General features: G+C 39.6%; 1 protein-coding gene across 3 annotated transcripts; it reads left to right on the top strand.

Moving 5' to 3' along the window:
* Positions 1-8516: 8516 nt before the first annotated feature.
* LOC136676277 (coronin-2B) lies at positions 8517-58064 on the top strand. Of its 3 annotated transcripts, XM_066653146.1 has the most exons (13): positions 8560-8656; positions 33962-34043; positions 36141-36341; positions 48105-48221; positions 49396-49545; positions 49821-49985; positions 51631-51747; positions 52214-52318; positions 52872-52968; positions 53164-53276; positions 54744-54834; positions 55727-55866; positions 56218-58064. In XM_066653146.1, the coding sequence occupies exons 3-13, from the start codon at positions 36141-36143 to the stop codon at positions 56377-56379; spliced, it is 1458 nt and encodes a 485-aa protein (XP_066509243.1). In that variant the 5' UTR covers positions 8560-8656; positions 33962-34043; the 3' UTR covers positions 56380-58064. The 3 variants fall into 3 exon arrangements, with proteins under 3 accessions (XP_066509241.1, XP_066509243.1, XP_066509240.1); XM_066653144.1 differs by lacking the exon at positions 33962-34043 and having other exon boundaries at positions 8517-8656; XM_066653143.1 differs by lacking the exons at positions 8560-8656; positions 33962-34043 and adding an exon at positions 27545-27619.
* Positions 58065-59244: the final 1180 nt, after the last annotated feature.

Raw genomic sequence — 59244 nt, forward strand, 5'->3', positions numbered from 1 at the left:
GGTGCTCCAGTTTCCTCCCAGAGTCCAAAAACACACGTTGGTAGGTGGATTGGCGATGCAAAAGTGTGTGTGTGTGTGTGAATATGTGAGTGTGTGTGTTGCCCTGTGAAGGACTGGCGCCCCCTCCAGGGTGTATTCCCGCCTTGCGCCCAATGATAATGGATGGATGGATCTTTTTGCAATTCAGTCCTGCCCATCCTTAGGGGGCTACAGTTAAAAGCAGATTTTTGGACTGGACTGCTTATTGACTGAGGCTTATTTCATGACATCCAAATAATCTTAAAGACATAGTCTTAACAACATATTTATAAATTTCCTTCAAAGAGATAAAGAGTGAAGGAAAAGTAAATTATATTATAAGCAGATTTTGGGAGGACAATACAAGAAACTGTAATATACTGGCTCAACAGGTACTGTAATTCTGGTCTGATTTTGCTAGAGCCCAAAAAAATAACAGTCATCTAAATTGCAGAAATTAACAGAAAGACCTTGCGAGTCCATGCTGGGGTTAAAAGGTCAGTTCTTTTCTGAGGGAAAAATAAGAAAGAGAGAGAGAGCTCTCAGACTAGTATAAATCAGATGTCTATGAGTAGCAGGTGAAATAATAAAACCAGTAAAGGGAGAGTTTCCAAACAGAGGAGAAGTGGGAAAACTGCAATCAATGGAAAATCACTTTCAATGAAAGGGGAAAGTGGAATAGTGCATGCATATGGGTAGAGATGGAGCGATGATGGGAATCATGATTACTGCTCATTAATAGAGCATTACTGGAACAGAACAATGCTCCTTACCCTAAATTCTCTCTGTGCTTTTCTATTGAGATTAGGGGATTACACAAGCAATGCACACAACTAAAAATCTGGCAGTAATGGGTTGCCCATCAAACATCTAAATTTGAGAGAAAAGGGGGGGGGGTCTCTACAATATTCATTTATTCATTCATTCATTATCTGTAAGCGTTTATCCAGTTCAGGGTTGCGGTGGGTCCAGAGCCTACCTGGAATCATTGGGCGCAAGGTGGGAATACACCCTGGAGGGGGCGCCAGTCCTTCACAGGGCAACACAGACACACACATTCACTCACACACTCACACCTACGGACACTTTTGAGTCACCAATCCACCTACCAACGTGTGTTTTTGGACTGTGGGAGGAAACCAAAGCACCTGGAGTAAACCCACACGGACATGGGGAAAACACACCAACTCCCCTACAATATTTTAGATATTAAATTTATGATATATAGTATCCCCACCCCCCACTCCTCTCGCTCACTCTCCATTTCATTACATTATGATTAATTCTTATATGGTAGCTGTTTCAAGCCATATCTGCTGAAAAAAAAAACCTTTCTCTCCCATCTCTCTCTCTGTATGTGTGTGTGTGTGTGTGTGTCTCTTTTCATCACTCCCTCCATCCCTCCATTCCCTCTCATGGGCCCAAACCCCTGATCTCTCCCCTTCCCCCTCAACTGCTGAAGGAAGCAGTTTGTGTTTGGCTGGGAAAATGAGTGTTGCATGAAATCTGAGAGCAGAGCGTTTAAAAGTTCCACCAGGGCAACACTTCTCATGAGGGGGGGATTAGTGGTGTGAGAAATTGGGGGTCTGCAGTGGGCAACAATGCTTACGAAGAAATATAGTGTAATGTTTCAAAACACAGACAGGATGACACTGACCCCTACTGGTCAACAACTGTCATTTAAAAAAGGTTGTATTTATTTAAGTTCAAGGACCTGAATGCACAAATCATTGGCGTAGGCAGAAATTGGCATTTAGGTGGGCACTTGGGCAAAAGTTGTTGAGCACAATAACAATAATAAAAAAAAGATAATGCAAACTTTTTGGGGTGTGGGGAATGATTTTTGCTTGGTTTCGGATTTGGTTTTGGCAAAGCCAGGGCACCATTGTTGTTGACTGGGGTACCTCATGCTTTTATACTTTGCGTTCCCATCGTGTCCCTCACGCTCCAGCTCTGAATTCGACTTGCAGGATTGTGCATTTATGTGGAACAGTCAGTAAAATAAGAGTGCATGCACATGTGAACTCATATGTGGGGAATAAGCTCTGGCTGACTGGGTGGGCCTTGCTCCAATCCAGGGCCCACCTGTGGTTATGTGGAGTCATGGAGGTTTAGAGTAATTGTACCAAACATACACAGGAATAGACAATAATGTTTGTATCCCATTAGTGAGTGTCCCACAGGCCAAACATCAAACATTCAGTGTGCTCAAGCATAAAACAAAATTGGAAAAGATCAATAACAGGTGGAAAATGAAAACGGGTGGAAAATGAAAATGGGTATGAAATACTATAATTTATAAACACACGTGGATCAAGAATGGCTTTTTGCTGCTTTGATTGGTATTAGTGTGAAAATAGATCTTACCCAGAAAACAAAATAACTTTGGCCCAGCTCTGGGCCACATCCCTGATTTTCCTTGTTCCACTTGGGCAACTTTGGACTTACATCCAGTTCTATACTGGCATCACAACCATGTGTGGCAGAAGTGCACCAGATCTGCTTTTTAAATACATGGGCAAATTTCTTCGCAAGCGATTTGCCAAACCATCAACAACCTGACTGTACCACGTCTTTGAAAGACGTAGGACACAGACTCTTCACCTGTCCCAGTTCTAACCATAACACTAGAAAGGAAGAGAGTCATTCTGACCTTTTGATATTTTGAGATATAATAACTTTCACATAATAAAACCCCATGGTCCAAAGAACTGTGACTTTAATTATACTGGAGCATATTTTAGTTTAACATTGTTTTGAAATTAATATTACAAATCACAAAAGTGTTCTGAGCTGGAAAGACCAGGTCATTTTGACCGTTTACATTATGAACAATCTCTCGTCTCCCCAAGTCAGCTGTTTTTATTGCTCTTCCAGCGTGTCAGTGGTTACCTTAACAACATGACTACAGTTCACCTCAGAAAGAAAGCATCCTGGAAAAACCTTTTTTTTTAATTAGCTATGAGAGAGCTGTAAACCATATTTAAATGTTATTGTTCTTTACAGCTGTAGGTTTTTAATAATTTTTATTGTTATATATATATGTTTTATTGTTATATATATATGTTTATATTTCATAGTAAACCTATATATGATGTTAGACATCCTCATTCATTCTTTATGTGTAACCCTTATCCAGTTCAGGGTCAATGTGGGTCCAAAGCCTACCCGGAATCATTGGGTGCAAGGCGGGAATACACCCTGGAGGGGGCGCCAGTCCTTCACAGGGCAACACACACTCACACGGAGTGTGATTTTGAGTCACCAATCCACCTACTAAACATGTTTTTATTTGGACTGTGGGAAGAAACCGGAGCACCCGGAGAAAACCCACGTGGACATGGGGAGAACACACCAAACTCCTCACAGAGAGTCACCCGGAGCGGGACTCGAACCCACAACCTCCAGGTCCCTGGAGCTGTGTGACTGCGACACTACCTGCTGTGTCGCCTATGTTAGAAATCAACTGCTAGCATAGGTTGGTCATATTGATGTTTTTCATTTTAGGTTATTTAGGTAGGAACTCGCTCTAAAGGAGTCTATTGGACTGGAGGAGAAAAAATCCCTAAATCAGAAGACTGAATGGTCTACCAAGTCTACCTCATCTCAAGACCTGCCTGAATGTGCTGCATGTGTACTCATTTACACAAGTGAACGCTACATAAGAAAGTCAGAGCACATTCTATCAATGCCTGCAAAAGGCCACACTGATCTTACTGTGTATACATGTTTTACCTGGTCTATGCCATTCATTTTGTTTTTTTTGTGAGGTTATAGGAAAATTCTGCAGTACATGGTTTGTACAAGTGGTGTCTGTGGTGATGAAGATCCTGAACCTGAGCTGACAGCTGAACGGTTTATCAGAACGGTTAGTTTGGAATAGTGTTCAATCCTGTATATTAAGCCCTATTCGGACGGGATTAGTTTTACTTGTAGACGTGGGGGTAAAGTAATTATCATCTGATTATCTCAGTAGTAATCTTTCCGTTTCAGGAAAGATTCCTGAGCCTTTTTCCTACAGCTTTCTCGAGAACGGAGGAGCTGAAGGAGGTGTTTAGTGCTTAAATATAAGGTTTAAGTAAAAGCTAAGCGGTTGAACTACGCACCACGTGCAAATTCACAAAACGACTTGTAGGTATGTTTTGTCCACACTAGTAGCCTCCATACGTGTTATGAACGTGTGTCATTACCATTAAACGGTTTATAATATCGGTTATAACTGTGTGAAGTATTAGTAAAGTTTTGTGTCACCTTCATTATCTCTAACCGCTTATCCAGTTCAGGGGCGCCGTGCGTCCAGAGCCTACTTGGAATCATTGGGCGCAAGGCGGGAATACACCCTGGAGGGGGCGCCAGTCCTTCACAAGGCAACACAGACCAAGTATGTCGCTGCAGCCTGTAGGAAGGCGGAGTTGGACATCCAACTCCGCCCACACTGACATGTGCCCTTATAAATTCAAATAAACCATCATACCTTAAAAGCTCCTCAGTCTTTCCCTTCTTGTGTTTACTGGCCTTCCCTTGTACATTAGAACTCACCATTCTAAAATACAGTTGGAATTTAAATGATGTAAGACAATTGAAAATTAGGTTTATCAGCTACATTTACAAACATTACGTTATTTGCAACATACCAATCAAACAAAAACAATTTAAATAACTCAATAAAACGACTTTAACAAGTGGTCTCTCCAAAACGCAAAGCATCACAGTACAATGTACAATGTGTCTGAAGAGAAAGCTGCATGTGTGTGTAAATACTTTTGTTTGAGTAACAGGTGTATATACCTTGCAGGTGACATGCTCCCTAAAAGACACCGGCACCACCACCTACGGAGCTGTGGGATGTCACTCTAACACACAAATGACAAAGTTTAGAATGCCATTTAAAGCCTTACTGGAAAAGTATCCTCAAAAAAGTCATAATTTGAAGTAATCACCTGACTGAAGTCAAAAGGCCAACCAAGGGCCATGTAGAGTGCATACTGAAACATCCCATAGATACAGCTGAGAACATTGAACACTGAAGGGTCAAAAGTGGCCTGAACATGGGCTGGATGCTGAAAAAAATTAAAACAATAAAACATAAAAGGAGATTACAGTTTATCTGTGATATGAATGTTCATTGTAACTACATTTGTAAGCTTTTCTTTAAGTCAAAATTCTTGTTACTTACACGGAGGCAGTATTATAAGGAAGTTTTTTCTGTGTGTAATTAAGTAACTCTGTTACATATTTGGCTAAATCAACCACATACAACACGCATGCCGCAGTTGAATATTCGTGTATTTATCTACGACCCTACTAACGTATTTATAACGTGTTCGTGTATCTAGCAAAACACCGACAACAACGAGCTTTGTAATTATACTTACAAAGTAAATGTTTTTTACTCACCGACATAACGTGCGCTGTTACTTTGTCCGTTAAAAATTTCTGTTTGAGAGTTGTTTCGGCGTGAGCGTGAGCTGTGTTTCGAATTCACGAGGGTAGGGAACGATTTCGGACACTACCTTAAAATAGTGTTTTATATAGTGACTAGAGCACCATTTGGGACACATAAACTCGATAAAGTCGATGAAGGCTGTATGTTTTGGTGGGAGGGCTGATCTCAGAACAGTTGTGACAGTCCAAAAACTCCAGTAGCTCTGCTGTGTCTGACCCACATTGTTTAACGGCAGTGCGTGAATCGAGTAGCCCCTCCCATCGCTGTTATTTTCAAGATGTTTTAACCAGTGCGAATCCACCATAAACATTACTGACGTCTTGGGGGATAAATTAGCTACATTACAGTTCCCCATGTAAAACTAATCCCGTACGAATAGGTCTTTAGAGACTATTTCTATAGGGTGACCAGACGTCCTCTTTCACCCGGACATGTCCTCTTTTTTAGACTTAAAAAATGTCCGGGCGGAATTTCACAAACGTCCGGGATTTTGTTTTTCTAGAGCTTACATAGAACTTCGAGAAGCGTTTCGTTCACAAACTAGTCCCGCCCTCCCCTACTCCGTTTGGTTCGCTTGAGTGAGAAGGGGGCGTGGTGAAGTAGCCTAAAATCTTCTGATTGGACGGTCTGACTGTAGAGCTACCGTTATTGGTCGATAACCTTCTCTGTAAACATTTAATTGGTCAGTCTGCACGTCAGTAGTCCTTGTTTACGTCAGGCAAAGCTCATGTACCCACCCTCATCTCGAGCAGCTATCCCGAAACGTAAATGTAAGTTTTCGGATGAATTAAAAAAGAAATTCCCATGTTTTGTGTAGCAAATAAAGGTGTAAAGGACCTAAGGTCATAGGTTCAGCTAAGCATACAACGGCTGCGAGGAGCGAGACCTGTAGTAAATTCGTCATGAGGTTCCATGATTTGTTCACACATTGTATTTGAATATCTAAACTTAGTGCACACACAAACACACATCTTATGCCCCTTATTTGGCTTCCATGGCAACCACCACGGGAACCAGTTGGCAATATAGATTTTAAAACAGACGGTATGAGCTCAGGACATTAACAGCAAATACAAGTTCAAAACTTACAGTGTTCACAACGGCAGAATTCGATAAAAGACCAATAAACAAACACAACATTAGGTGATAATGAGGTGTTATTGTTTGTTTAAAATATAATAAAAAATATCCCAGTAAAAAGTGACACTGAATGTTAGCCGAAACGAACATAACAGGAGGGTTAAGTTGCAAAATGATAAATCATCTGTAATTCCACAAGAGTCCACTAGAGGGGAGTGTATATTAACAGATCTCTCTCTCACTCTCTCCAGGAGAAAACTCATCTGCCGCATCATGCGCAATGGTAAGCCTGTCTGTATCTTCTGATTTAAAAACATATTTACAGCAATTAAACCATTTCTAGTGCTTATAGTCACAGTCGAAAGCTCCAGGAAATGTACTATTTCCATACAAAAGTGATTTAGTGAAGGCGTTTGAGAAAGCAAACACAGAATGTCGCTTAGAGGCCGAATGTAACGAACAGGCAGTTTATAGCTTATATAAAGGCTTAGGAATTTTGCATGGCCCCACCCCTTAACATCCCGGGGACGGTGGCAGGAACCAGAGTGCCTGAGTAAAATAAAATAAAATAAAATAAGTTAAATAAATATTAAATATAAATTAAACAAGTCCACTTTCATGTTTTCTTCTACGCGTCAGTGTTGTTTGTTTACTGATTTGGGATCTGAGACCTCTCTGTAAAAAGACACCTCCTTTCGGCCAAGGTTAAAGTCATCATTGTTTTATTTCCAAATCATATAGTTACAGGTCTACTTTGTAAGATAAAAAATAAAAAACAAAACCATTTTTCCCTGCACATAGATGTTTATTTTGCACTTTCATGAGTCGTTTGGGTCTGGTGCTTTTCCGTGTTTGATGTAGTTTTCAGGTGAAGGTCACACACATGTAGTACCCTAAAGCAAGAAGACAATACATTATGCATATAACAGTCATTTGTCTTGCAAATGTTAAATGGAATAATAATATCCTGAGAGAGAGAGAGAGAGAGAGAGAGAGATACAGAGAGAGAGAGAGAGAGAGAGAGAGAGAGATGGTGACTCTGGATTAATCTCTCAGCTACAGCTGTGACTCTTCTCTCCTCCACAACCAACACATCAATAACCTTCAACAGAGTGCACACTAATCAGATTGGCAGTACAGTGAGAGAGAGAGAGAGAGAGAGAGATTTCCTCCTGAAATGTTCAAAATATGTAAGAAATAAAAATTTTAATCAGTTTGAGAAACACATTGAGAATTTCAGATCGCTCAGAGAGAGTGTTAAACTGGCCGTGGTGCTGGGAGAGGGTCAGTCAGTGTCCACTGCACACACATACATGCAAGAGTGTGGTAAACTCTGCATTGGACGGTGAGTGAACACACACACACACACACACACACAGATCATTCCTTACTGTTATGTTTGTAAACATATTAAATAGATATTTTTATCACAGAGATTAAAACATCAAATTTATTTTTTTTACTTTTGTACTTACTTTTTTCTTCAGCTTCTAACAGCTTCTTGTGATGTTAAATGCTTAGACAAATCATAATTCTGTCATGCCAATAAAGCAAATCTTGAAATTGAACTCGAGAGAAAGAGTGAGTGTGAGAGAGAGACAGGGAGAGAGACAGGAGGCTGATTAACATTGTGAGGGAGTTAGAACATAGAAAGTGATTGAAAAAGAATAGTGAGGAAGGGAGAGAAAAGTAGGAAAAGAGACAGACTGTGAGAGGAGTAGTTGTGAGAAAAGGGGAGAGAGAAGGCGGTGAGCGATAGAGAGAGCAGGAGGAGGAGTGTAGGGTGTGTTTTTCCTGCATTCAGTAGTAGATAGATCCTCTGCAGGCTGAGGGCTGGGTGTATTAGACTGCATTGCCGTAGTGAGGCAGGGCTGCTGATAGGCTCTTTCTCTTTCTTTCAGCCAGACAGCAGGCAGAGCCCTCCCTCCCTCCCTCCCTCTCTCTCTCTGCATCTACTGCTCACTCTGCTGCTGAAGAGACTGAAGAGCACACACTCACACCCACACACACGCACTGTTACACACACATACACTCCACACGCACACTCTCTCTCTGCATTTCAGGGACAGAAGCTGGTTACTCTTGCCTTCTCTCTGCATGACTGTCACAAAGGTAAGTGTGCTGCAGATGGGTGGGGAGGAGTGTGGGCTCCACTGCAGTAGAGTTATGCTGCTGGGTCTGCTGTTGCATAGATCTGTGTGTGTGTGTGTGTGTGTGAAAGAGAGAGAGAGAGAGTGTTTTGGTGCAGCACTTGAGTTAGCACAGGTGGAGCTGCAGATGCAGTGATGCTAACTCAAGTGTTTCTACAGAATCAACTGTACCCCTGTATGGCGTTAACCATGCTGATTTAACAACTTTGTGTGTGTGTGTGTGTATTTGTGTGTGTACATGTGTGTGCATGTAAAAAAGTTTTCAGCAGCTGAGAAATCATTAAAGCGTTTTTCACTGCAATAAACGCCAATGTTGCTATAAATACAAATAGCAATCATACAGAAACACTGAGTGTATATACAAACCTCTCCATGAGAAAGCCTTGAGTCATTCAGATCATATTTTGGCTAACGAGTCCTTCATTAAAAAATGTGGAATGCTGCTGACAGAGTAAAATCCAGGCAGTGACTGAGGCCATGGAAGAGAAACTGGAACTAAACATCTGTCCCTCTTAGTTCGATTATTTACATTTATTCCAGTGTTACTTGCAATTTCTACAGGCTAATGTAGACTGGGTCAACGCTTCACATGTGAGTGTGCAGTGGGATTGTGTCTCTGTGGCTTTAACACACTGATTACGGCACAAGCTCTTAATCCGCTACTGTCCTGCATACAGTCAGAGCTGTGGGTTTTGGTTTTACTGATAGAACTCTGAGTGACTTTACACGTGTGTGTATACACAGTGTCGCTGTCCAAGTAAAAATATGTATCTCCCAAAAAAAGCCACTTTAGAGGAGAAGGGAAAAACCTTCTTAAGTTTCAATGGAAGTCAATGTAAAAATATTTTATTCCAAGTCATTTTGGAACATTTCTATAGGTGTGGTCATGAAACAGTTTTATCACAGTGTGATGGACAGCTGCTGGGTTCAAATGATGTAGTAAACTAAAAATCCCCCAAAAATGGAGATATATGTTTTACTTTGGACAGCAGGGTTATGTCAAGTTCTCAAGTAGCAGGATGCTCCAGTTTGTGTTTGTGCACTTGTGTGTTTCTGCCATAGCCTGAGCACATATGAAACTGGTTTCATCATCAGAGTATGCGTATGTGTGTGTGTATGTATTTTACCTGTGTGATAAAGCTGAAATGCTGACATAAGCCTCAGCATATATTTCATTAAAGTATCTGAAGGTTGACCTGGTTGACCTCGCCAATATCACTTTTATTATTAACCACATACACTGGTGCAGCAGGTAGTGTCACAGTCATAACGCTCCAGGGACCTGGAAGTTGTGGGTTCAAGTCCCACTCTATGGGGCTGTCTATGAGGAGTTTGGTGTGTTCTCCCTGTGTCTGCGCAGGTTTCCTCCCACAGTCCAAAAATACACGTTGGTAGGTGAATCAGCGACTCAAAAGTGTCCATAGTTATGTGTGTGTGTGTGTGTGTTGGATAAACTGGATAAATACTATGGACATTACTATGGAACTATATATTAAGTGTAATGTGGGTACGGAACCCCCTCGCCCCCCCACCCTCATCATGTGTAGCCCAAGGAGACTCCCCTTTATGTGATGTGGTAAATATAGGCAGCAGCTGGAAATGGCTATGACTAATTAGCATGAACATAGTTTAGATATTTACTAATGATTTAGGTGTGTGAGTGTGTGTCACCCCTCCAAGGTGTGTTCCCGCCTTACGCCCAGTGATTCCGGGTAGGCTCCGGACACACCGCAACCCTGAATTGGACAAGCGCTTACAGACAATGAATGAATAATGATTAAGGTGATTATTACTGAGTTGAACATTGTCTGTGAATGGTTTCTCAATGATAATGCCTGGGATTGGATCAGTGGCTTGTGTAGTAGGTGTTTGTATTTGTGTCATCACATGTTTGCAAGTTATGCACTCATATTCCTGCTGGATATTAATCACAGTGTACATAACTTGGAGCACTGCAGTGGAGTTTGTGTGTGTGCATGCATGTGTGCTGCTCTGCAGTGGATGATGAGAGTAAGGGTGGTGGAGCTAAATGATTGGGCCACTAGAGATCACTATGACCTTGAATTGTGTGTGTGTGTGTGTGTGTGTGCTGACAAGGCTAAAACAGCAGTCAGCACATGCACACAGTGGGAGTCTGTGATTTCATAGTGATGCCTAAATGCTGTCTTAGTGTACATTTGCAGTCAAACACACACACACACACACACACACACACACACACACACACACACACTCCCTACACCTGACTTCACCTGGTTCTCATTAAATTCTTGCTATAAAACAGGATCAGTTCTTTCTTTGTTCAAATAACTGAGCATGAATAGTGATTTTTTTGCCCTTTTGGCCTGATGCCGTGTTACACATTTATAGTTATAGCCTCTCTCTCTCTCTCTCTCTCTCTCTCTCTCTCTCTCTGTGTGTGTGTGTGTGTGTGTGTGTGTGTGTGTGAAAGAGAAGGGGTGACAGGATATCCACTTTGGCTGCAAGGACAGAAATGGTCAGAACCCCAGACAGTTGTCTGTAGAACAGGATGCATCTCTCAGCCTCTCTCAGAACACATTATCACCACTACTCTCAGCTTTCCGTAACAAACAGCAGGCCTTGAGGATCCTCTCTGTTTCTTTACCTCTGGACAAACTGTTGACACAATTATTACATAACAATATTCATAAAGGCAGAGAGAGAGAGAGAGAGAGCACAGTAAGAGAAAGATAGTTAGTGTTTGGAGGACCACAAAAGGCAGATAGGCATTTTTAAAGGGCATTTAAACACTAGTGGCACAAGGTCAGCTTTTCCAGACTTAAGCGTGTACTGACAGCATGAGAAAGCGTCAAAAATATTGACAACCATGCCCAATAAATGCAGTGGTCAGCAGTATACTCTAATAACATGTGTAACACATATGAATTTAAACACAGAATGTCAGCTCTGTTTGTATGTGTGAGGGATGCACAACAATAAGGCTGATATAAATAACATGTCATTAACAGTTACTAGAAATGACCAACAGTTAAAACTGGATTATGTTTTAAAAGTATTTCATACTATAATCGAGGGCAGATTAAAACTCTAAAAATGGGGTCATTTTCACAGTTAATATAAAAGGCTATTCTTTATATAATCTGGTGCATTGAGAGCACATTAGGGATCTTGCCCAAGGACCATCATAGCAGTGGTGTTCCTGCCTCTTCATGAAATGAGGTGGTAGTTAAACCCTGTGCCTTGCCTTTGGCTGAGTTTCACAGAAATGCTCACCAATGTCTGTGTGAAAATAGGGTTAGAATAAGAATACAAATCTTTTCCAAGTTGATTGGCTCTCTGTCATCATTCAGATCAATCTGAGGTGTTGAGTGAAGATTCTGAAGATGATAAGTATCTACTGTGTTTAGCTCTGCCAGAATAATAAGGTACAGTATGAGACAGAGTATATCTGAACTAGTTGGCTGTCAGTGGTGTCTGTGTGTGTGGGAGGGTATGAGTAAATTAATGGAATGTACATAATATCATTAAGATGGAAATAAAATAACAACAGTAAAGGAGACTTAAAGTGTATTTGCTTGTAATCTATACATTTTATAACACTGTATTAATAAATGAACACATAGAAACGGTCAAAAATTAAACTAATTCAGAGTTGCAAGTGTTTTGTTAAGACAGTGAATATCTGTATCCACGGTGTGTGTATGTGATGACCTGTGGTGCACTGACCCCTTGCATTGCCTCCAGCTTTCAGCTGCGCCCCTTCTGATCACTTAATGTGAAATAGGGAGAAAGTTCCAGGATAAAAATATTTTCTCACCAGCTGCACAGAAACATCAGCATTGTTTAACAGTGCCTGGGGCTCAATACAACTGTATAGTCAGTACAACACAAACACAGAGAGAGAGAGAGAGAGAGAGAAAGAGAGAGAGAGGGGAGAGAGAGAGAGTGAGCAAGAGAGAGAGAGAGAGAGACAAAAAGCCATTGACAATACACAGAAATAATATAATCCTACTAACTATGCGCACACAGTGTCTGCAGAAGATGAGCTCAGTCATACCCACTGCTGCCCTGTCGACTGTCGCCTACGGTTACCTTCACTGATCCTCACTTGGCTCGGTGTGTGTGTGTGTGTGCTTGTTTGCATGTGTGGCTCTAGGGACTGACATAATGGGCTACACAACACACACACACACACACACACTACACCTAGAGCTCTTCAGACAGTTAAACTGGTTTATACATAACAGAATTACTATAAGCAGAACAATCTGAATATGTGTTTCAGAAGTATTGATGATAACTCAGTTTCTCAAATTACAGAAAAATAGAAAACAGGACACATGGCACTTTAGCCTCAAATGGATTAACAACATTAGGGGAGAAATCATGTTAATTATCCAATCTATGAATATTATAACATACAATCTAAATATTACATTATTAGATATGTGTTATACACTGTAAAAGTATTTGGACACACTGTAAGCCTTCCCTGCAGTGAGTTTATCAACAGAACACACTGTTCACCACTGATCTCTGGAATCATTACTGGAATGAGAGTGAATGCTCCTTCTCTTTCCTGCTTCCTGCATTCACCAGACAGAGCAAGACAGAATAAAAGACAGTGGTGTGGAGGCTGAAGAATTACATTCATATTAAAAAACATTCATATTCAGTGAGATCACAGAAGACCAGTTAAGTGTGTGTTTGTGTGTTAAAGAGGGAGAGAGAGAGAGAGAGAGAGAACAGTTCCAGAGGGACTGATGGAACAAAAAAGAAAGAAGACCATGTCATTTATTAATATCCTCCTCAGGTTAGTGTGAGACATTGGAAATGAGAAATGCTGACTACTTCCCGTCCAGCAGAGGAGCTATATCCACACAAGCAGCACCTCTTAAAAAGGGTTATGCTGAGTTTCTTGAGGGAAGTGTTTGTAAGTATAAGGTTTTGACTGTGAAATCAAATGTATTCATGTGAATATTATTTAGGTTGGAGATAGAGATAGAAAACCTGAGAGAGAGAGAGAGAGAGGGAGAGGGTTGGGGGATAGTAAAGTGAAGTAAGAGAAGAGGGGATGTGTTTCCTGTTTGTTTCCTGCAGCTGTGCTGCATTGTGTGTGTTGTGTTTTTCTTATCTATCTCTGTCTCTCTCTCTCTCTCTCTCTCACTCTCTCTCTCTCTCTCTCTCTCTTTCTCTCTCTCTCTCTCTTCTCTTTCTTATTCTCTTATTCTTTACAATCAGGAAACTGATTGTAAAAAGTCATATTGTGCTCCTTTTCAGTGATGGATTAAACCCAGTTAGGAATTGGTCATTTCTGCAAAGACTCACAGCTTCAGTTAAATCTTCTCTTGAGCTAGAGTACAGTTATGAATGAGACTCTCTCCTGGAGAAATTGTCAGTTCTTTAACTGTGCTCTGTGGAGATGATCTGCTTCCATAAGGCCACACTGAGCTTTACTTTTTTTCCTCTGTGCGGATTTTAAAGTGAGGGGAGTGCTAGGATCATGATGTATTTCACTCACCGTACACACACAGTGTTTGATGTGCTTCAGTGGAAAGTTACAGCCATCATATAGTGAATACGGAAAATCCTCCCAGCACAAGGACAGGATCATACAAACACACTGGAAATAAAAAAAAAAAAAAAAATATATATATATATATATATATATATATGAGAGAGAGAGAGAGAGAAGCTTCCTTGAATTGAAATGAAATGAGAACTTATTAACAAGCTGCTAGTGTTCTCACAACAATGGGCTGTTATCATTTACCATGTTTATAACGTCAAAATGTCTAGGATTTCTTGAATTAAGAGAATCTGATAATTCAGCAAACATCTAAGGCTGAATTTTGGAGGTGTGGTGAATTATTCCTGCAGATTTCTACGATAAACTGAAAAGCTAGTCTCCTGAAAAGAATAGAATGGTAAAAGAGACAGGTGGCCACATTAACTGCAAAAAATTTATAGAGTGTGTTCTTCTGTAAAATATGCATTTCATGCTGTTTTACAGACAAAAATTAATAAACTGTACTTAGTGGCCAGTAAGGTTGGTCTCTGACTTTTGATAATTGAATCAGTGTGAATCATAAGAATCATAAGAAATGGGTTTCAAACATCTGCTTGGCCTGGTAAAGTCCTTAGAGTCTACATTTACAGTTAATAATGGTTCCATTAGGCTTTACACTGGACTCTATTATTATAACAGGGCAGTAGGAAAACACACATTTGGAGTATTTGGACTGAAACTATGGCATTGGCTCTAAATTAGAATGGCTAGTGTGTGTGTGTGTGTGTGTATGTGTGTGCGTGCACGCACTTGGAGGCTGAGTGGGAGACATCACATGCCAAGTTGAGAGCTCATTTCAGCAGAGTAGAAATTAAACTATTTGTAAAGGTTTAGACCTGTAGTGTGTGTGTGTGCATATACAATTTATGGACAAAAGTGTTGGGACACACCTCCTGATAACTGAATTCAGGTGTTTCATTCCTATTGCTACAGGTGTATATAGTAAAGCACCTAGTCATGCAGTCTGCCCTTCATATGTGAAAGAATGAGTTCTCACTGAGAACTCACTGAGTTTGAGTGTGGTACTGTAATAGGATGCCACCACTGCATCAAGTCATTTTGTGAATTTTCTCTCCTAAATATTCAGCTACCAATTTTGAGTAGCATTACTGAAATGGAATATGTTTTGGAACCACAGCAACTCAGCCACAAAGTGCCAGACCATGAAATGTAATGAGTGGGATCGCAGAGTGCAGAGACACCACGCGTAACACAGTAACACTCTGCTGAATAAACAAATGTAGAGTTCAATAACAACACACAAACTGCACCAGGAGCTTTATGGCATTTATTTCCAAGGCAGAGCAGCTGCATGCAAACATTATACTACCAAGCACAATGCCAAGTGTCGCATAGAGTGGTGTAAAGCCTGCAACCTGGTGCAGCGAAACATGTTCTGTGGAGTGAAAAACCAAGCTTCTCTGTCTGGTATTCAGAAAATGCCAAAAGAATGTAAGCTGCCTTGGTGGAGGGATAATTCTGTGTGGTTGTTTTTAAGGCATTGGTCTATGCCTCTTAGTTCCAGTGAAGGAAAATCTAAATGCTTTAGCACACCAAATTTGTGGGAACAATTTGGGGAAGACCCTTTTCTGTTTCAGTTGGACTGTGCCCCAGTGCATAAAGCAAAGTGCACAAAGATATGGTAGTGAGAGTTTGGTGTTTTAGAACGTGACTGGCCTGATTTCAACCCTATTTAATGTCTTTGGGATGAACATGTCCGGCGATTGCGAGTCATCCAAAATCAGTGTCTGACCTCACAAATAGTTTTTTGGAAAAATTGGCCAAAATTCCCACAGACACAAAGAAAATTGGAAGCTGTTATAGCTGCAAAGAAGAGACCAACTCCATTTTAATACCTATATGGATTTAGAATGGGATGTAATTAAAAACGCCTGTACCTGTAATGCGTTGTCCAAAGACTAGTGTGTTTCTGGATGTATATTTGGAAGTGTGTATATGTATATGTCAGGGGTCAGTAATCAAATGGGTCATCACAAAAGGAAGCATTTCCACCTCCACAGCACAGTCGATGTGTGTGTGAGAGAGAGAGAGAGTGAAAGAGATAGAAAGAGACTGAATGAGTGGGAGAGAGTGATAATCGGGTCAGTCATTAAACTTCTCTCGTTATTGCCACATTAACATACACTATACTGTAGGTTATTATTCATTAGAGTACATGGCACTGACATAGGCCTCTCATGACAAGTGACACAAGCCTTCACACATCCATAAATCTTTCTTCCATCGGCAGTTTCTGGGGAGAAATAGATTTAAGCAGGTTTTAGAAGAACTGGTCCTTTTTGGAATATGCCGTTATATATGATAATGAAGGATCTGACTTTTAAGGTTCTCTGTCAACTCTCTGTCAACTTATGTGTAGACCCTCTGTGGCTAAGACTAGGCATAAACTATGTAAAAAAAAAACCATGCCAAAACAGTTTTTGGAACAATGTCTCTTCTTTAGGAAGCCAGGGAATTTTTGCTTGGAGCCATGTCATGCTTTTAACGAGCCATTTATAGTTAAGTTTTATTGGAAGTGTTATCACTGTAGTTTAAGTTTATCCTTTGATGACCGTAGTGATGATGTCAGGTTTTGTTTTAAATTTAGGTAATGTACAGAGTGTTGTCTTGTATGAAAATACTGAAATGGTCATCTGAATTCCCCTCATTCCCCATGGAAACCCAGCTGGGATTTTTTTGGATTCAAATCCACAAAGCCACAAAGAGCTCTGTATTTCACAAAAGATCTCTCCAAATCAAAGTTCATTAAAATGCGCTGCACTGATGGCTACATAAACGCAGATAGAAAGACTGTCTTTATTCACACATGGGGAGTATTGTGTCGTATGCATTTGTAAAAACCATTAATGCCAGACGACTATGGGTTCAAATCACAGGCTATAAATAAAGGTATGAATATATATATATACCAGTTCTCAGCTCCAGAGTCATTTTCATCCAATTCTCATAACGTTATGTTAAATAATAAATGAATCTGGAGAATAGGAGCACATAGCTTTTGTCTACCTCTCAGGAAGAATGTCTTTTCTCTCTCCCAGCTCTTGGAATTCTAAACACATTTATCTATTGCAGATGGGTTCTGAAATCTTAAGAAAGAGGGAAAGCAAAACTTGCCAAAATGTATTCACTGTTTAATACAAAATCGGTGTTCGTATGTAGATTTTTTAGAGATATTAGGGCTGTGAAGGAAGTTAGAATCTGACAGCTTCTCTGTGTAGATTTGTAATGAATCTGGGTGGTATTCCAATATTTCTAGGGAAGATAGGGTCTGTGATATTTGTGTGTGTGTGTGTGTGTGTGTGTGTGTGTGTGAGAGAGAGAGAGAGAGAGAGAGAGAGAGAGACAGAGAGTGAGAGTGTAAGAGAGAGCAGTGAGGGTTCACATTCCTCCTCAGCATTCTCTGGCTCTTGGCGCTGTTTTTGAAGCATTCTGCACCTAGTCTCAGCGCCAAGCCATTTATTTTCTCAGAGAATGTATTGGTGAGAAAGAGGAAAAAGAGAAAGAAGAATGTGCGTGTCTGTGGTGGGGGCTTAAGTGTTTGTGAGAGAGTTTAAGTGAGAGAGACAGCAAAAGCAATTGCATTCTCTGGTATTTGTAAACCTGGGAACGCCTACTATTTTAGGGTAAATATCAGCTTTGATCTTTTACTACTTTTTACTCTTTGTTATAGATGGGTATTCTATTTGCTCAGTGCCCAGCAGTGAGTTGCCCTGTGTTACACTAGCTGCAGAGGTTAATTTCATAAGAAAAATGTTACTTATTCTTATTTACAGTTTAGTAATCATGAGGTCTCAGGTCCAGTTTTACAGATAAAGAATATATTATAGAGGAAATTTGTCAATGTGTTTGATGCATTTTTTTTTTATTAAACAGCAGGAGGAAAGTTGAATCATTTAGAATCACATCGATACTGAATACATTTACATTTAAGGCATTTAGCTGATGCTCTTTTCTAGAGAGAAATACTATTCTAATCATGTTACAAAGGTGGGAAACTTTTGGTTAGGAAGTTGTAGTACTAGTAGCCTACTTATTATTTGCTGTGCTTACACAGGGAATTGAATCCTGATCTACTTTGGTTTGTAAGAAAAAATATAACATTTTATCAATAATTTTGTCCTGATTTGTAAACAGGTAATTTTCTATTGTTGATAATTCATTCATTCATTATCTGTAACCCTTATCCAATTCAGGGTCGCGGTGGGTCCAGAGCCTACATGGAATCTTTGGGCGCAAGGCGGGAATACACCCTGGAGGGGGCGCCAGTCCTTCACAGGGCGACACAGACACACACACACATACTCACACCTACGGACACTTTTGAGTCACCAATCCACCTACCAATGTGTGTTTTTGGACTGTGGGAGGAAACCGGAGCACCCAGAGGAAACCCACGCAGACATGGGGAGAACACACCACACTCCTCACAGACAGTCACCCGGAGCGGGAATCGAACCCACAACCTCCAGTGACTGCGACACTACCTGCTGCACTTCTGTTTGCTAGTTAACAGAAAAATGTCTGCTTATGAATATATAGTATTATTGTTGTTATTATTGTGTACCTTATTGCTGATAATTCTTATGTATTTAGAGAACTATCTTTAATGAACAAAAGCTTTATCTTCAAATGAAATATGGACAAAATACTACCTCTAATATTATAGTTACAGTAAGTGGACGATCAGTACATCACAATAATCTCTCTCCTAGCATGTTTTGTTTTGTATTATAAGTTTTGAACACTATCAGAGAGACGGCATGCCCAAATAATGAACCCAATATAGAAGAGAAGTGGAATGACCATTTTTAACAATGATATCTGATTTCAAAGAGTCTTTGCATTGCCACATGTATCACAATAATGATGAACAAACCATAGTGTACAGTACTGATAGAAAAATGGTGTAGTGTTTGGCTGACTACAGAAATTGCTGCAGCAAAGGCCAGGGTTTGTTTTCAAACCCCACAGGGTTTTCCCCTGAGAACAGAACAGGCCATCATAAGGTCTAAAGATGAGCACTGAAAGAGTGAGTGAGCGAGAGTGAGAAAGACAGCGTGAGAGAGAAAGAAAGAGAGAGAGGAAGAGAGAGAGAGAGAGAGAGAGATGTTATGAGAGAGTATGTTAAAAAAGAGGAGAGACAAAGTAAAAGGCAATGAGGCAAGGAAAAAGAAACAGAAATGGGGAAAAAAAACAAATAGAGAGGAGGGTATTTAAATAGGCAGACAAAGAGGAGGCAGAAAGAATAAAAGTGAGGCAGAGAAAACTGCCATTGGGAAAGTGATTTAAAGAAAACCATCCTCCTTTTTCCATAGAACAAGGAAACAATCCATTTTTATTTTTGCATCTTAAATCCCTGAGAATCTCTCTCGCTCACTCTCTCTCTCTCTTTCTCGCTCTCTCTTGCTTTCTCTCTCGCTCTCTCTCTCTCTCTTTCTCTCTCTCTCTCTCACTCTTTCTCTCGCTCACGCTCTCTTGCTTTCTCTCTCTCGCTCTCTCTCTCTCTCGCTCTCTCTCGCTCTCTTTCTCTCTCTCTCTCTCTGGCGCAGTACAGGTAACAGTAATCCATCTGACAGCAGTCTGGGGCTGCAGCTGGAGAAGGTGCTGAATGGTCAGTGTGAAGTGAAAGAGAGGAAGTGTGAGATAGGAGGAGAAAGGGAGGAGGGTTTAAACGGGAGAGAGAGCAACAGAAAGAGTGGGGGTGTTTTGATGGCTTAAGCAAGTGCTGTCGCTCACAAAACTCACTCCATCATTCAGACATGGAATCTGCGACCTCAGTGAGAAAAACAATCTGTCAACTTAAAGCAGTTGTTCCCAGGAAAAAATCTAAATGATGTATAAACTACAGTACAGAGAACCATGTAATCCCCTCAAACTTAACGTGCCAGATGTGAATATCCATCCCTGGTGCACAGTTACTGACCTTTATATACTCTGCCCACACATACTGCTATTTCATAAGTGTTTACTTTGTTTAGTGTTTACATAAATTGCAAACTGCTAACTGTGATAGTGAACTGTACTTTGTCCTTGAAGCTAATCCAAATTGATGTAGCTAAGCTTGAATGTCAGTATTACTATTAGAGCTTTGAGATTGGAGTTTGAATTTGATCATCCATTGCATGGCAAGGACATTGTGGCTGAGAGACATGTTTGCTATTATTCTGCAAGTGGTCAGTTGCTGCAGGGCACAGATTAATGCATCATTAAAACTAACCAGACAGGCAGAGGCAACGGCTGTCTCCTGACAATGGATGTTTGGAAGACAAAATCTGAGATGTGGTCATATGATGAAATCGCTTTTGCAGCAGGGAACAGCTCAATTAAAAATTCGTCACCCCAGAGACTGAAGCAAAAGAGGGTTAGGTCACATGGAAGCTAATGAAAGTAGGACACATAGAAGACCACACCCCAAAGCTGCTTGGGGGTTCGAAAGATGTTTTGCGAGATGATTTACATATAAACGACAGTAAATTATGTAGTATATAAATATAGAGTACAGAGTAGGCTGCTGGATATAATGTACAACATGATGCAGTGTATAATTTGTAAAGTATACACTACAGTATGCTGCAGTATCTAATAGTATCAGTATAATGCAGTTTCTTCTATGTTATACCATATATTTTTGGAACAATATATACTGCAAAAATTATACAACATGATGCAGAGTATATGTTTAGTATTCATTAGTATGCAATAGTATGCTGTAGTATAGGATACATAAATTATATAGTATATAATGTGCTGCAAGGGCGGCACGGTGGTGCAGCAGGGGCCTGGAGGTTGTGGGTTCGATTCCTGCTCCGGGTGACTGTCTGTGTGTTCTCCCTGTGTCTGTGTGGGTTTCCTCTGGGTGCTCCAGTTTCCTCCCACAGTCCAAAAACACACATTGGTAGGTGGATTGGTGACTTAAAAGTGTCCGTAGGTGTGAGTGTGTGAGTGAATGTGTGACTGTGTGTGTTGCCCTGTGAAGGACTGGCGCCCCCTCCAGGGTGTATTCCCGCCTTGCACCCAATGATTCCAGGTAGGTTCTGGATAAGCGCTTACAGATAATGAATGAATGAATGTCCTGCAAAATATTGTATAAATACAAAAAGTATGCACAATATGCTGAGCTATATAATATAACATATGGTACAATATAGTGTTAACCTACTGCAGTATAGTGTAATAATAATACAGTATATATAACATATTGAATTATATAGTATATAAATGCTACAAAAAATTCCTACTTTAAACGGCATGATGAACACTTTGACAAAATCAAAACATTAAAGTTATAATTTAAAAAATTATTTTTTTTTTGTAATTTCCCTGGGGCATCAAGCTAAATTCATAAGGGGTTTGTTAAAATAGATCAGACTAAGAATATGCTAACCTTTGAGCTTTTACCTTTACCCTTGGGGAAAAGCTGGGATTAAAATAAGCGGCAGTGGTCACATATGGTGGCGAACACATCTGTGTCCTTGGCTGAGGCAGTAAAACTCTTCGTCTAAGTTGATAACACACAGATAGCTGCAGTGCTGCACTACAGCAATGCTGAGTAAAGTGGGCATTCAGCAAACTCCTCTCAGTTGTGTAGACCCTGTGGTTTCGAAGCTACAGCAATGTCAGCGAATACACGACACGACTCTCCAGCTCGAGGAAAATCAATTAACTCCTCTCCCCTTCTTCCACCACCAAGTAAACACAACCATATGGAGCTTGAAGCCTCTGTATACCAATAAAACAAAGTGTCTCAGTCTAGGAGCTGTAGGTGTCGGCTGTTTAAAGGCCATGTGTGACCCACCCTACATTTAACTTGACGTTTATTAGACTTTTTGGGCTGTGCGCTCATACAGGCGTGTGCACTTTAAAATGCTGGCTGTCAGCTAATGCCTGCTACTGAAATGCTTAAAAGAGAATTCCACTGATTTTCAAAGTTTCTGCATAATTCAGGAGAATGGTGTGGAATTGTACATAATGAAACTAGCCAGATTTCTTTAGAATGTTGGTGAGAGGAGCCAGTAGACCTGTCTGTAGCTTACAACAGAACCATTTTGACTTATCTTCAACTTATCTTGAATTAAACAGGCTATTTTGTCTCTGTGCCTTAAAGACTAATATATTTAAATTAGCTCTGTTGTTATTGGCTCTGTTGTGCCTCGATCAAATTTCCCAGCTGCAATGGATTTTTAATCACAATAGATTGGGGTACAGACTACTACTCCCAATTCCCTGCTTCCATATCCCAACAGTCTAATCATTATGCCTTGTCCCATAACATCTGACCCGGATGTGGTACTGCCTGACACTAACCTGAGCCAGGTTGTAAGTGCACCTAGCTGAAGCTATTCTAAGCAGTAAGTGCTGTGCTGGCAGTAATGCTGAAATAGAACACTGCTAGCACTGGGAAAAAGAGCAGATTAACTGAGCAGGGAGACAGGCTAATATGACATTGAAGGAAGTTCTGTCACTGTGAAAAGGCATGGCGCTCATGTGCAATTATTATGGGATTCCATAACTGTCTCCTCTGCAATGTATTCAGAGATCACACCACAGTACTTATGTACAGGGTGGGCCATTTATATGGATACACCTTAATAAAATGGGAATGGTTGGTGATATTAAATTCCTGTTTGTGGCATATTAGTATATGGGAGGGAGGAAACTTTTAAAGATAGGTGGTGACCATGGTAGCCATTTTGAAGTCAGCCATTTTGGATCCAACTTTTGTTTTTTCAATGGGAAGAGGGTCATGTGACACATCAAACCTCTTGGGAATTTCACAAGAAAAACAATGATGTTGGTTTTAACGTAAGTTTATTCTTTCATGACTCATTTACAAGTTTCTGACCACTTATAAAATGTGTTCAAAGTGCTGTCCATTGTGTTGGATTGTCAATGCAACCCTCTTCTCCCACTCTTCACACACTGACAGCAACACCGCTGGAGAAATGCTAGCACAGGCTTCCAGTATCCGTAGTTTCAGGTGCTGCACATCTTGATGGTATGGTGTGGTATATGGGGTACAAAGATAGTGGGGCCATTCTTCACCAATGGAAACCTCAAGGCCACTGGATATGCGAAATTGCTACATGATGATGTGTTTTCCTCTTTATGCACTGAAGCTGGCACATTCCCTGAGTTTTTTCTGCAAGAAGGTGCACCACCACATCATGGGTGTCAGGTCCAAGCATTCCTAGATGAAGTTTCCTGGAAAGTGGATTGGTCGTCATAGGCCAGTTGAATGGCCCCCAAGGTCTCCCGATCTGACCCCCTTAGACTTTTATCTTTGGGGTCATCTGAAGGCAATTGTCTATGCTGTGAAGATACGAGATGTGCAGCACCTGAAACTACAGATACTGGAAGCCTGTGCTAGCATTTCTCCAGCGGTGTTGCTGTCAGTGTATGAAGAGTGGGAGAAGAGGGTTGCATTGACAATCCAACACAATGGACAGCACTTTGAACACATTTTATAAGTGGTCAGAAAGAGTCATGAAAGAATAAAGTCACGTTAAAACCAAGCACACCATTGTTTTTTCTTGTGAAATTCCCAAAAAGTTTGATGTGCCACATAACCCTCTTTCCATTGAAAAAAATGGAAATGTTGGATCCAAAATGTCTTCAAAATGGCCGCCATGGTCACCACCCATTTTGAAAATTTTCCCACCTCCCATATACTAATGTGCCACAAACAGGAAGTTAATATCACCAACCATTCCCATTTTATTAAAGTGTATCCATATAAATGGCCCACCCTGTATATCTATTTATGTGTTTGGTTTGTGTGTGTGTGTGTATGTTCCTATTCATAAAATTGATTTGAGAATCCAAAAAAGGGTATTTTTGGCTTGGGTTAGAAATCTTGTCTTTGGATCCTGGGCAGACGAACTATGATGAGTTTATGTGCATCCTGAGGAAATGAGAGTATGTTTTTTTGTAAAAATCTAACTACTGACCATTTCAAGATGCTAACTAACGTTGACTCCTCTTTGTTGGTGTAATTGTTAGATTACAGGTAAGGTATGTGTAAACAAATCATTTAAACCACATTGACCTTGCATGATAGAGAAAGTTGTGTTTTGAAGAACAGATGTGGTCTCTGTGTTGACGGCCCAGGGCAGATGGTGTGTATTTGGGCTAGCAGAAGCCCTGAAGCCCCGCTGAATCTCTCCTGTATGAAGAACCAGCATGTTCACCGGACTGAGAGCCAAAAATGGCAGGCACAGATCTGTCCTGTCTGCACAGCACACGCAAAAGCTGGGCTTTAATCCAGGTTGGAAGGACGTTATTGTAGAATTATGAGTTATAGTCGCATAAGAGTGAAAATGCTATAACAAAAATGGATAGTTGTGAGATGGTGCTCATCTTATTATAATAATCACTAGATTCTGCCAGAGATATTGCTAGGTTTTTACTGTGATATTCCAGTTGGCTGCTAGGACACTGCTAGGGGTTTGTTATGGCATCTCCAGTAGTTGCTAGATTGTTGCTAGTCTATGCCCTTTTCTTGAGTCTGAGGTGTAGAGCGTCTAAAAGGCACCACAGCACAAATTGAGTATCCTGACATCCTAGAGCTGCTGGTTTACAGTACTTTGCTTTAGCAAACCCACATTCATAAATTTATATTCCTTCCTTAACAGCTTAACTATTACATAAATTAGCAAACTTTCATAAGTCACTTCATACAGAGAATTACAGCGGTCAGTGGAAAGTTCTTCAGTGAATAAGAAATGACAGGTTGTTAGTCTTCATGAAGCTTTATGCAGTTAAGTTTTTCAGCTTGGTATGGAAGTAATTCAGTAAAGTGCATCGGCAGATGTTGTGGAGCTCTTGCTCTAATGAAGAAAATACAAAGAGCCCTGGCAGGACACTGGGAGTCTTTTCTTATTAAACACAAAGAAATATACTTAACCTTAACATGTTCAGAAAGACACAGTAAGAGATGGTGCATCTAAGATAAAATGTTTTCCTGTAACAGCCCCTTCTGAAAATGCACTCTGAGTGTGTGTATGTGTGCATGTGTGTGTGTTCAGGCACTGAGCCACCACTGACTTTCCTCTTGAGCTGTTGCCCAGATGGCACTTATTCCTATTGGAACATGTCTTTTTTGTTGTATGGGGGGCACATTTGGCACTGGGTCATCTCTTACCGCGTTAAGCTGTCAGGATTACTATAACTAATATAAAAAACATCTAAAACACCTGATCACAAAAGACCTGCACACTTTTAAATAATTATGTGTCACTATGACATTGACTGTGTTTAAAAACAATTATAAGATATAAAGAAATCATAATTTACTCATGCAGAATGAACAAAATATCAGCTTATCCTGGGATGATTTAATGATCTTGCTTTTTAACAGGATATTACAAGATTAAAAAAATACATTAAATCTAATGAGCAATAGTATGACCTGCATAATGATACATTTGTTGATTCAGTTTTTCATTATGTAAACACTTCATCTTGGTCAGCATCACTGTGGGTCCAGAACTAATGGCAGAAATATGGAACATACTTAGAACAGGGTGCTAGCTCTTCACAGAGCATCGCAAACTCACTCAGCCACTCACAAATGAGGACACATTTGCAACTAACATGTTTTTGGATTATGGGAATAAACCTAATCATCCATAGGAAACACAGGTAGACATGGTGTAGACAAACTCCTAACTGTGTAATCTTGTGGGTTTGATTCCTCCTCCGGGTGACTGTCTGTGAGGAGATGGTGTGTTCTCCCTGTGTCTGTGTGGGTTTCCTCTGGGTGCTCCGCTTTCCTCCCACAGTCCAAAAACACATGTTGGTAGGTTGATTGGCGACTCAAAAAGTGACCGTAGGTGTGAATGTGTGTATGTGTTGCCCTGTGAAGGACTGGCGCCCCCTCCAGGGTGTATTCCCGCCTTGCGCCCAATGATTCCAGGTAGGCTCTGGACCCACTGTGACCCTGAATTGGATAAGGGTTACAGATAATGGATGGATGGATGTTACATGCTTGTTTTATTTACATTTGAATAAGATTTTTGCCACTATTCTGTAAAGTTCTTACAATGCACGATAGATCATTTAATATGATGAAGTGTTGAATTTGAAATGAAAAAATGTAATTTACTAAAGCTCCGTAACGATTTCTGATGTTGGCCGTGTGAGGCAGGAGCTGAGTCACAGCCTGATGGTGTCTGTCTCCATGGTGCCCGTACTTCCTGCCACTTTCTTCCTGACTCTTACTTCCACTTCGTCTCTCTGTCCTACCTCTTCATCCACTACACTTACCCTTCTCTCTCTCTCTCTCTCTCTCTCTCACACACACACACACACACACACACACACACACACATGCTATAATCCCCATTACTCCGTTACCCAGCTCATCACACAAACACACACGGATCACTAATGACTAAAGCTGGACACTCTATCAAAACAACAGGGGCACACCACACGGGCACACCAACACACACACACACACACACACATACACACAACACACACATGCTCTGTGCTCTCAGAGGTGCAGTCTCTCTCAATCAATATCATCAACATGTTGGAAGCGCTTACAAGAAGAGAGAGCAGATCACTCCAGGACAAATATAATTAACCAAAGCTCCTTCCATATGAATGTCTGTTTATCTCAGACCGTTTCTTGTTGTTTGGGGGCTAGGAAATGGGTGCAACACATATCAAAAGTGCACATATTCAGAGAAACACCTAAAATGTATTATATGTACCTCTAAGGGGTCAGGTACTCACCCTGTCAAACATTTAGTTGTAGATCTTTAGGAATCTATGGAACGAATAATGAAATTTCCACAGTTGAATTTTGTTTGGTTCAAGTAGATATCCAAAGGTGAATGTTGTTGAAATTACACTTTAAATTTGGGCTTAATACACAATTAATATGATAAAGGAGGCTATTTAACAGTACTTTGTTCTTTGGACCATTCAGAGTCCATCTCAGTTCATATTTACAAAGTGCTGTTTGACTACCAGCATATTAAAGGACATCAGTATAAAGGGAAAAATGAAAATATTTACTAGAAACATGCTGATTTGGAGGGTGTGTCTGGCTGTCAGTTATCAAAGAGAGACAGACACATGGAAGATAAAGGGTTTGTGAACAGGAGGGAGTGTTCTGTATGTCTTGATATAGAGGATCTTTTCTAGCTCACTGACTACTTTAAGGAAAAAGTTTGTCTGTTCTTGACTAGCAGAGTCCATGCTTTTCTGCCTCATTTTTGCTTCATTTCATCGTCTAAATCTTTTGATAACTCCACTGAGGACACCCCTATTCCCAATTTCAGTTTCGCTGCCAGTTTTTCATTGTCTTCTGAGATGATTGAGGGATTTGGCCGGTTTTCACATGTGAGTTGACACGTTGTTCCATTCTGAAATTTAGAACAGTGATCATGTCCTAATCTCCTTTGTCATTCAAACAGTGGTGACTTTGAATTCAAATGTGTATCAGTGAAACTTTTTGGAAATTTCTGAGAGCTCTCTTTCTGTGTCTTTTTCCTCTCTCTATGTCTTTCTCCATCACTCCACCTGTTCGTCTCTCTCGCTTTCTGTTTGTCTCTCTGTAATTGAGAGATAATTCCGTTTGCACTGATTGTTCCCTAAAAATAGATATTTCACAGATCTTATTTTGTGTTGCACTTATGAGTTCATTAGCACACAGTTTATTTGTAGTACTTGTTTATGAAGGACAGACTTATTTAACTTAAAACCATTTTCAAATCAGATTTGTTACATTTGGAGGAGGTTTAGAGGGGGATGGTAGTTTTGGTAGTTTGCTGGAAACTGATGTGTTCCATTAATATAAGGGGAGTGAAAACTATGAGAACTACAAACCTACTACCACTGCTATTGTTATTATAATAATAATTATTTATTATTGTGTGATGTAATGGATTGAAATCTAATCAAGTATTAGTTTCTGTGCAGCTGCTGTTTATAGGATCTTTAAAGTTGGTCAGAAGCTGTCCTTTTTATTACGTATATAGTTTTCACCTTACAGCGCATAAAGTTTGCAATGACATGGTGACATGATGTTTCATGACATTAATATAAACATATCCTACTTCTTCCACCCTTAGTTATCCATGTGCTGTATCCCTATCCTCCACTTCTCCAATATAGTAAAGTACATTTGTCAATTTTACAGTTGTGTGTTAAAGTCAATAAATCAATGCAAATTCTTCAGTACAGGCTACTAATCCTCGCTCTGTTTACTACTTTCTACAGTATCCAATAAACTGTGCTGCCAGCAGTGGAGAACAGTGGTCTTAGTGATAATATAATGACCTTCTTTTGGGTTTTCAGAACTACTAACACATACATGCTGTGCAAGTGATTATTCTCTCTCACATATGGAGGTACAATGTTATTGGACTAGAGTAAACGAGTGATTCAGGCAGTATGCTGTTTAATAGTGTGTCAGTGGTGATGCATTCCAGTTTGTTCTCATATCTATATGAAGTAATATAAAACAAGTGACAATGAATATAATACAAATGACACGTTCTGAAAGCAGTAAATACCAACCTCTGTCCTTAGTTTTCAAACAGCATATATATTTAACCCTGATCACACACTAAGCTCATAAACTCACAAAAACAAAAATATCCCAGTGTAATAGACTCCATTCCTGTTGTCCCTGCAGCACTTTACATCAAAACCAGAAAGCAAGGGAGGAATTTACATGGGTTTTGGTCCACTTTTTCGAAGTCATGCTAATCCAGAGTCACTCATTTGAGATTCACTAATCTGTATCATTGTGACTGTGCTCCTTAGGGGACTGTAACTACAACACAATACAGGCTCATATAAAAGAGAACTTCTTTGAAGGATCAAAAAGCAGAGTTTATTATAAGCTGAGTAAATGGCATGACATTGTTTTGGTGTTGCCTGATTCTTGGAAAAACTTGATTTTTTTCCCTTATGTTATTCTTTATTTGCCTTTTAATTTTAGTCCATTTCTATGTGTTATATGACATCCATGGAAAAGAAAACAGACAGCTTTTTGTTTTGTTTCCATATACGGATCCCATGGAATATGAAGACATTCACTTAAGAGCTGGAAAAGTTTAATGTTTTAATTCTGGGACATAAAACCACATAGACATGATAAATGGACTTAAAGTAGAAAAGAAAAAAATGCACATAAATTGTAGACACATTGCATGGGATACTTTTGTTGTGTTTTTCAGATTTCTTTGGCTAGTGAAGAAGCGTAGTTCTCTAGGTCAGTTTTGTGGTCGATGTTAGAAGGCCTGGGGCTAAGATTTAAAGATTTGCAGTATCGATGTGCTTTACAATCCCCCAAAGTCCATCGCTGTTTGCCTCCCCCAGCTTAAAGTTGGATATTTTGGCCCAGCTCTGTATGGAGGGGCTCGCTGGTGTTAGCTGGCTCTCTCCCAGCTGTATCTGAGCTTGTGAGAGTAGCTCCAGGCCACAGCTGGATCAAAAGCTGCCAAAACAGCCAGCAGGATCTCCGGTTCAATGTTAGTTATCTCCTACTGAGAGAGAATGGCACAGCCATAGCCCAGAGGAACTCAAAGGGAGAATGGCTAAGGCTCCAAAGTCCTTACAATGCCATGAACACTGGCGCTGCAAGGGGTCTGTGGGCAGAAGCACAACAGGCTAATGGCAGCCTCACATGGGCCTTTCAATCACTTTGTGTCCACCATTCTAAAAACAAATACATCTTCTTCCTCTTGTGGATGCTTCTTGAATTTGAATGCCGCTAATTAAGTGGGATTTCATTTGTAAATGCTCTGAAATGACCAGTGTTTTTTTTTTTTTTTTTTATGAATAGAATCTATGAGTGATTACAGGCATTGACAACCAGTCAGGGCATGAATAAATTAGCTTAACCTTTGGTCAATATATTAGATTGCCAACAGGAACGAAGAAGGCGTTTCAACCCTGAGTGGTAGTTGTCCTTTGCATAATGCAACAGCAATAAGCCTTTTTGTAGCTCCAAGTATAATCTGATTATTTGCTTCATTTTATATGTTCAACAGCTCAACTAGGTCCATCCTCTGGAATGTAAAATGACACCAGTTATATAAGCACTATTATATATATTTAATATACTATCATTTGAAAATTGCCTCAGTCAATCTATGATGCTAAATTGATCATCAGTTAATTGGACTTGCAGTTTTAGACTAATATTTCAGGGATAAGTTCAGACATTGTTGTTAGAGGTTTGGTTTTGGAAGCAGCTGAGTTTGTGCAAGGTGGGCTTTGCACACTCACAGAACTCGAGATAGTAAAAACACAGATGCGGACCCCCCGCTAATCTGTGAGCATTTCTTATGAAAATGAAACCAAATCTGCACCATAACACTGTCCTACTGAGAGAAAGAGAGTGGGTGAGAGAGAGATCACATCCTCAGTTTAGTATCCTAACACTGTCCTGCTGGGGGAGAGAGAGAAGGAATGAGAGAGAAAGAGATATATAGAGAGAGGATAGTGATGAGACAAGCAGTGACTGCAGGCAAGATGTGGAAAAGTCAATAAACAGAATGAACTCTCTGGTACACTCTAACCTCTAGCTAACACACACACACACACAATTTTTTCACTACTTCATATGCTTGTGCACTGTACATCTACAAACATATATAATATGATTCATGCTTACATCTGGTCAGTCATACAGTTTACACAAGGCACAATCAACTTAACCTGAGCCAATACATGCTGCATATATAAGATATTATTCACACTCTGTGTTGTGAATTCTTACAGCAAATTAAGCCCATCTCCTGATCTGCAGGGGGGGCAACTTATTGCAGAGCTGTCTGGGTGGACGCCGGAATGCTCCCTGTTGAGTGGAGGAGGCCAGTGAGTTCAGCTACAGAGAGAGAGAGAGAGAGAGAGAGAGAGAGGCGCTGGCTGGCAAGGGATGCTGGGAACATCACAGTATAAGGACACAGTAGAGAAAGCCATCCAGTTTTCACTGATTCCTAGTTAAGTGTATAGTGTTAAGTGCTAACAATTACTTTGGTGTTAGGTATGTTCATATTTCAGCTACTGAAAATATGAAATAGGTGGAAAACCCCTTGTCAAGCTTGATTTGTTGATGTTAAAATAAAATATCTACCTTCTGCTAAATTTCAGCACACAACTAAATACATCTGTTTAATGCATTTCACAGTCATTTTACATGCCAAACACAAGAGAAAAAAGAGGAGGGGGTGGGAGTGGAGGGGTTAATAACATCTTGCTGTTAATAGATCACTGCCTGAAATAATATTCAAACATTTATTTCATTTTTAAACACATCCTTAAATCATCCCTGGTGTACTTGTGGGATGAGAAATATCATATTACAGCATGAATCATGGTGTTTTATTGTGACCTCAGGGTTATGAACAAAAAGGTACAACAATTTTTGGCAGGACTTGAAGCAGTGAACTAGTATAACTAAACGAACCTGAGCTCATTTTGAATTGTGCCAAGGAATGTCATACTCTTTCATTTGTTTTGATTGTGTGCTTTGTGCTGATTGCAGAGAGAGTGACAGAAAATAGAATGAAAATAAATCATGTCACAAATTGTTGAAAGGAAATTCACCACAGCTTAGCTTAAAGAAGCAGTGGATTGTTGGATAGAGCCGTATGCAACAGGTATATTATTTATTCATTCATTCATTGTCTGAAACTGCTTATCCACTGCTTGTCCACTGCTTATCAGGGTCACGGTGGGTCCGGAGCCTGCCTAGAATCACTGGGCGCAAAGCGGGAACACACACTGGAGGGGGTACCACACGTTTGCAGGGTAACTGGTATATTAAGTAACACAAAAGACATAATTGTTGCATATTCTATGTATTAATGTTGTGCCCCAGAAACTACCAAAATAGCATAAGAGCACCTTAACAATTACAAATGTGCTAATTTGACACATTCTTTTTTCTAACCCAGCCCCTTTCCTTAACTTCTCTACCTCCTGAAAGTTTTGAATGGGGAATAAAGCTCTTTTCTGATTGAGAGTCAGGATAATTAGTAAATTATCAGTAGATATAGATTACTGATATTATTAGTAGTGATATCTTTACTTGGAAGAAGGAGCGAAAAGCAATAAATGCAATCAATCAATGGCTGAGAGAGAGAGAGAGAGAGAGAGAGAGAGAGAGAGAGAGAGAGAGAGAGAGAGAGAGAGAGAGAGAGAGAGAGAGAGATGGTGCAGTAGAACTGTCTATTCTCAGTAACAGGGAGGGAGGAAATATAGAGGAAGGGAGGGATAGAGGGAGGGAGAAGAAGGACAAGACTGAGAGGAAAGAGGAAGTGGGAAACAGACGCCAGAGAGAGGCTGTATTCCAGCTAAGTGGATGGTAACTGAAAGGCAGAGAGGATACAGGCTGATTGTAGACAGCTTTAGACGGCTGGAAGGTAAGATACTGGTGCATTGTCTTGCTTCTGGTGATGGAGAGGTTTGTTTACATTTACATTTATGGAATTTGGCAAATGCTCTTGTTCAGACCTACATATCTAATACATATCTAATATTAGGAGTCTTGCCCAAGGACTCATTTGTGCTGCTTGCCCAAGCTGGGAATAGAACCCTACCCTTTACTACCCTGCTGCCATTTACATTCCATCCAAATTTCATGGCGAAAGAACTAATAAAAATACTGCAAAATCACTTGGAGTACAATCTGGTTCTATGTATTTTCATTTGAACGGTGAGTTTATGCCTGAGAAGTGACCATTTTAGAGATATGTGATTTTGTTTGGACAGTGACAAAGGCATGATTTGTTTGGGTATCCTGTCTCTGTGTGTATGTGAGGAAGGGTCATTGTGTGTCTGTGCGTGTGATATCACATGAATGAATGTCCTAGTGAACTAAGCTCAATAGTAGTCTTCTCCACAGCACAAGGTCTCTTTTGCTGTTAAACATTCCATTAATGAACAGCCAGATATTGAGCGCTTTCTTTAGGGCAGTTCACATGGATATATATGCGTACATGTACACAGCTTAACAGAACTCCACATACCGAAGAATCAGTATGTCTTTTTTAACTCTATAGAGCTTTAATTAATTATTAATTAATCATAATTAATAACCGTAATTATCACTGTTCATGCACAACACTCAAGCACAGGTTCAGAAATGTAAATTGTTAGCAACTTCATAGGAATTAATACATTAGATAATGTACAGATAATGTAATCTATGAAGATGACCTCTGCTGTCTCCTCTAGCTGGAAAAAAATTAAGTAATTAGCTTCTTCATGGAAACTCCTAGAGTTTAAGGTGGTACACAAGATTCTTTGAGCAATGCCATATAAGAGCCACTTTTGGTTCCATAAAGAACCATGATTCTTAAAGAAATGTGTGAGTTTGAATAAACTTTTAATGGTTTAAACATGTTTACTTGATGCAAAGATTCTTTACCAGTTCTAAAGATATTAGCAAAAATGGTTCTTTACAGAACCAACAGTGTTTTTTCTATGGCATCACTCAAGAACCCTTTGTAGCACCTTTATTTTAAAAAGTGTACAATACTATTAACTCACTGCCGGATAAAAGTAGAGGACAGGCCATGCACGTGCACACACTCACAAACATACACACACACACACACACAGATTAGACAGTGGTACTAATACTGATGGAGTGTCACTGATCAGACTGTGGTGATAAATCTGTGGTTTACCACTTCCTCTCCACCCTGCCATTTATATCTTTAGTTTGGGACAGTCCTTTGTGGTTCTGGAGTGACACAGTCTTGCCCTCATTAGAGCTGGAATCCCACTTACACTTCCTCTGGGGGTGAGTAGTGGCTTTGTTGTGAGTAAGTGTTTACTAGCACACTAACTCCTTCCTGTGTGAATCTGGCCTGGAGCTCCCAGGGCTAAATAATCGTACAGAAATATTTATATATTGCCAGTATCAGTGAAGAGATTTGGGAGGATTGAAACACATTTGGTCTCAGCCAGTGTAATTATAAGATGATTTGAGATTCTTCAATATGTTTTTATTCAAAACATGTTATCTTGAGTCCATTTTAACAGTAGGGAAGGTATTATGTAATGATAACACTTATTTAAAATGCAGTTAATTAATTAACTTAATTTAACATCTCTCAAGTCAATGTTACACCATTCAAATGTTGTTACAGAGTTCCCAATAACACCATTCCAACTCCACACCAACTAATACCAAATGTATTTGATGGAGATTCATTACGCCAGAGAACACAATTCATTTCTTTGTGTATTTATACACTCATTGCAACTCTAGCTATTGGGCACAGTTTATGAAGTTGTAGACTTTACAAGCTGTGTGTAGAGTTGAATATCTGTCCAGAGTGGGTTCACAATAAAGTAGTAAAACTATCAATCCCTGAAACATTTTAGAACAAAAATAGCCCTGAATTGTATTGTAAAAAAGGTAGTAATGTAATTTCAGGTAATTGTTGTTTAAATACATTGTATTTTATTTTTTATTTTATTCAAAAAATTGTTTCACTCTTGTTTACCGTATATAAAATATTATCTTAATGTTTAGCATCAACATGCAGCTGCTGATTCTTTAATGCTGTGCATGGTGTGCTGTACCAGCCAGTTAATTTTAACATTTCAGCTAACATTTAAAATACCCTCAATCATATAAATGACCTCTGAATAAGATATAAGATATAAAAGACCCATCCAAAGTAACACCATCCGTAGATTTGGTACTTACAGTATGAGACCTTTCTGCCTCAGGACTGTTTCACACTGGGAGGATGTAATTACTGGTAATTATGAGTAATCACTGGTTAGATTTGAGGTGTGGGTTTTGTGTTTAGGCGGTTGATTGATTTGAACCTGACAGATTCCATTTTTATTGTGTCCTCAGGACAAAAGAATATGAATAGCTTCCTTTTTTATCCTATTCACATTCATAATAGATTCTGTCTGAAATCTCAGCCATGTAATTCCCTTCTAATAGTTTTTTAACATCTTTTATTGTGAAATATACGATATGACTTATAAGAATACAAAGGCACACCACGGAGAGGAAGTGTCAGACTTTTCTAAATTTAATGTGTCCACCTTTTCTTCCATTCTTTTAGACAAATTAGTTTAGTTTTTTGTTTGTTTGTTAATCTCCAAGTTTATCTCCAGTCTTAGTTAATCCAAGTAATTCAGTAATATTTAGGTTGGTCTTTGTCTTACCCTAGGCAAGATTTCCTATTTTCAGTGTCCTTTTAGGAGAGGTATATTCTAGATCAGTGTTTCCCAACCCTAGGAAGCACCATGCCTTCACATTTATGGCTTTACCTTCTTCCAACACACCTGATTCAACTAATCACTTAATTAACAAGTCCTTTCAGAGTTGCAGTAGAAGTGTTAAAGCAGGGGACCTATTAAAATGTGCAGGGCAGGGTCCAGGATTGAGAAACACTGCTCTAGATGGTGCAGAATTGATGTGAGGATTTGATTCCATTCAGCCAGGGCATTAATGAGGTCACACGTACATTGCATGATTAGCTCTTCATCTGAATCACTACTCCATCTCATCCTAGAGGTTTTGGATGGTGCGGTAAACACTGAGACATTGCTCTACAGCTCATTGCTGAGGCGATTTATACCCCTCTACCCCATGAATGACATTGGGTCTGGGGTGTTTAGGTTAATATGTGCACTCAAATGTTCCACTCTATTGGCCAATTCTTTTCTACAAAGATTGCACACACTGGTTTGAGCACTGATGTCACTAGTGGGTGCACCTTAAAGTGGAGAAACTCTATCAAAGTAGTGTCAACAAACGTTTGGTCATAACTGCATAAAATGAATAACTGAGTGTTCAGTCTTTGTGTCAATACATGTTTTTTTTTTCATTCCTCTGTCTGACATCCTCTTCCATGTCTGTGTCCTGCAGATGTCATGGCGCCCGACATACCGAAGCTCCAAGTTTCGAAACGTTTATGGCAAAGTGGCCAACCGAGAGCACTGCTTCGAAGGTATCCCCATCACAAAGAACGTCCATGACAACCACTTCTGCGCTGTCAACAGCAAGTTCCTTGCCATAGTAACAGAGAGCGCCGGAGGAGGGTCCTTTATCGTGATCCCAGTCTCTCAGGTAACCACATTGACTGCCAATACTCTGCCAGCCTTAGCAAGACCATTTGTCTTATGGCCACAGGCGAGTGAAAGAGCTGCACAATGGGGAGAATTGAATTGCAAACATAGAGCAACAGTCCGTCTTTACACACAAAGCACTACAGCATGAGAAGTTTTGTTGTTCTGTGAACATTCAATTTATTGGATGTGAAATACAATTCTCTAAGTAACAACCAAGCATTCATTGCACTGAAACAAATGGGAAAGCAGTTGCATGAGTGCTGGGTCATTTGTTCAATTGGTCAGTATTTGGAGCAAGAGTTGGACTCCTGTGTCCATGGCTGCCATGTCCCATTTTATGGCCTGTGTTTCAAAGCTAATACAAACAAACAGAATCTGTAGAGAAAGACCTTGTAGGAAAAAATGCTCAAATGTTTCACTTTGGGAACTTACACAGACATTTATTATTATTATGATTGTTTTACTGTATTTTTATGTAAATAGATACATACATAGATAGATAGCTTTAATTGACCTTAAAGGGGTAGTTCATGATTGTAGTAAAAAAACACTGCAAGCTCTCTAGTCTGTTTTCGTGCTGGAAACCAGTCTGATGTGTTTATGAAGCCCCAGTGTCTGTAAATGAATGAAAAGACAGATTGGCTCTGTCCGGTATAGGCTTTCTCTCTCTCTCTGCTTGCATCCGGAGTATTTTTAGACAACCGAGAGAACTCCAAACGTTGAAAAGCATGAACTCAAATGAGGATATTGCTCACGACTGCTCCATAGGTGTGTAATATTGACTTATGTTTGCTATTTCGGATCACGTAGGTGGAAACGTCTCCAAATTTGGGAGACGGCTAACTGCATTAACAAAAGTGTTATAAATCTAAAGAACTTCAATTTCAAATGAGTTTCTGTGGTAATTCAAACAATGAAAAATGTACTTAATTTAAATGTAATCCACATACAAAAATAGTCTTTTTTTCCCTTCAAACATGCCATTCCACCTTAAAAGACACCTAACCAACACCTAACCATTGTTGGATGTAACCAACAAGACAGCACAGCATGCACATGTTGTGTAATTCTATAGCAAGTCATGCAATTAATTTCCTTTACAGATTTGACATTTGATAGGTTTGGCTCATTTATTTTCACTTAATGTAAAAACAAAGACTTTTTAACATGAACTTTTCATTAAATTCAAATTCGTAGACATTAGCTCATCTTCCAGATAGAAATGTATTAATACGGAGAGTTCTACTCTCTTTGGAAAGGTTAAATATTGGGACATTGCTCTGAGGACTTGATTGCTTTCAGGCACAAGAGCATTAGTGATATTATTATCTACTTACAAACACAGATGTGGTATTGGTTGAACATTTAAATTATTTTGCTCAATTTAATGAGCTATAAGCAACAAATAATATATATTTATTTCATTGAGAGTTGCAATCTGGTAGTGTTTGGCCTGTTTGGTTGTACAGCTCAAGTCCACCATGGCTGCAATTGCCCTGGATCCAGGGTCAATGCCAGGGCATACTCACCAGAGAGAAAAGAAGGACATATTACAGTAATCTCTGGCTTTATGACAGAACATATTGAAGTAGTGATGAGGATGCCAAGGCTTTTTGGTCTTCTGACACTAATGGTTTTGTGAGTGAAGATGAGCATTGAAGATGGACTGCAGGAGTTTTCTTTTTCCTTCTAATTAGAGCTGAGGAAAGGCAGAGCTCCAGATGCACAACATCAGAGAGCATGGAGTCACTTTATATTGTATGGTGGCCCAGAAAGACAAAATACAACAGCAGTTGGGAAGCAAAATATAGATGAAGCCACAACAACATTAAGTCCAGAACGCAAATCTATAAAAGTGAATGCAAAAACATTTTTCATTTGATTTTGTTTTGACTGGTTGGCCATGGTACGCTGGGACTACCATAATGTAATTATAGTATAATGAACTGGACTTAAGTCAAAACTTATAAAAAGGCATGTCTCAAAGTTCCATTCCAATGTGCTCATACCGATTTGAATAGTAGCCTATAGACCATGCATATAAATCTACAGCTTTAAAAATAGACAAAGGTCATTGACAGAGATGGCTGCTGGTCATTTATAGTTGACAGCATGATGTCTATCTGCTCTCTTTTCTCCTTACCACTGAATATGGTCAAGCTAGAAGACCCCCAGTCTTCCTCTCAAGCCAGCACAGAGAAGCTATCAATGACACTTTTGTGATGAGTGCTTTGAGTTAAATAGTTGTGTGGTGCAGGCCTTTGTCCCCTCAATGAGCTCATTCTGCAGGGCATCTGTGTCCGACTCGGTTCACTGGCCTCTGGCTGGATGATGGCGTGGTCAGTGAAACACTGCCTGCAGTGCCTCTGATTTCCGCTCATGCCTTTTGCTCTCCACTTTTATCCAGCCTCGGTCTCTTCCTCTTTTTGTTTCCCTCACTCCATGTGTTTTTTTTTAGTCAGGCTTTATTGATGTCTGTATACCCCCTCTGTCTCTTTCTCTATTCCTCCTGCTCTCTCTCTCTCTCTCTCTCTCCCTCTCTCTCTCTCTCTCTCGATCTCTCTCGCTCTCTCTCTCTCTGTCTCTCTCTCTCTCTCTGTCTCTCTCTCTCTCTGTCTCTCTCTCTGTCTCTCTCTCTCTCTCTCTCTGTCTGTCTCTCTCTCTCTCTCTCTCTCTCTCTCTCTCTCTGTCTTTCAGCAGGTACTCTGCAGTCTTTACACAGCTTGAATACAGAGCAGAACCTGATTTTTTCAGGAAGTGAGTGATCTTCCAGCTCCAGAGAGGATTTATTGAACTGCAGTTTAGTGGTGACACTGTCACCAAGCTATATTAGCAATGCTCGGACATAAAAAAAACATGTATCTCAAAAATAGCAGCAATGCAAAAGAAGGACTTTCAATCATTCATTCATTTTCTGTAACCACTTATCCAGTTCAGGATCGCGCAGAGCCCAGAGCCTACCCGGAATCATGGGGTGCAAAGCAGGAACACACCCTGGAGGGGGCGCCAGTCCTTCACAGGGTGACACACCCACACATTCACTCACACCTAGAGACACTGTTTAGTCGCTTTTTTTTTGGTCAGGCCTCCATCTCACGGCTTCATTTGGTTCAAAATGCTGCTACTCGTCTTTTAACAAGAACATATTGGCTTCCCTTCATTGGCTTCCTTTTAAGACTGATTTTAAGTTCTTGCTTTTTGTATAAAAGACATTGAATGGTTTAGCTCCAGCCTATCTCTCTGAGCTATTGCAGACATATGTTCCATCAATGTCTCCTTCTTCTGGTAGTCCTTAAATCAAGAATGAGTTTCCACTACATGGTAGGCTAGCCCCTACACTGCTCCTTTTTATTCTTTGGCTTTTCATTAAATTTTCATTAGTTCAGAGTTAATGTTGTCATTTTGTATATTTTGACTATTTATTACTGGACAGCACTTTGGTCAACATTTGTTATTTTAAAAATGTGCTTTATAAAAAACAATTGTATTGAATCAGTCCACCTACCAACATGTGTTTTTGGACCATGGGAGGAAACCCACGCAGACACAGGGAGAACACACCAAACTCCTCACAGACAGTAACCCGGAGGAAACCCACGCAGACACAGGGAGAACACACCACACTCCTCACAGACAGTCACCCGGAGCGGGACTCGAACCCACAACCTCCAGGTCCCTGGAGCTGTGTGACTGCGACACTACCTGCAGCACCACTGTCAAGAAAGAGTTTATTCAAAGTAATTTTAGACCATTTCTATGTGTTTATTCATCATGAAATTTTAGCAAAATATGAAGGAGACCAGCTGTTTTCATATGATGCAGTAAACTAAAAACGGACATAAATGGAGATACATGGAGATGTTTTCCATTGTACAGCAGTGCTATGTTGTTCTTTGCAACAGTCAACACAGTGAAAAGTAGTGCATCAAAGTTCACGTTAAACTAAAGTCTATTTTCACTTGTGCCACAGACACTCAGCATTTAATGCATATATGAGCAGAGCATGAACAGGCCATTGGGTTTCATTGACCTCAGAAATTAAACAAATAGGATGGAAAAAAAAACTGCTTTTTCAGGAGGGCTAGTTTTCAGGAGTAAGCAGGTAAATTCATTTTATGCATTTTAATGCATTTTAATTTAATAAATAAGGCCAATGCCTATAAGTTTCCATAAGGATTTTCTGCAGAATCTTCTGGATTGAGTTTATTAATAACATGCCATGGAAAGTAAGGTGCCTTTTGTCGACACTCCAAAAACAAAATTGGATCCAAAGGCACCTCTCCAGGTTATGAAGAGCATGAAAAGTTTTGGCACATCTGTAAAGCTAGAGCTTATTTTCACACACTGGCTGTATATTTGAGGTTGAATAGCTGAATAGTTTCCTAGACAGTTATCAGACGGCCAACGATGCTGCAGCTGTTGAATCAGCATCTGCATGATGTCTCCCAGAGAAACAGACACATTTCGATTAACACAGCTTCTGAACTTTGGTACTGCTGAACAGCATCCCGTGTATGAGAGAGGGTCTGGGATTATGGAATGGAAACTGATATCAAGAGGCCAACATTGATGAGAGAGAAAAAATATGCCTTTAAACTGGGTGGAAGTCATGATGATATCATTAATAATTGCTTAACTCTTAGATGCTGTTTTTCTCTGAGGCATGTCAGCTTAGACACACAGATGATTGTTACTGGTCCAAAAGGAGAGCATTTATAATAGATTATAATTGGAAATTGTATAGATATCTACAACCATCATGGTTGAATAACAGCATCAGGAGTTTATGATTATTATTATTTTTATTATGCCACTTGCAGAAAATGCAACCAACTTCTAAGACTGAACTTTGAAGGTGTGGAAAAATATTCCTGGAAATTTGTTAGAAAAATGTAAAAATTTTAAATGAAACTGAAAAAAAAACAAATACTGAAAAATTAAAAGGAAGATATAATGATATAATAAAAGCTAGGGGCAGCACGGTGGTGCAGCAGGTTAGTGTCCCAGTCACACAGCTCCAGGGGCCTGCAGGTTGTGGGTTCGATTCCCGCTCCGGGTGACTGTCTGTGAGGAATGTGATGTGTTCTCCCTGTGTCTGCGTGGGTTTCCTCTGGGTGCTCTGGTTTCCTCCCACAGTCCAAAAACACATGTTGGTAGGTGGATTGGCGACTCAAAAGTGTGAGTGTGTGAGTGAATGTGTCTGTGTTGCCCTGTGAAGGACTGGCGCCCCCTCCAGGGTGTATTCCCCCCTTGCGCCCAATGATTCCAGGCTCTGGACCCACTGCGACCCTGAACTGGATAAGGGTTACAGATAATGAATGAATGAATGAACGATAAAAGCCAAGAAAGGACAAACAAAATTTTATAAACATTATCTTGTACCCCAGTTATAGGTTAACTTCAGATCCTCAGTGACAAAAATAAAGTTTGGCCAGTTTATTTAGAAAATATAAAGCCTTTTGGTAAAATATGTTGATGAACAAATATAATTGTGAAAAAACATAATTTTAGGTAAAGGAAAAATATCACTGGCACTGTTAAAATATTGTGCCCAGTATGGCTTAGCACACACACACACACACACACACACACACACACACACACACACATTTCCCCACCACACACTTACCCCTAATACCATGAAGCAGCTTAAGGAAATAGTATTGTGTTTTTATCTGTTTACCCTCTTGAATCTCTAGCAGGACTTTAAGACTCAATGATGGAATCCACCATACCATGTTAATGTGAGTCTCAGTGCCACTGCTGTGACTGGGAGGAAAGAGGCAGAGTGCTAATTAACTGAAAGTGTGACACACTGTTTCCAGCCTCCTGCTTGCATCTCGCCTGCAGCTCTTTATTCTGTTCTGAAGCTTTGTGGAGGTGTCTGTGTGTTGTCTGTCTGGCTTTCTTAGTGTTATAAGGATGTAATACCATGTATTACCAAACCAGTGTGAAAGTCATCCGCCTGTTCTGGAATATTTAATATCTTTGTTATATAACGTTTTTTCATAATTCACTCCAGTAAAATTGGGCATCTGAAGTTTGCTATTCATGCACAAGGCTATCAAACTGGGTGTGGCCAGTTTTGCTGTCTCTGACTCTGGATCACTTAGAGTTCCAACACTTAGAACATTGTACCACTTTTCAGCCACACTTTTTTTTTTTTTTGGTTTTGCCCTGCAACCAATTTACATTATGTATAGTCACACTGCGGCACGGTGGTGCAGCAGGTAGTGTCGCAGTCACACAGCTCCAGGGGCCTGGAGGTTGTGGGTTCGATTCCCGCTCCGGGTGACTGTCTGTGAGGAGTTGGTGTGTTCTCCCCGTGTCCGCGTGGGTTTCCTCCGGGTGCTCCGGTTTCCTCCCACAGTCCAAAAAACACACGTTGGTAGGTGGATTGGCGACTCAAAAGTGTCCGTAGGTGTGAATGTGTGTGTGTGTCTATGTTGCCCTGTGCGCCCCCTCCAGTGTGTATTCCCGCCTTGCGCCCAATGATTCCAGGTAGGCTCTGGACCCACCGGTTACAGATAATGAATGAATGAATGAATGCTACCCCTAAACAATAGTATAACATTAAGTATCCTGTATATGATAATAACCATAATGTATTGTACTTCAGGCCACATAATATTCCAGGGGTTCATGGCTATGTCCTCCTGAAATAAATGTGTTATATCAGTGTAGCTGGTCCCATACTGAATATTATTTATAGTATATGAGCACAATAGGAACATGAGGAGTATGTAGTGTTTTGAACAGATTTGTAGCTTTACAGAGTGGCTTCACAGTCTCGGCAGACAGTTATAAAACAGTGGACATTCACAATAAGCCCGTCAGTGTAATGAGTCAGTATAGTCTGTGGGCGTTCTGCTATTAACAGCAGTCTGGATAACTGCTAGAGTGTTATATGGATTTAGGCAATGTTTGGTCTTTGTATTTCCCACAGATGTTGTAAAAATATGTTGTAAAAAGTGTTTTGGGTGGACTCGTAAATTGCAGGTGAGCTATAAACATTTTTTCCCAAATAAAGACTTGGAAATGTTATACGTTGACCATTTATGTAGATAAACAATTACTGGGATGCAGTGGTTCTAAATAGCACTGTGTAATGCTGTGTGTGTGTGTGTGTGTGTGTGTGTGTGTGTGTGTGTGTGCTGAGCAAAGAGTATCTCTTGTATTACTTTATAAAGCACATTTCTATCTGGACTGTTGGAGAGGAAGCATGTGGCACTGATTGATGAATAACTCAGCACTGAACAGAGGACACTGCTGTTACTAAGAAACACTGTATTTCTTGCTCCAGTGTTTTATACCAATGTCTAATTCATTAGACAACAAACATCATTTGATTTGAGTCAGTATTGACCCAGCCCAATTTTGCACACAGTTTGGCATACGTCAGTTTCTCTGGGATGTGGAGGTGACTCTATTAAATTTGTGTTGTTTATCGCATGGGCTATTTAACTTAAAGTTTACATATATCTTCAATGGCTTCTCTAACGTAGGAAGGTTTACATTTTGCAGTCACAGTTCCTTAAACTGTATGATTTATTAAGTCAAAATCATTAATTAATTCATTCATTCATTATCTGTAAGCGCTTATCCAGTTCAGGGTCACAGTGGGTCCAGAGCCTACCTGGAATCATTGGGCGCAAAGTGGGAATACACCCTGGAGGGGGCGCCAGTCCTTCGCAGGGCAACACACACACACATTCACTCACACCTATGGACACTTTTGAGTCGCCAATCCACCTACCAACGTGTATTTTTGGACTGTGGGAGGAAACTGGAGCACCCGGAGGAAACCCACGCAGACACAGGGAGAACACACCAAACTCCTCACAGACAGTCACCCGGAGCGGGAATCGAACCCACAACCTCCAGGTCCCTGCAGCTGTGTGACTGCGACACCTACCTGCTGCACTTCTGTTTGCTAGTTAACAGAAATATTTCTGCTTATAAATATATAGTATTATTGTTGTTAAAATAAAACATATCTTCTCCAAGCCTGCAATTTTACAGAAAAAGGGGAGAAGGTAAATACATTTTTAAATTATTATGAGAATGTTGTAAAGCAAAGTAACACGATTAACTTCCAAGATATTTTTTTTTCCTTTTTCTATTTATTCATTCAACATTATATTTAATACAACTTTCGTCCAGATTAACAACTGTTAAAAGAATGCTCTTGTGGATGGATCATGCATAGATCTATTGTGTTGGGTCCCATTTAAGAGAAATAAGTCAAAACAACCTTCCAATATACAGTAATGAGGGAAGTCCACTCTAGCAGCAGACAGTACTTGGAACTGCCCTGCATCCAGCAGTCTAGACTCTTTCCAGTGACACTATAATTATTATAATCACCCAGACTCTCCTCATAGTCTTTTATACGACTCACAATAATGGCTGTTGACTGAATACATTAGCATCCAAATCTGTGTGTGTGTGTGTGTGTGTGTGTGTGAGAGAGAGAGAAAGAGAGAAAGAGAGAGAGAGAGAGAGAGAGAGAGAGAGAGAGAGAGAGTGAGAGAGAGAGAGAGAGAGAGAGTGTGTATGTGTGAGACGGACGGATGAAGAGTGTATCTGGTGTGTCTGCTGTTCATTGGAGTGAAGCCAATGGTGTCTGGCCAAAACATCTGTGTCACCTCTCTTTTCCCTAATCTGTCCTCTCATGCTACATTCAGAATAAAAAATGATCAAATGTAGGTAAAGATAGATGTAGCAGATTAACTTGTTAGACAGTGGATGGTTTGCAAACTCTTGTCTTAGTAGATAAAGAACGAGGCCCTTACTTAAGTCAGTATTAAAGAAATCAGCGATTGATTGTTAACCACACTTTCATGCAGTGCATTCCTGATTTGTATCTGTAACTTAATGGATCTTCAATGAGAAAGTTCAACATAAGCATTTTCTCGATCACGCCTCCAGACTGACTGTGACAGATTGAAAGCACATCGGGGATTTGAGAACAACATGAAGGAGCTAATCCCGGTTCTGTATTTTTCCAAACACTAAAGTGAATAATGAGTGGCTGCTTCCCTCCCATTTTTCCAACAGAGAAACTTTAGGAACCAACAACCCACAACAAAAGCTACTGTCAGAAATATGAGCAATGATCTAATTTAAGAATCTTAAAATAATTTGTATTGCATGAGCAGGAACAATACCTTATTCACCACATTTGAGACTCAAGATATTGTTTGGAAATCTATGTACTAATATATTAAGAATTGTGGAAAGTTTACAATGTGTATATATATATACAGGGCCAAAATATATTGCTTATGACTGTGTATGTGTATGCAAACAAGAAAGGAATAATATGAAGTATATGTAAATGGTTCTTGCAGGAATATGAGCATAAAATGGGTTAATAAAGTTGTGAGAAATAAAAGAAACATATATTCGTATTTAGAAGTGGGATGTATTTCTCTCAGGCCCTTTGTCCTTTCTCAGTGATGGGTTCTCTCAGAGGAAATCACTATGTCCCACAGTATCCTCTCAGACGGCCACATCCTGCTGGACCTCCAGTCTCCCAGCAATTCTGACCCTCTTCCTTCACTCCAGCTGTGTGTTTTCACTCTGCACTGGAGTATATAATCTCTGTATGTGGCTGTGTGGTTCAAAGTCTACTGATGCTGTATGAGCTTCACTGAACCATGTCAAATTCATTTCACATGAAGTCTGCTTAGAAGTTCGCAAGTGTGCCTTTGAATTGAAATGAAATGAAGTGCACTGAAGTAGTGAGCTCACTGGTCAGTCTCTGTACTTGTGTTTGTGTATATTTTTGTTGCATCACTGTGAATAAAATTAGTACAACCCATAATAATATGCAGAGCTGTCATACACTGATGTATAGTCTAATATGATTTCACCTAATGAGAAACCACAGCAAAAGATGGATATTCCAACAACACAATAGAAGATTCCACACAGTGATTGAAAACCCAATGAGATGTTGTTTTGTAGTGATGCAATGTTGTGAAATAAGGGGAGAATAAAAATGAAGCAGCTAATTTATTACTTTAATCATTTTAAGTGTAAGAAATTATGACGTGAAGCACCACAAGTAAATCGAGCCTGAATTCATTGTGTTGTCTTGTTGGAATATTCCTCTTTTGTTGTGGTTTCCTCTGGTTAGTAAAGACGAGAAATAATTACGAGTGTAAGCCATTTGTGCATGTGATCAGTTCCTTTCGATCCTCAGTGTATTTTTATATTTGAATATAAATTCCCTGCTGGTTAAAGCGTTAAAGGAAACTGGATCTTAAAAATACTGTATTTGGTTGTGGTTAATATGTAGTGGGTCTGTCAGGTTGCTGTGTTTTGTCTGGGTTAGACCCAGCAGGAGGGCATCCTCTCTGGAAATGTCCCTTCTGGGCGTTGTCTGGTGCTGTTGTGAGATGATGTTGTTAGTCTTGGAAAAGGATGTTTCGTCATACACTAAGGTTATGATTTGAAAATGCTTTGATTTTAGTTGGTCTAAATATATAGTGCATTAGAAACACAAATAATAGTCTATAAACAATCAACCTGCATTTAAACTGCACTGAGGATGATCTTTTTTCAAAATGTAGCAATACGTTAAAAACAAATAATGGACCGAAACAAGTAAATATATCTATAATAATGAAAGTATAGCAAGCAAATAAAATACAACCCAATTATATTATTATTATTAATATTATACACATAATTCTCATATTATAACATGCTAGTCTTTAAATCCATTGTTCGTCTTTGCCATTGTGTTGCTGTCCTGTGGGAAACGAGAAGAATTTTCAATATTAATCTGTGAAAGTCTATAAAACATGCCCTAGAGCAACATCTGTGCCAATTATATACAATCATTAAAAAAACTAATATGGTTTTCCTGACATTGTGTGACTGTTGAAGGACAGTAGCAACTGGAGACTTGCTTTAAGCTTAGTCCTGGACCACACAGCATTTTGATTTGTGATTTTCCATTGAAAGGAGGATATACTCCAAGCCTGATCCCTGTCTGGGAACCTCCCATTAAACTTTAGGCCCTGTTTCTCAGAAGCATCTTAGTATAAAAGTCATCTTAAAGAACCAAATCATTATTGATTATGGCATGCAGGTCTTTGCATATGTTATAGGCATAGGTTAATATGCATTGATATGCGTATGAATTAATTATTTTAAATTATTATATCACCTTACAACAATCCATTTTCCTCTCTATCTCTCAGCAGCAGGTCTGCGTTTTTTATGACAGAGGTTTGTGATGGAGACTCTTTAATAACAGGCTCCATCAGCACCCACTCATGCACAATGTAAACTACAAATCCCAGAGGAACACAGAAGGAGGTCAATGGACTTAAGTGACATCAAACATTCATGGCATCATGACCGACATTCTGGCATTGTAGGATATCAGGGGGTTCTGACCGCTGTGGAGGAGCGCCACTCTGTGGACATGACGGTGCATTGCAGTGAAGAAACGCCACTGTTCTTGCTTTCATTGGAGCGGATATCTCTGGGCTTGTGTAATTCTAATTTAGAGAGAGAAAATCTATCAGAATGAACTGGTTATTTAAAGCACTATTATTTCTGCAGTTTGCTTTGAATCGATAAACTGACAGATTATTATTGTGATTGTGATTATTATATATCTTATTGTGAAATAAATGTGTACATTTAAACATTTAAAGATGATAGAGATGAAAGAGAGAGAGAGAGAGATGAAAGTTCATGTTCATAGACCAAATGAAAAGTGACTTTTACTCTTACGTAGGCCGGCCGCATCGACCCACACCACCCAAAGGTCTGTGGTCACCAAGGCAACGTTCTGGACATCAAGTGGAACCCTTTCCATGAAAACATAATTGCTTCCTGTTCTGAAGACTCTTCTGTGAGTAAAATTACAGCCCTCACCATGTAGATCCATTTACTACCACCATTCACAAATATCCAGGTCACCTAGTGTGAATTTAAATGGTCATCAGTCAAAAACAATAGTATAAATAAATGGAAACATTCCTAGAGGACAGGGAAATGTATACTTTCCAGAAAATATGGAATAGTCAAAAACCGTCACATAATCTTAATCACACTGACACTGGCTTCACAATAATTCATCATCATTACAATATCAAAATTAATTTAGATATTTTGTGCCCTAAGGTCCTAAATAGAAGATTTTTTTTTAACATTCATAAATATTTATTCGTTCATTATCTGTAAACACTTAATCCAGTTCAGGGTCGCGGTGGGTCCAGAGCCTACCTGGAATCATTGGGCGCAAGGTGGGAACACACCCTGGAGGGGGCGCCAGTCCTTCACAGGGCCACACATACACATTCACTCACACCTACGGACACTTTTGAGGCACCAATCCACCTATCAACGTGTGTTTTTGGACTGTGGGAGGAAACCGGAGCACCCAGAGGAAACCCACGCAGACACAGGGAGAACACACCAAACTCCTCACAGGCAGTCACCCGGAGCAGGAATCGAACCCACAACCTCCAGGTCCCTGGAGCTGTGTGACTGCGACACTACCTGCTGCACCACTGTGCCGCCCACATTCATAAATATGAAGCTGATTAATCAATATTAAGTATGGTTTTGTATCTCCTAAAGGTTATTTTAGGACCGATTAAAAGATGAAAATAAAAACTCCAATTAAATCTTTAACACAAACTGCATGACCAAACATTATAATATGAAACCATGTCATTTACCAGCTGGCAGCATGCCATGTCCGCCGTCACAAATCCTGGGTGCATGTATTAGTGTGTCATATTTGTAATATTTGGAAAGTCGCTCTGAAAAAAAGATAAGCTCTCCATATTACCACTGTAATCCTTTAAATCCCAATGCATCAGCTGCATAGAATATTTGCTGTTTTTCTTTTGTATTCCTCTTCACTGTTGGGCTAGTGCACACAAAGCTGAGGAACTAGAATAAATTATCATTATTCTGGACTCAGGGTGGCCACAGATTCTTCCAGCATGATCTCACTGACTTACTGTGTTGAATGTGTATCTGTGTGTGTGTGTGTGTGTGGGGGCGGGGGGAGTTAGGTGCGGATATGGGAGATTCCAGACGGTGGTTTGAGGAGGAATATGACTGAAGCCATATTAGAGTTGTACGGTCACAGTAGGAGAGTGGGGCTAATAGAATGGCATCCCACCACCAGTGGTATCCTCTTTAGTGCTGGATACGACTACAAGGTAAATTACAACGTTCACTACAACAGATCATTTAGTTGTTTATTGTGCAGTGTGTCCCTTTAATTAAAAAGGGACTATCATATTTAAATGATGTCATACATGTATCTACAAATAAACATAATATTATACTATTAAAAACACTATTTCAATTGCCATTGAACAGGTGCTTAAAAAATATGATTTTTACATCAGACCACTCAAAATTAATGTATATTCATCTTAGTAAAATCATTCTATAAGTAAGCATTGATGTTAGTCTTCATTTTACAATGTAGATTTTGATATGGAACCTGGAGATTGGAGAGCCAGTGAAGATGATTGACTGCCATACAGATGTTATCCTCTGCATGTCCTTCAACACTGATGGAAGCCTGTTGGCCACCAGCTGCAAGGACAAGAAGCTGCGAGTCATTGAGCCTCGCTCTGGACAAGTGTTACAAGTAATAACCTTACTCCTTTTCGACCTTGACCGGCCATGGAGGAGTAACACCCATTCTAAAAAAAATTCTTACTTTTGCTACATTATGTCTCTGGTATCTACAGGCCTCTACAGATCTCACCCCAAGCGAGGTCATTATGGTTTACACTCCCAAAATTCTCCTGTCACACAGTACCAGCAGAGCTTTATGTATGAGGAAAGAGAAACACTAGACTAACTGTTAAATGGTCCCAAACTTGAACTATACTTTAGTCTTTTCAAACAGCTTCAAAAACCAATGACTCTGTCCTGACTTGCTTCCACATTTCACCAAAGGTCACCACAAGCTTTTAATAATTTAGTGTCCCATATAGGTCATTTCGCTACTGGAATGAATATCCATTGGACTGACTCTATACTAAGAATACTGGGCCAGAAGCACACGCTGTGGGATAACTGGTTATAGCAGGTGCTGTTAGGGGATCACATGAGATTACATTCAAAGAGGAATAATCTACTCAAACTGGAAGATGTGCAGTTTGTTAGATGGTAACATTTTCAAACTGTAGCTGAGGCATTGCAGGAAATTAATATCACAACTTGGTAAAAAAGTGACTGTATGCAGTTTGTAATAGTATGTTTGTGTTAAAGCTAATGCTTTAGCTAATGCTAACGTTTTTTGCTATTATTGAAAATACACAGATCATTCATTCATTCATTATCTGTAAGAGCTTATCCAGTTCAGGGTCGCGGTGGCTCCAGAGCCTACATGGAATCATTGGGCGCAAGGCGGGAATACACCCTAGAGGGGGCGCCAGTCCTTCACAGGGCAACACACACTCACACATTCACTCACACTTTTGAGTCGCCAACCCACCTACCAACATGTGTTTTTGGACTGTGGGAGGAAACCCACGCAGACACAGGGAATACACGGATAAAGCTTGATAGCACAAATTGACAAAGATATGCAGTGAACGATCACTAGTTTAGAAACACCTATCTTGTATCTACACTCATTGTCCATTTTACCAGCTAAACTGAACACAGGAGCACTTTTTAGTCCTACAATTACAGACTATAGTAACATGTTTTTCTGCAAACTTTCTTATCTCCATTTCACCTGCTCTTCAATGGTCAGGACCCCACAAAACGACCACAGAGAAGCTATGAATTGGGTGGGGATCATTCTCAGTGCTGCAGTGACACTGACGCGGTGGTGGTCTGTTAATGTAGGTTGCGCTGGTTCAGGTGGATCAGACACGTTGGTGCTGCTGGAATTTTTAAACACTGTGCCCACTCACTGTCCACTCTGTGAGACATTCCTACCTCATTGGTCCACCTTGTAGATGTAAAGTCAGAGACAGTAGCTTATCTATTGCTGCACAGTTTGTGTGGGCCATCCTCTAGACCTTCATCAGTGGACACAGAATGCTGCCACAAGACACTGTTGGCTGGATATTTTCAGTCCCGCGGTGACAATGAAGGTCTAGCAGCCCTGCTACCCTGCCTGTATCCCTTAATGTGTAAACGAAATATGTCGTATTAAATTGTATGCCTAAATGGTGATAAAGTATGACTAAACCAGCACTGAAAAAATATCCAGAATCTAAAGGCAGACATTTCTCAGTCCCTCCATCCTCAGATGTGTTTACTGTATTGGGCAGGAGGCAAACTGTAAGAACCATAAGGTGAACCGTGTGGTATTCCTGGGCAACATGAAGCGCCTCCTGACAACTGGAGTGTCCCGCTGGAACACAAGACAGATTGCACTGTGGGATCAGGTGAGGGACACACCCTGGCAGGCGTGTGTGTGTGTGTGTGTGTGTGTTAAATTCCCTGAACTAAGAATAAGCTGAGAGGATACACTATAAATGCATTAAGTCCTTTGTGTCAACAGTCCTCTAGTGTTTTCACACCTTTGGAAGCCTTTGTTGTTTCTAAAGGAATATTCTTCCTTAATGTAGGGTTGCCACAAATACATTTGTTTGCTTAATTATAATAGAGTAGAGAAAAAAAAATCTTGATTTTTATTCTTTAGTTTAGTCCAATTATTATTCTTTTGCCTTTTTCTAAATCTCATTAAATTACTCAAAATATAATGGTTAGGTGTCAGCTTTATCTTTTAAATTACAGGAGGTTCTAAGTTATATGCTTAATATGTTCAGTGACCATATTTTTTTATATTACAGTGCTTTTGTGGTTAATTTCTAACTAAACTCTTTATCATTAAATACCTCTGCTCCACAGGAAGATCTGTCCATGCCAATAATAGAGGAGGAGATAGATGGTCTGTCAGGACTACTGTTCCCTTTCTATGATGCAGATACACATATGCTGTACCTGGCAGGCAAGGTAAGCTGTAAACATGTAACACATTAAATTTTAGTGATTCAGATATACAGTGTGTCAGATATAGTGTTACCTTTCAGTTCATTTGCTTTGTGTTGGTGTATTATATTTATTATCTGTGGAAGTTATGAACACATTTGAATTATGTTACTTTATTTAATTCCTTTTTTCCAATGCACCACTAGCATGAGGCCTCACTAAAGTGATATTCTGATGCATTATACATGACTACAAAACACATTACTGTGCTGTGATTAAATATGGATGATTAATATAATGTGGATGTGATTGATAAAGAAGGAAAAAGTTGTTAAAATCCATTCTAATTTAAAGAACTTACATGTATTGAAACACAGCATTTCTATATTTTCATGCTGCACAATATGTGGTTATTTGGTGGATTTAAGAATGGAATATAAAGCATGTCTTGAGAAAATGTCAGGAACATTTCTCTTTTTATGTCATATACTCCCTGCACACCTAGAAAAACAACAGACATGTAATTGGTCATGAAAGGACTAAAAGTGAATACAATAACTGGTACAATTCATTTCAGGGAGATGGAAACATCCGCTACTATGAGGTCACTACAGAGAAGCCCTATCTGCAGTATCTGATGGAGTTTAGGTCTCCTGCCCCTCAGAAAGGACTTGGTAAGCTCAAATCTTTTGGTTTTTTGGATCGTCCACCAGACTCAGTGTTGGACAGTATTAGTGTGGACCAATAAGAACTTTCAATAACAAAGAGTACACAGAGTGGAATGTTTTGTGAGTGCAGAGACTGATGTCCCTGTTCTTATTTCTGTAAGGTAGCACACCTCAGTAACATTCTCTTGTTTTGTGTTTTAGGTGTCATGCCCAAACATGGGTTAGATGTTGGAACTTGTGAAGTTTTTAGGTTCTATAAGCTGGTGACACTGAAAGGACTGATAGAGCCCATCTCTATGATTGTGCCAAGGAGGGTGAGCAAATGTCAAACCACTAACTAACATTAACAATTCTTTCCACACTGTAGACAGAAATGTACTATGTATTTTAAGGTTTTGGACTTGCCAAACATTTAAATTCTCCTCACAACGTTATACATATTTATTGATGTGCTCAAATTTATATCCCACCTAGCAACAAAGTAAGAATCACTTACGTACTCGTCAGTATTAGTGTATTATTTTTTGACAATCTGAACATTTTTCATGTATGATTGGCCATGTAAAAATTAATTATACAGTGCTGGTACACAATATCTTAGAATGAAGAAGAAATGATATGAACAATTTAATAACAATAATAATATGCCTATGGTGTAAGGGGCCAAGAAACTAGCATTTGCAGCTGTGTATCTATCTGATGTACTTATCAAATAGTATTGGTTAGATCCTGAAGGACATTGGAGGACCTTTAACATGACTCTGCTACATTGCGGATGAGGTTTGGTTTGGTTTGGTACAATAATGCTATATTTATTTCCCAATAAGAATGAGTCCAACTTGGATTCATTGGCCCTAGCTACTCCCAGAAAATATACTAAATTGTAACTGTGGAGGCACTATTAAGGCTATGTTTTCAATACTGTGTCATATTGAATTGCAGTTATATTTATTAAGTTACATTGATTCCAGGCTTTTAAAAATAATTTGTTATGAAAAGGTTAAAAATAAGCCCAATATCCCATATTAAAATTTATAAAGGTACACACTTGGACACAGTTTCTACCTGAACACTAACTTTTAACTGACAGTGTACAGATCAAACATGATTAAGCTATAATTCAACTGGGACTGCTAGAAGTAATACTCATGTCAACATGGCGAATCATATATACAATTTACCTTTACATGGCCTTTCCCTTGCTATATCAGATTAAATTCTCTCTTCTATACATGTGGTTACAGCGTATTTGCCTGAGGCCTCATAGGTTCATACTGGGCTGGCATTGTGACTGCTATGCTAGGCCTGTTTGTATTAGCACAGGGAATAAACGCTAGCTATGTAATTACTCTGACTCAGAAAGCCTGTCTCAGTCTCTGATCATTACAAATGCAGAGATGCTAATGTTAGGGTAAAGCTCATTTCACACACAAACACATTCATAAGGGAGTGGTAGCCTGTCTCATCACCATAAGGGTCTAGAGGCAGATAGGAATAAATATAGCCTACCAATTGTGCTGAAATGTGTCCCCTTTAGGTCTCATCACATCCTCTGCACTAGAAGAAAAATCATAGCATTTTAGCACCTAGCTATGTGTCATTGCACCATGACCTTCCCTCTGAAAAATCAATAGATCTGAGAGAAACTGAAGCATTCCCTGAAGATGGAATTGTTTAGTGATATTAATCTATTCTCACATGCTGAGCAATTGAACTGTGCACTAAGTGAAAATTAATAAGGCATTACGGGCATGTTTTAAGCGAGTATGTTCTGTTCACAGTCTGAGACGTATCAGGAGGACATCTACCCCATGACTCCAGGAACAGAACCTGCTCTCTCTGCAGATGAGTGGCTCAGTGGCACTAATCGAGGTGAAGCTCTCTTGCTTTTACAAATATTTTCAAAGTAGCTCCCTGCATGACTTCTGTGTGGCACAGGATAACTAGAGATAACAATCCTGTGTCATCTTTCTGCTGGATGGGGAAATCACACACAGTGTCACTGTGACTTACAGACATAAGACACACAGTGTCACTGGTCAATAGTTAATGGTTTTAATATTAAATAATAGGGTTTCCTCCGGGTGCTCGGGTTTCCTCCCATAGTCCAAAAACACACGTTGGTAGGTGGATTGGCGACTCAAAAGTGACTGTAGGTGTGAGTGTGTGAATGAATGTGTGTGTTGCCCTGTGAAGGACTGGCGCCCCCTCCAGGGTGTATTCCTGCCTTGCGCCCAATGATTCCAGGTAGGCTCTGGACCCACCGCGACCCTGAATTGGATAAGCGGTTACAGATAATGGATGGATGGATTGATGCAATGATTACATTTGTGTTGTAGACATTGTGTTGTGTTGTAGATATTGCTACACCTAATTGTTATTATGATTCGTAATTTGCCCTGCAATTTAGTCCAGGACTAGTTTTAATACATGTTCAGAAGACTGACATTGTTCAGAATTGTCCAAAATTTAAAATTTATCACTCCTAATGTAATTTTGTCTGGGTATGTTTAGCCCTAACTGTTTAGCTAACAAGTACTAGAAGCTTCCGTTTATAAAACTGGAGAAAAGTAAATTCAGAGAATGTTCAAATAGCAATCCTTTATAAAGTGTCAGTGACCCAAAAAATGCAAATCTGCTTGAGATCACTTGCAGCTTAAAATGATAAAATATTACATTTAGTCATGCAGTTAGAAGAATGTCTAGAATATATATTTTTCCATTCTGTGAAATTACACATGATGATGTGGATGTCTGGCTCCAGGACCAGTACTAATGTCTTTGAAGGAGGGCTACAGTAGGCCCAGTAAGCTGGTGTTCAAGGCCCCAGTAAAGGAGAAGAAGAGTGTGGTGGTGAATGGGATTGACCTGCTGGAAAATGTGCCTCCCCGCACGGAGAATGAGGTGATACTCTCTGCTTGCATGGAATTAATAGGACTTTTTACAATCCTGTAATGAAGCGTTATGGCAGTGTGCTAAAAAGCAGTGTGTGGGTGTGCTCTATATATAGCTTTTTGTTGTTTACCCCTTAAAAGAACAGTGCAACCAAACTGCAAAAAATGTAATTATGATATATTTCTTTTGATGATGTGTACTCACCCCTAAAGCTCTGCTCCAATAATGTCTATGGTGAGATTTCTTGGTTTCATGCAAGTCTAGTACAAACATTGCAGACCATAACTATCAAATAAAATACATTGATATATTTTGGGTGGAACACTTGTGTACTAATACTCAGTAAATTGCACTCTCCAGCTCTTGCGGATGTTCTTTAGGCAGCAGGATGAGCTACGGCGGCTGAAAGACGAGCTAAGTCAGAAGGACATTAAAATCCGGCAGCTGGAGCTGGAGCTCAATAACCTGAGAAACAGTCCAAACATCAATAACCGCAACAACAACAATGACAACAGCATGTGACCTGGAGGCAGGCCACTGAATCTTCTGATAGAATAACTCACATCAGACCCTCAGAATCCAGGACTGCTGAATTTCCACATGGCCAGCCTCTTCTACATCCTGGTAGCCCTCACTCAATCCCACAATGCTGAACATTTGTCTCCCACCGAGCAGTGTCTCACACTAACTCCAAGTCTTGATGCCTTTAAAGCCATGTCAGCAAAAGAGACTCTGTTGAGGCATTGGTCACCACCTCACGAAATGTCCTCACACATATGGCCTATGTTGACTGGTGTTTGACCAGCACAATGGATACAAGGCTAACGCGTATACACAGTACACAGGGAAAGTAGTTTAAAGGAACATGATGTTATGTATAATATATATGCAGGGCTTCTTTCTATTTTAGTTTATTAATTCTCTATTAATTGTATCCTCACACTTTCACATGCTGTTTTCCAGGCCCTGTTTCCTCTCTATACTGGATGTTTTGCCTGCCAGACTCGCAGGGCTGTATGGGAGTGGCTTTGAATGATGATTTTGGTACAAGCCATTAACTGTATTATCATTAATGTTTTATGTTTTTTATGAATTTATAATTGTAATTATTTATTTTGTTGTGTGTTTTCTTCAATTACTTATTCGCAATAATGGCACTCATCTCATGTTTATAACCCTGGATGTAAAGATAGAGATCAATAGCTAGTCAACCAAATATGTCTTATAAACTCACATCAGCCATCTTGTTTTTTTGTCACTATATTTTAAAGAAGTGTTTCAGAGAAAAATCTGTTTTACACAATGTTCCGCTTGATGTAGCTGATCAACCAAAATATTGTTAGTGTTCAAAACAAACTTATTTAGTTTATTTCACCATATTCAATATATGTCTAAAATAGAGGCCCATAGGATTCAGCCGTACATTGAGGTTTTTAAGCATTTGATTTTGGTATTCCATGTTAAGCTCTTCTGTGCCCAAAACATCACTGACAAGTCTGAACAAATCCTTAATTAACACCAGGGTGGGTTAAGCAGTTTGACAAACGTTTGGGGGCTATTTGTTTAACAAGAGATGTCTTGGCTGATCAGCTACATCTAGGGTAGGTGAAAACATGTGTCAGTAAGTCTGTGACATTGTACATGAATATCTAATAGGTGTATGATCATGAACAGGCTGAAAATATAGCATCTCCTGTGTTACCATCAAAATCACTTCCAGTTCTGTTTTTACAACCAAGGAGCAATTCAGATGCCAACACAAGAACTGACTTATTGTGTCTTTAACTGAAATGATAAACTGGATGGTTCAAGATTATATTATGTCCGTGATTATATACACAGTGCCAAGTTCATATAAAAAACACTGTGGACACCATGTAGAAACCTTGGATAACATTGCCATTTTTGTACAAAGTCTTAGAGTGTAATCACCTTCTAATGATGCACATTAACACTATCTAATCTGAAACACGAGTTGTACAAACCTCCCCCAGTTAATCGCAGTTATGAAAAATGCAGTAATAAAAGTGTTTGGGGGTCCAAACAAATATCTGAATGGAAAAAGGAGATTGTTCTTAATAGTGAGATAAATGTGACTTTATCATTAGGATTAAGAGTATTGCCATTTTCATTCTAATCATTCGATGTGCAACACTTGACAGAAATTAGGTGGTTAAGCAATCCTTTACCCAGTATTTGGGGTGTTTCTGTAGCCTAATGCTAGTAGGAAGTTTCTTTAAAAGACATTGGACTTTGGCTCATGTCGGAAATACTTCATTGGAGTGAGTTACATAAATTGTCCTAGATAAGTTTATCATAACAAGTCTTACATGATATTTAAGTAAACTAATGTAAGTAATAAGGAACCCTCAACATTATTTCAGTTGCTTTAATGATTTCTTCTGATCATATTCCTGCTTATGATGCATTGCAAGAAAAGATCTATCCAAGTCTTTATTTTGTTAGTAAATAGCAGGCCTGACTTCAGAAGCAACTAGAATTAAAGTGAACACTTAAAAGATTCTGCAGATGTTTTTCTCAGTGTGTGATGCTGTTTCAGCTTTAAACTGTGCAGATAATTTTGGCCTTTATGGCCCAGTTCACATCTGAAGAACCAGAAAACAAGATGGCTTAGGACTGTGCATTGATTGCACGCTTTGTGCTGTTTAAACTGAATTATTCAACCTTTATAGTTTACCACAACCCTGAAATGGATTAAGCAGCAATGATGGAGGTGAAGATCTATAATTTGTCTCATAAAACTCATTTAAACACTTTTGAGTTGTTTATTTTAAACTTTAGCATATGCCTATAACACTCAAGCAAAGGTGCTGTTTTCTGAGTAAACGTAAGTACGGAGTACATCAGTCTTATCAGCACACCTGAGGAAGTTTCATGTTCCCTTAGATGAAAGGATGAGGTACGTGGGGACGGAATACCGCACCAATGGTCATTTAAAGTGTAAATACAATGTGCAATTTTGCAGGAGGTGGATTAGTTCTTCACATTGACTTTGTAATAATTTATCATTTAATTATACTTTCCTGTACATCCAATCCCTGGGTTGTTTTACTGCCCCTCACATCTAACTTGAATACCATTTTAGGGGAAAATAATGAAAACATCCAATGTCCGAAAAACTTTCCTGAAACATTTCTGCACCCCTTTGATCTGATTGGGTGAGATGGCAAGAACATTTCAAGCCACCATTTAAAAGTTAAACCTTGTTATAATGTACCTGTTAAAGGCATATCTTGTCATGTTTTAAGTGTCATAAATCCTGCATGTTTTGTTAGTTTGGAAAAACAGGCAAACATGGAATTTCCTTCATGTAATCCCCAGATTCTCCTCTTGGTGACATCAGTATCTTGCTGCATCAGAGTGTGG

Source organism: Hoplias malabaricus, chromosome X2, assembly GCF_029633855.1.
Source record: "Hoplias malabaricus isolate fHopMal1 chromosome X2, fHopMal1.hap1, whole genome shotgun sequence".
Lineage (NCBI taxonomy): Eukaryota > Metazoa > Chordata > Actinopteri > Characiformes > Erythrinidae > Hoplias > Hoplias malabaricus.

Excerpts from the sequence above, each read along its gene's own strand:
- LOC136676277 (XM_066653143.1), top strand. The coding sequence starts at position 27,590 with ATGATTGAGGGATTTGGCCGGTTTTCACAT. Across the intron at positions 48,222-49,395 it reads CCTGTTCTGAAGACTCTTCT|GTGCGGATATGGGAGATTCC; the intron begins GTGAGTAAAATT and ends GGGGGGAGTTAG. Across the intron at positions 49,986-51,630 it reads GCTCTGGACAAGTGTTACAA|GAGGCAAACTGTAAGAACCA; the intron begins GTAATAACCTTA and ends TGTATTGGGCAG.